The 72,089-nt window shown below is 41.6% G+C and overlaps 1 protein-coding gene across 2 annotated transcripts; it reads right to left on the minus strand.

The window, feature by feature from the left end:
• Positions 1-47,939: 47,939 nt before the first annotated feature.
• On the minus strand, positions 47,940-55,323 carry SGK1 (serum/glucocorticoid regulated kinase 1). 2 transcript variants are annotated; one of them, XM_049901551.1, is made up of 12 exons: positions 54,994-55,323; positions 53,866-53,941; positions 52,968-53,043; positions 52,425-52,529; positions 52,233-52,316; positions 51,984-52,115; positions 51,608-51,720; positions 51,145-51,268; positions 50,656-50,751; positions 50,017-50,172; positions 49,808-49,897; positions 47,940-49,135 (listed from the first exon to the last, which is right to left on the minus strand). In XM_049901551.1, the coding sequence occupies exons 1-12, from the start codon at positions 55,109-55,111 to the stop codon at positions 48,968-48,970; spliced, it is 1,338 nt and encodes a 445-aa protein (XP_049757508.1). In that variant the 5' UTR covers positions 55,112-55,323; the 3' UTR covers positions 47,940-48,967. The 2 variants fall into 2 exon arrangements, with proteins under 2 accessions (XP_049757508.1, XP_049757518.1); XM_049901561.1 differs by lacking the exon at positions 54,994-55,323 and adding an exon at positions 54,074-54,230.
• Positions 55,324-72,089: the final 16,766 nt, after the last annotated feature.

Raw genomic sequence — 72,089 nt, forward strand, 5'->3', positions numbered from 1 at the left:
TAAAGCACAATAAAAAAATTTTAAAAAGCATCAAAAAGAAAATATGTCACTTTGGAGACTAAGGTGTGCATGACTCAAGCCATGATATTGTCAATTGCCTCAAATGCATGCAAAAGCTGGACAATGAATAAGGAAAACCAAAGAAGAATTGAAGAATGCTGAATATACTGCCAAAAAAAAAAAAAAAAAAAAGAACAAATCTGTTTTGAAGGAAGTACAGCCAGGGTGGATCTTAGAAGCGAGGATGGAGAGATTTCGTCTCACATACTTTGGACATGTCAGGAGGGACCAGTCCCTAGAGAAGGACATCATGCTTGGTAAGGCAGAGGTCAGTGAAAAAAAGGAAGACCCTCAATGAGATGGATTGACATAGCAGCTGCAACAATGGGCTCAAACATAGCAATGATTGTGAGGATGGCACAGGACCTGGTAGTGTTTCGTTCAGTTGTACACAGGGTCACTATGAGTCAGAACCAAGTGGACAGCATCTAACAACAAAAACAATAATAGTGCTTTTAATACCAGCATAGAAAGGGTATTTTTCCACTACCACTGCCAATTCTTGGAAGAAAGCTCTGACTTCTAAGAACTATGTTCTTCTGCCTCATCCCTCAACTCTCAGCAAACACAGTCACTCTGAAACTTCTTTGTTTTCTATGAATTTTGCTGCAGAAAACCCCACCCCATTTTGTTTGGAACATTAAGGCCATCAAGGAACTCAAGTGGAGTTGCCATGGGTATGTGTATAGAGAGTGAGGGCTTGGGAATGGCAGAAAGGATAATAATTAAAAAAAAAAAAAAGAAGAAGGAAATAGCAACATGTGCTTGTCTGAATTTCAGAACTGTTATGGAACAGTAACGTGTATGTGCTTCCCAACCCTCCCCATCTTTTTGAGTAGATATATGTCTATTGCAATTATTCTGTCCCTTTCTCACGATTGTGTATTGTTTGTTCAGTTCACGGTTCTCCGTGAGCAAAGAATCTCATCTGAGGAGCTACTCACAAGAGAATACACTTCAGGAGCCCCTCAGTTTAGATGATGAGATCCTGGATTTCAAGCCAATGCCATAAAAGGGCGAGACTTTGGAGGGAGGGAATGAATGTATTTTGTACATGGAATACTTGAATGTTGTCCCAGAAGGTACAATGTGGTAGGCAGACTCCAAAGATGGCCATCTTCAATTCCTTACCTCACTATGGATGCATTCCACCCCAGCCCCATCACAAAGTGGAGCTTTTTTTCATATTCCTTGAAACTGGGCTGGCTATTTGACCAATAGGAAGTGTTGCAAGAGATGTTCTGAGACTTCCAAGCCCAAGCCTTAAGAACACTGGAAAATTCTGCTTCCTTCCCCTTGGAACATTCTCTTTGAACCCTGCTACCATATACCACGGTTTTTTACCATATACGGAGAAAGCCCAAATAGTCATGTAAAAGGCCCACATGGAGAACAAAAGAGTCCTTTACCTGAGAGCCCAAGCTCAGTTCCCTACTATCACCAACTGCCAGCCATGAGAATAAGGCCATTTTGGATGTTTCATCCCAAAGCTTTCTAACTGTAATCACGTGCAAAGCAAGACCAACAGAAGAACCACACAACTAAGCTCAGTCAACCCACAGAATTTCGAGAATTAATAATAATTTGTTGTTTTAAGGCACTAAGTTTTGGAGTGATTTGTTAAGCAGCAAATTTCAGTTATCTGTTATTGCGTAGGAAACCCTGGTGGCGTAGCAGTTAAGTGCTACGGCTGCTAACCAAAGGGTTGGCAGTTCGAATCCACCAGGTGCTCCTTGGAAACTCTACGGGGCAGTTCTACTCTGTCCTATAGGGTCACTATGAGTCGTAATCGGCTCGATGGCACTGGGTTTGTTTTGGTTTTGGTTATTATTGCATAACGCTGTATCCCAAAATTTAATGGCTTAAAACAAAAACAATTCATCATTTCTCACGTTTCTGTTAGGCTCATATGATTTTTCTGATTCATGTGATGCTAGCTGAAATGCTGAGATGTGAAGAAGATCCAAAACTATCTCCTTCACGTGACTGGTAGGTGGTACTGGTACTAGTGAAGAGGTTAGCTGGGGTCGTCATTTGGCAGCCTCCATTCTCCTCTTTGTAACTCTTCATAATGGAGACCTTTGCCTAAGAGTAAAGCCCAAAAAGATGGAAGTAGAGCTTAGTGTGGGACATAGAGAGACTCGGCCTAAAGACACTCTCTAAGCCTCTGGTTCAAACCCATGTGATAACCTTTTAGTTATATGAGCTAACAAATTTTCTTTTTATTTCTTCCCCTAGCCCCATTTTAAGCTAGTTTGAGTTAGATTCCTAAACATATTAAAAAGAATGATAACCAATGAATACTTGTCAACTGAGGAGTCCACGCTCAACCTAAACCGTCCCTTATCTTGACTCCCACCTTAGCAACTCCTGAAGAGATAAATTTTAGTGTCGGGAAGTCATTTCTCTGGTAAAACTAGCCTCCTCTTATTATCTCTGAACCAGCCAAAAATGAGAAGAACTTGGGCTATATCCAGATGTTTCAAAGACTCATATAGTCTATAAGATGCTAAGACTAGCAGCAATGGCTTAGCAGAGTTCAGAGCAGAATATGATCAGGCACATGCCATTAGCAGAATGCAAACAGAATTTTTCTTGGGAGCATTCACACAATTGTCCCTATAGGCTCAAAAGGAAGTAGGCTAAAGATTGAGGGAAAGGAAGGTATAAAATAGATAATAAATTAATATTTTTGCAATAAAATTTTAAATAAGAAATAAAAGTGAAAAGCCAAAAACATATATATTAACTGTTACTAAATAGACTCAATATCTCAGGAACATTTCCTATAGAACAATAGCACTGTGTATACTCTGATATAATTATGCAAAATAAAAAAAGTATCTCAGAGAAATTAGAGGAAAAAGAGAGATAAATAAAAGAGGCAGAATAGGATTTAAAATCATTTTTGTAAGGAAGAAATAAGGGGAGATAACAGCGATGGGAAAATCACATTAACAGTAGGGTTGCACAGTCAATTATTGTAATTGCTGTCAATAAGTTGTACACCTGTAAACAGATGAATTGGCAAAAGTTGTGTGATAGATATATTTACAACAATGACCAAAAAAAAAAAAAGTGGCTGCTGAGACTCCTTATGTACAACCAAAAGCCTCATGGGATTTGATTCCTTAGTTTGGAGGTTTAGGGTCATTGTTTCATGGGACATCCAGTTAATTGGGCTAATAAAGTCTTTCGTGCTTCTCATCTACTTTCGAGTTTGTTCCTGGGGTCTTCAAAGCTTGCAAACAACCATCCAAGGCACAACAATTGGTCTCTACCTGGAGAAACAGAGGAAGAAGGGCAGCCAGGAATAGGAAGAGGAAACGAAATATGTGGCCGATTGCCTCCATGAACAACTGCCTCCTTTGTCATGAGACCAGAACTGGATGATGCCCAGCTACCATTACTGAATGTTTTATTCAGGATTTTATAGAAGAATCCTGATCAAAAGGGAGAAAACATAGAACAGAATTTCAAATTCTCATGGACTCCAGATTTTCTGCAGCCAAGGAGGATAGATGAACCCCTGAAACTATTGCCCTGAGATAATCTTTAAACCTTAAACCAAAAATATCCCCTGAAGTCTTAAAACCAAACAGTAGTTTAGCTTCACAAGTAAAAAATGTCTGCCTTTAGCATTTTGCTCTTTTAAGAACTATCTATTTGGGATCAAAGTGACAATAGCAACTCAGAAGATTAGATAGGAATCTTAGAGGACAGTGAGTTTATGTTAATGAGGGAAGAACAGCTCAGAAAAGGAGGGTGAGAATGATTGCACAATTTGAAGGATGTAATCAATGTCACTGAACTGTATATGTAAAAACAGTTGAGTTGGTATATGTTTTGCTGTGTATATTCTCAGCAACAACAAAGAAAGAAGAAAGAAAAGAAAGAAGAAAGAAAAAAAAAAAAAGAAATAACATGAGCTTTTTGGGTCTGAGTTAAGTTTAAATCCTAGTTCTAAGACCCTGAACGAGCTATGTAAGCTATGTCTCTTTGAGGTTCAATTTCTTCATATGCAAAATGAGGCTAATCATACCTACGTTGTATGTAGGTTGTGACAATTAAATGAGAGATAAATGTATGCAAAATGTGCAGTTTAGTGGAAATCCAGTCAATTATAATTATCATTGTTATTGTTATAAGGAGAGAGTTCATATGCAAAGATGACACATTTGATCATTTGAAGTCCTATGAATTCTGTGTGACAAATTGTAAATAGAATCATAGTAAGAAATTGCTAGACCTAAATATATAAAAGTAGTAATGCTTACATTTTAGAATAAATGACATAAAGCAATAAAACTAAAGTGTTTAAGGAAAATAAATTAATGTGACACGAAATGGTAAGGGTTTGGGTTCCACTGTGCAAGATCACCTTTATCACTCTTAAGGCAAATACTGGAAGGTAGTGTTTACCCATCAGTCATTGGCTTTGAATGACCCCTATACCCAGTTGCCAGCATCTGACCAAAAGCAGCTATTTATTTTCTAGCCAGAAATCTCTAAAACTGCTGGCACCAGAGCTCTGCTCAGGCAGGAGTGCTCTATAATAGATGGTGACAAGCTCAGCCCTCCTTTTGAGGAGCTTGAATGGGAGACATTCAGAAATGGGTACAGTAAGTGACACAAACTTTGAGAAGCAAACAAAGAATTGCTGTAGGCAGATCCCCCGAGGCAGGAGACGCCGTGAATAAACAAGACTCAAGCTCTGGCGAAGACTGCAGGAGAAGCAGGCAGAGGAGGCATTCCTGAAGCAATTGCCACCAGCTTCTGGAGCCAGGACATCTCCTGGAGTTGCACCCTGCCCAAGAGAGGCTGCCAGACCCCGAGAGCGCTGTTGTGTGCTCAATGACAACTTTCTGCAGGAGACTTGGCTGTGCAGTTGCTCGCATGGCTTCTTAGCTCCCTTACTTCTCAGTGCCTCCTCACAACAAACCCTGTGAGCTGAGATACCCTGAATGTGCCTCTGTCTCTTGCGAACTGGAAGAGTAAAATTGACACACTCTCCTAAGAGTACCGCTGAGAACCTTTTGGCTGGAATGACTCCGGGATACTCACTCCCATCACCCAACAGACAGGCTGAACACGCCTCACCCAAACAGCAGCTCAGGAAAACAGACTCTCCCACTGACTCGGTTTTCCCCTACTTTCCCTTAATACAGTCTCTTTATTTGTATAACCTTTGGCAGTTCTCAAACACTCTCAGAGTAGTTATCTCATTTGAGTCTCATGGTTTGAGGTAGCAGGGCCATTCACAGACTCCCCTTCTACAGCTGATGTAACAGATTCAAAGAGATTTGGCCACATGCACAAGGTCACCCAGCCCACACTTGTTCCTGCTGAGTCGCTTTCAACTCATAGTGATCCTGTTGGACAGAGTAGAACTGCCCCATAGGGTTTCCAAGGAGCAGCTGGTAGGTTCAAACTGACGATCTTTTGGTTAGCAGCCGTAGCTCTTAACCACTGTGCACCAAGGCTCCAATGTACAAGGTCAAGTGGCTAGAAATGTTGGAGATTTTCTAAGTGCAGGAAGCCATGTATTGTAGCAAACCCTCAAAGGACAGAGAAAGGCAGTTAGAACACTGAGGGCAAACTGAATTGAGGAGAGAGAAACCAGTGGGAGATGGGTTCAGCAGAGCCCCAGGTAACTTGCAGCCATGACCAGGACAAGATACCTTCCAACTGTCCCCAGGTCTGATGACTCCCACAGCCCTTGCAGCCTAGCATTTGTCTCACCCACTTTCACTTCAAAGGTGTCTCAATAAATTATATAGTCAACTCTATTATGAACCTAAGGTATTGTTGTTAGCTGCAAACTTTGAATGCCTTCCTATGTGTTCCGTTAGTCTCTTCCTACCTCTTCTAGCTCTCCTATAGCTCTACCTATGCATAGTTTTCATTCTAGGCTTTGATCATATGTGAGCCTTATATTTTTGTTTAATTTTTCTTGGTTAGAGATCCTATTTTCTGAATAGAATTGAAAGGTCCATAGTGATAATGTTTATTTATTTATGGTCATTATCAGGTACGGGTGATATGTATCTGAACTGCTAGACTTTAAGGTTCTTGAGTACTGGGTTTAATCACTTTATCAACAGAATCTAGCATAGCATCTGTTACCAAATTCTTGCTCAATGAGTTGTTGAATTGAATGTGTTAGGATAGGTGCTTAGTATATGAGTGGAATAATTTGCCTTTCTCCCAGCAGATGACATTAAGTGTGTACATTGGCATTTAATGTTTAGCTAGGCTGTGAAACTGATACCTAAACATTTTCAACCAATGTCCTTTGAGGGTTTAGCTAGGCTGTGAAACTGATACCTAAACATTTTCAACCAAAAACCAAACCCGTTGCTGTCGAGTCGCTTCCGACTCATAGTGATTGTAGAGGACAGAGTAGAACTGCCCTAGAGGATTTGCAAGGAGCACCTGGTGGCTTTGAAATGCCGACCTTTTGGTTGGCAGCCATAGCTCTTAACCACTATGCCACCAGGGTGTCCAAACTGTAATACCTGTTGCCGCTGAGTAGATTCCGACACATAGTGGCTTCCTTAATATTGCAGATTTTTTTTTTTTAACAGATTTTAGGAGTAGTTCTTCAGCTGTTCACAAGCAGTACATTTCCTTGTGATCTTTTTGTGTGTGTGTGTGCATGTTTTTTGTTTGCTGTACTCTCAGACAACGGTGATAGTAACAACAATGGCGGACATTCATAGAGCATTAGCTAATTGCCAGGTGTGGGCCTAAGTGCTTTACATGTTTTATCTCATTTAATATTCATAACACCTCTATGAGGTAGGAAAAGTTTTTACTCCCATTTTACTAATGAAAAAACCGAGGGAGGTTAAGGAAATTAGTCAAAATCTTCCAGCTGCAAAGTGGCAGAACCAGAATTCAAACCCAGGCATTTGGACAATTTCAGTGTGTCATTTAGTCTTTTTCTGTGTCATGACGTAGTTTTTTTTAAAGATCACTTTATTATTTTTAACCTGAGGGCCAGTATGTTTGCGTACCACAAATAATATGTTTTGTGGTTTAACAGAGTAGTGAATTTTGTTCAACGTATTTACTTTCTTCAGTGAAAACTTGGTAGAGTGGGCTCTTGGGCTTCAAGTTTCCTGATAAGCATCCCCTATGCTTATTAGATTGGCACTTTTTTTTTTTTAATTGAAAAGATGGTAATTGAACTTTAAAGCTTTAAAACTCAAGCTTCTCTCTCAGCTCCAAACTGTAAAAAAAAATTCCTTGATGAAGTTTTCTTTCATCAGAGAGGTATCTTTAAAAGGAGCTCCTGCAAAGTGCTTAGCACAGTATGGCACAGGAAGCTCTCTGTAAGTACTAGCTATACTGTTCTTATGGGTTATTATCATTATGTAGAAGCACACCAAAAGGTCACAGAGAAATGCACCACTAGGATCAAAGGGATTGATTTAAGGCTGCAGAGCATCTGTTAACTTTTTTCCACCTAGCTATTCTTCCCTCTAAGAAGCCGAGGTGGCACAGTGGTTAAGCACTCAGCCGCTAACCAAAAGGTCAGCGATTCCAACACCAGCTGTTCCACCAGAGAAAGATGTAGCAATCTGCTTCCATAAGATTACAGCCTTGGAAACCCTATGGGGCAATTCTACTCCGTCCTATAGGGTCATTATGAGTCAGAATCGATTTGACAGCAGTAGGTCTGGTTTTTTTTTTTGGTGGGGGCAGGAGGAGGTGTTCTTCCCTCTGACTCTGGGAGCAGCACTGCCCCTTCCTTTGAGAACTTCTCCTCCTGACACCCATTCTTTGTGATTTGGGGCAGCCATAGTTATCAATCATAGCACAGCTGTCAGTCATAACACTCTGCTCTCATGGTCACCCAGGTGAGCAGGTGATAAAGCCAGGCCAGTCCCAACCCTTTCCAGAGTTTATCGATTCCATATAAACACCAGTTGCCATCAAGTCAGTTCTGACTCATGGCAACCCCATGTGTGTTAGGTAGAACTGTGCTCCACAGGATTTGCAATGGCTGATTTTTTGGAAGTAGATTGCTAGGCCTTTCTTATGAGGCACCTCTGGGTGGATTCAACCTCCAACCTTTCGGTTAGCAGCTGAATAAGTTAACCCTTTGAACTACCCAGGATCTCCCATTTGATTTCATATAGTGGAAGAGTCCTTCCTCTCTTCAGAGGGAAATGAAGAAAAATAAAACTGAAAAAATTATCCAATATCAGAAAGCCATGAGGTGGCAGAGCCAGGAATATGTGCCCAGGTTTGTCTAACTCAAAGTCTATGTATTTGATCACTGCATGATTCTGCTTCTCAAAAGCCTGGTTAACACTGAGGCTGCCTCTCTGTGAAGCCAATAAAATAGGTTTAAAAGTGAGAAATAGATAAATTATTTGACAAGATGTGGCTTCACATTTTACTGCATACAACTATTTAAACAAATACATTGGTTTAAGAAGTTGTTGAACGACTTGCCTGAGTTCTTCAGTAAAGTGCTGTACAGGTGTAAACGTTCTTGGCTTAAACTCAGTCTGAACTGTACAAAACCACTTTAAACTTTAATCATTTACTAAGACAGCAGGCACTCCAATGAAAATAAGAATGGAAAAAAAAGTTTAACCTTTTCAATATCTGTCTTACTGCCCTATTTAAGCTGATTCAACAATAAAGCAATTGAGCAAATAAGTCGCTTTTCAGAAGCATTATTTTAATTGAGTTTTGCTACTGATTGAATTATGTCCCTCCGAAATGTGTGTAGTAAATCCTAACCTTTATGCCTGTGATTATAATTCCATTTGGGAATGGGTTGTTTTTCTTATGTTAATGAGAAAAGATTAAATGTAGGGTATATCTTGAGTCAATCTCTTTTGAGATATGAAAGAGATCATGCAAGGGAGCTGAGCAGAGATGGGAGAGAATAGACATGAAGATCACCAACGAGCCAAGGAATAAGGACCTTCCCCTCCAGCTGACAGAGAAAGAAAGCCTTCCCCTAGAGTTGGCACCCTGAATTCAGGCTTTTAGCCCCCTATACTATGAGAAAATAAATTTCTATTTGTTAAAGCCACCCACTTGTGGCATTTCTGTTACAGCAGCACTAGATAGATAATACAGGTTTTCTTATAAATTCTGAATAACTTTTTCTTCTTTAACCCTGCAGCCTTTTTAAACTTTATCTAAATCTGAAAATAAATTGGTTAAATCTTTCCCTTTATTGCTATCTGCCACAAAATAATTACTGAATAAAAAATCCTTGATGATTAAATCTGTGAAGGTTGGCACTCTAAATTTAGAAAAAAATAATGGAGAGCATTGTAATTAGACCTTAAAATTAGGACATGGAGAAAGAGAAAAACATTAAAGCTAGATGGTTTGGCCTGCCACAATTTATCACTGACGACATAGAAAGTCCTGGAGCCCTGGTGGCACAGTAGTTAAGAGATTGGCTGCTAACCAAAAGGTCAGGGGTTGAAACACATCAGCCACTCCTTGGAAACCCTATGGAGCAGTTCTACTCTGTCCTATAGGGTCACTATGACCTGGAACTGACTCAATGGCAATGGGTACATAGAAAATCCATGTGTTTTAGTTCTTCTAGGTAAAAAGAAAATAAGAATGTTGGCTTTTTCTATCAATCAATGACCTTTCAAATATGTAATACAGGAGAAACGATTACAATAAATATCAGCAATTCTATATGCTGCATAGAAACCCTGGTGATGCAATGGTTAAGGGCTACGGCTACAAACCAAAAGGTTGGCAGTTCAAATCCAACAGCTCCTTGGAAATGCTATGGGGCAGTTTTACACTATCCTATAGGGTCACTATGAGTCGGAATCAACTCGACTGCAACTGGTTTGTTGGTTTGCTTTTGGATATGCTGCATGCTGGGCCAAGGAAATACAATTGTGTAGCTCTGTCCAAACAATAATAGAATGGATTGAAATGTGGAGAAATTAATAAAAAGAATTAACTAAGCTTAGCCCTTCACTTCACTAGAGAGCAGGGTATTTGTTTGGCATTATAAACCTAATTCCCTCTTATATTGGTTCATGTCCAATATTCCTCAATGATTGGACTGCTCTTTCCCTTAAAAAACAAAACAAAAACTTCTGTTGTATCAGGGAAACACTACAGAATAGAATAAGAATAATCACTACCATTTACTGACAACTATTTATGTCCTGGAAGCCTGGCAGTACACTGGGTAAGAGTTCAGCTGCTAACCGAAAGGTCCACAGTTCAAATCCACCAGCCACTCCTTGAAAATCTCATGGGGCACTTCCACTCTGTCCTAAACTGTTACTATGAGTTGGAATCAACTCGACAGCAATGGTTTAGTTTTTTTTGTTGTTGTTGTTATTTATGTCCCCGGGCAGTACCAGTGGTTAACACGCTCAGAGGCTAAAAGAAAGGTTAGTGGTTGGAATCCACCCAGAGGCACATTGGAAAAAAGACCTGGTGATCTACTTTGAAAAAATCAGTCATTGAAAACCCTATGGAGCACGGTTGTATTTTAACACACATGGGGTCGCTATGAGTCAGAATCAAACCGATGGCAAAACTGCACATCCACATATAAATATGACCACAAAAAGTCCACTGCCGTCAAGTGGATTCCAACTCATAGCAGCCCTCTAGGACAGAGTAGAACTGCAGCATAGTGTTTCCAAGGAGTGGTTGGTGGATTTGAAAGGCTGATCTTTTGGTTGCAGCCGTAGCTTTTGACCACTGTGCCACCAGGTCTCCATAATCATAGATATAGATATGGATATAGAGATAGAGATAGATAGAGATAGAGAGAGATAGAGATAGAGATAGAGATAGAGATAGAGATAGAGATAGAGATAGAGATAGAGATAGAGATAGAGATAGAGATAGAGATAGAGATAGAGATAGAGATAGAGATAGAGATAGAGATAGAGATAGAGATAGAGATAGAGATAGAGATAGATATAAATATCTATTGTTGCTGTTGTTGGTGTTGCATGCCACTGAGTATGCAGATAATATAAACATAATTGTGACAGACACTGTAAGACAAACACCAAACTAATAGAAGTTACTTCTAATAAGGGATTAGGATTATGAATAGTGATTGAGAATCACTTTAGCTTCTTCTGAACTGTTAGCATTTTTAAAATCAGAAGGGATTCATGTATTGTTTGTATCATTAAAAATAAGTAACCAAAAATTATGAAGAAAGATTGAATATGGGTTTTAATTCAGTTTTAAAAAAGTATTTCATTAATGAAACCAAGTTTTACATTTATGATTTGTGTAATATGTTGTCCAAGGTACAATAAGCAGCAGAGGAAGAAGGAAAGTCAGGAATTGGAGGAAGAAATGGAATGAGTGTCTAGTTGCCTCCATGAACAACTGCTTCCTTTGCCATGAGATAGAAGAACTGTATGGTGCCTGACTACTATTAATTATTGAACTTTTTGACCCAAGATTCTATAGAATAATCCTGATCAAAAGGGGGAAAATACAGAACAGAATCTCAAGTTCTCATGGATTTCAGATTTTCTGGAGCCATGGAGGATGGCTGAACCCCTGGAACTCTTGCCCTGAGATAATCTTTAAACCTTAAACCAAAAATATCCCTTGAAATCTCCTTTGAACCAAACAAAAGTTTAGCTTAATTAGTAAAATATGTCTGCCTTGAGCATTGTGCCCTTTTGAAGAATTATCTAAGTGAGATCAAATTCACAACAGCAACTCGAATGGTTTGACGTGAAGCTTAGGGGCCAGTGAGTTTAGTTTAACGGTGGTAGAATAATTTGGAAAAGGGCACCAAGATTGGCCACACAACTTAAAGAATGCGATCAATATCACTGAATTGTACATGTAGAAATTGTTAAAATGGTGTATCTTTTCACAAAAGTAAAACAATAAACAGTAAACCGAATACAATGGAAAATTTCCCACAGCTAGCATCTTGCCTTAAGGAATCTGAACTTAAGAGTAAATTCTGGTTGTTTACTCCCCCAGTAGGTTGCAAAGCAATACCTGGACCGATCCAAAGACACACATAAGACCTGTAGACTGTTCAAAATGTTTGGGGAGGAGAACCCCAAGAAAAGGTTAGGTTTTTAAATAACCAAGCAGACAATGGCTTAGAGAATCTAGATTTACTCTAAGTATTCATTTACAGTGATAGCCTTGGTAACAATTAGTAAACATAGAATGTCTCTGAGTCAGCTACGTATTAGAATCATGTTTGACCATATCTAGTTCAGCTATAAAGCTAGATCAGCACATTTCTGTTTTTTGTTTTTTTTTTTAAAGCATTCCTCCAAGAGAATTCAACAGCCATCTGCTATCACAAGACTGAGCAACTGACCAAGAGAAATAGCTTGGTTGGTTTGTGCCTCTTTTTCTCATTTCTCTCCTTGATTTTTCTCTTTCATATGTACTTCCTGTTGCTATTGTTTCTGCTGATTTATTGAATGAAATCAGACCTGAGGCAACGAACCCAGTCCAAAAGTATTACAAAGGCTGAGATGACAAATATTTGATACATTTCTGCATCTTCCAATAGCTTGTATCTGTGTTTAGAGCTGCCAGAAATTTTCTTTCTTTGTATTTTTGGTGTGTAGAGAGACGGAGCAACTGGTCTATCCACATCTCCTCAGTGCCCCAGCCTCAGTGCACCGGTCCAAATAAGAACAGCAACAATAGCAGCAGCAGCAGCAGCAGCAGCAAATTCCAGAATAGGAGTGTCACTTAAGGAGAAAGTAGCCGCTTTGGAGCGCCACCCTGTTTCTCCTTGGGAAGGGCACGGTTTCTCAAACTAAATATTTCTGGGTTCTAATCCTGGAGCAATGGTATGCTTACTAGTTATTTTACCTTAAGCAAGTTACCTCACTTCTCAGAGCCTAAATTTTCTCATCTATAAAATGGGAAAAATAATATCCCCCAAGATTTTTGTGAGTTAGAAATGCCTTAACATTGTGGGAATGTCGGACACATAAAAGGCAATGAATGGATATGTTTTCTTCTCCTTGTCCCATCTGAAAGAATGCCCTGACATCATTTCTTATACAGACATTAGGATGTTCTTTCAAATATCCAACTCTTCCCCAATCCACGCATAAGTACAGTCATTTCAGACTGCTGTACACTTAGCTGAGGTACAAACATTTTGAGCTCTGGCATAGGGTCATCACCTGCCACCCAACAGATAGGTTTGGACTCCTTACAGTGTGTGTGAAGCAGGGTAGATGAAATTGTTTAAATATTTTATTATATCAAACCTTATTATCTTATAAATTAAATAGAAATTGAAAAATGAAAGTCAGGAGGTCTGTTTATTGTCCAAAATGTTTAGGTCTTATAAAGAGTACCTTTGGAAAAAACTGTAAATCATTGTTGTTGTTGTTAGATGCCGTCGAGTTGGTTCCGACTCATAGCTACCCTATGTACAACAGAACGCAACACTGCCCGGTCCTGCGCCATCCTTACAATCGTTGTTATGCTTGAGCTCATTGTTGCAACCACTGTAAATCATTAGTCATGCCAAAAAGCTGTGAATTTTTAGTTTTGACTAGATATTCACAGACCTATGGCAATTCAGCTATGAATGAAAAGAAATTTAAAGAACAAATGGTATGCTGAAGCGATATCATTGTGCCTTAAAAGCAGGATACACTAAGAGCTCTGTATGATTTTTAGGGCTTTGAGAACAGCCTTATACTTGAAATCAGGGGACGGGCTATAATGACCTCACTCACCATATATTTAATTGTGGAGTCAAGGGTTTTTCAGTTTTACCTTAGGTCCAATTTAAAGATTGAATTGCTCAATAAATAGACTAAAAATCTTTACTGAGCTCTTATTATGTACAAGGTACCCAGCAACGTTTTACAAAAGAAGGCAAATACCACTTTAGGAACCATTTTGCCAGCAGAAGTTTCAACACGGTCTCTTGGTGCTCTCTTGCTACAGAGGTTGCATCTTTTACTGGCTGGTAGATCAGCAGTGATGGCCTGAAAAGGAAATCCGAGGGGATTTATAGGGATTATGTGGGCTCCTCAAAATGCAAGCAGAAAAATCTTCTTAAAAGAGTTATGTCACCTCGTGGGAAATTTGGTGCCTCCTTAATTACTGTAGTGATAACTAAAATCTTGTCAAAGGGAATGAACCAAATCCTCAGAAGCTGAAAGTAGAGGGAGGATTGTGAAAACTCACTGGCCTATTATAGACAGAAGCCCTGGGAACATTAAACGGTCCCTTAAAGTATCCCATGGGGAGCAGACACTCAGGAAGTGCTGGAAGAATTGAATTTAATTGAACTCCCTTTGGGGTGAAGTGGCCAGTTTAAAGGAAGAGTAGTAATTTTAGCTCACAGTCCCTGTGACTATTCTCACATGGTGACATAAAATTATCCTCAGCATTTCCCGAGGGCCAAACACATTCGGCACCTCAGTGCCAGCATATCCTATCATCCGCAGTTGCCTAATGAGGTCTCTTTTCTTTCCTTTATCCCTTCTTCAACCCCCTCAACACAGAACTGGATACTGTTTTCAATCCCAACATAGAAGGAATTATTGTAATCTAAATAAATATTTCTAGTGTATATTCCGTAAATGGTCTTTCTTGCCCAGTGCTATTCAGTTCTCCTGAACAGCAAGCACATACACAGTTACCCTGGCCCAGGCTGATCTACTGGGCACCTAAAGCTAATTCATCAAAGAACAACACAATTCTCTAGTGTTTAGATGTAGTTGTGTTCACAGGTTTTGTATATTCCAGTTATTCTCAATTGACTCATTTTTCCTCCAAGTCCTCTGACTTTGGAAAAAACTTGTCAGCAAAACATTTTAAAATATTTGTACTTCTGCCCCATTTCATGTTCCCCTGGAGAGAAAAATATCTCCATTACAAAAGAAAAAACAAGTTAATTCTATTTTTGCATCAGAAACTGGCTATCAGTTATTAACCTACAAGTTGACAAGTGAGCTTCAGCATGACTCAAATTAATGCTAAATCTTTCCATGCTGAACATTCAGTTACTGGAGACTGGTAGTAACAATTCTAATTTTATTTCTCAGTTTTGTCACAGACTCAAATTATTTGATACTCTTGCCTGGAATTTCATTTTTTTGCCCTTAGAAGACCACAAGGATGTTACGTGCAGAATGCAGGGCTGCTGGGCCCCAGCTGTTCTCAATGACGCATGCGCTGCTCTGAAGGGGCCAGCTGTCCTTGGCACCAGGGTGCTATGGGCATACACTGTTTGAGCTAATAAAGTGGCTCTCTGTAAGGAGCAAAAGGACAGCCGATGTGCGATACACTGTATCTCTAGCTCATAAACAGCAAATTACTGACCTTTTTAGTGAATCATGGAACTGATTGACCTAGATTTCTCAGACACTCCATAAACCATTGCAAGTGTACATTCTGAAATATTTACACAATGGAACACAAAGGCAGACTTCTGGAAGGCAAGCTAGGGGTGGTACTCATAAATACTCGAGCAGAAATGTAGCCTAAGGAATGCTGGGAACAGAGTAGTCAGACAGGGACCAAAGTTACCTCCATGGGAAAACTTTTAATTTATGATAAAGGTATCAAGAAGCAAGATTCTGAAAAATCCACAGTGAAACAAATATACTGAATTCTGGATTGACTGAACTCCCGGTTTTTGTTATTAATATTATTATCGGGTCTGTGACTACAAAAAAAGATGCAAGAGTTAAATGATATGATTAAATTCATTCAAAATGTCGCAGATCTTTTGCAGCTGTAGCTAATTTAACATAGTTTTCTCAAACAGCCAAAAATAAAGAAAAAAATCCCCCCAAATCAGAATAGACAAACCAAAAGTTATTCATAAAATGACAACACTCACTCTTCCTCTTCTCTACATGGTCGAAAACATTAGGTGAGGTCAAGCAAGGTAGACATCCACTCAGGTCGAGGAGATAGGCAACAGGATGCCAGAGCCTGACTGGTGTGTGGAGAGTGTTTATGTGAGGGAGTGGCAGCTTGGTAGAACTTCTGGAGTCTGTGTGAGGTTAGAAGGGTGTCTCTGAGGAGGGCAGCCCTGTTCTGGGCCTTGGAGCCTGAGAAAGATGAAGAGGTATTCATGCAGGGAAGAGCACGGCAGCAGGGACAGGAGACAGGTTTTGCACAGAGGGATTGATCAAACAAATAAATACTTTAAGGATAAAGGAAACAGTTTTCTCACTGTTGGAGCAAACAAGAATAAATTGAATTGGAATTAGAGATATCAGTGTGAATCATGATTTTTAAGGTAGATAGATAGACAGATATGAAGTCCCTGGCTCTGTCCACTGAGAGGTCCTGGGAGCACTGATAGCCGAGGGCCTAACAGAGCAATGAGTACATGTGGCACCCAAGTCTCAGAATCTAAATGGCTGATTCCAGGGCTAGATCATGGAAAATCCAAGATGAACCTGCAGCATCTTTTTTTGCCAGAAAATAAAAAAAAGTTCAAAGAATATGCTGACATGTCAAAAATACACAGAAATCAAACCAAAGGGGCTCTCAAATGCCAGATTTGGAATAATGCGAACATCAGAATATGTAGTAATAGTAACAGATTATAACCTACTAAGTAAAATAAGAAACCACGAGTATAGACTGAAATGAATGAATTGCAAGTTGGATGAAGAATGGGATATTTTGTTGTTGTTGCTGTTGTTAGGTGCCATCAGGCCTGTTCTGACTAATAGTGACAATACACAACAAGATACAACTAATATACAACAGAACATTGCCTGGTCCTGCGCCATCCTCACAATCCTTGCTATGTTTGAACCTAGAGTTGCAGCCACTGTGCCAATCCATTTCGTCGAGGGTCTTCCTCTTTTTCACTGACCCCCTACCGAGCATGATGTCCTTTTCCAGGGACTGATCCCTTCTGATAACATGTCCAAAGTACATGAGATGAAGTCTCGCCATCCTTGTTTCTAAGGAGCATTCTGACACTACTTCTTCCAAGATAATTTGTTTTTCTGGCAGTCCATGGTACATTCAGTATTCTTCAGCAACGTCATAACATAATTCAAAGGCTAATTCTTCTTTGGTCTTCCTTATTCACTGTCCAGCTTTCAAATGCATATGGAGTAATTGAAAATATCACAGCTTGGGTCAGGTGCACCTTGGTCCTCAAAGGGACATCTTTGTTTTGTTTTTTTTTAACACTTTAAACAGGCCTTTGCTGAAGATTTGCCCAATGCAGTATGTCATGTGATTGACTGCTGCTTCCATGGGTATTGATCGTGGATCCAAGTAAGATGAAATCCTTGACAACTTCAATCTTTTCTCTCTTTATCATGATGTTGTTTATTGGTCCAGTTGTGAGGATTTTTGTTTTCTCTATGTTGAGGCGCAATCCATACTGAAGGCTGTAGTCTTTGAATTTCATCAGTAAGTGCTTCAAGTCCTCTTTGCTTTTAGCAAGCAAGGTTGCATCATCTGCATAGCACAGGTTCTTGATGAGGTTTCACCTAATTGTGATGCCGTGTTCTTCTTCATATAGTCCAGCTTCTTGGATTATTTGCTCAGCATACAGATTGAATAAGTATGGTGAGAGGATACAACACTGACACATACGTTTTCTGATTTTAAATCACACAGTATTCCCTTGTTCTGTTCGTACAGATTCCTCATAACACAATTAAGTGTTCTGGAATTCCCATTCTTCCTGGCGTTGTCCATAATTTGTTATGATCCACACAGTCTAATGCCTTTACATAGTCAATAAAAAACAGGTAAATATCTTTCTGGTATTCTCTTTTTTCAGCCAAGATTCATCTGACATCAGCAATGCTATCCCTCATTCCATGTCCTCTTCTGAATCTGGCTTGAATTTCTGGCAGCTCCCTGTTGATGTATTGCTGCACTGTTTTTGAATTATCTTAAGCAAAATTTCATTTGTGTGTGATATTAACGATATTGTTCAATAATTTCTACATTCTGTTGGATAACCATTCTTTGGAATGAGCACAAATATAGATCTTTTCCAGTCAGTGAGCCAGGTGGCTATCTTCCAGATTTCTTGGCATAGATGAGTGACTGCTTCCAGCACTGCATCCATATCCTGTATTAGGCTGGGTTCTCTAGAGAAGTAAAATCAGTAAAGCCTATAAATGTACATATAGAGAGAGATTTACATCAAGGAAACGGCTCATGTGATTGTAGAGACTGGAATGTCCCAAGCCCATGGATCAGAATAAAGGATTCTCCTGATTCACTTAGCCACAGGGGCTGACATACCCAAGATCAGCAGGTCAGAGAGCAGGGCTCTTGCTCACAGGCTGTGAAGATTGACGAATTCCAAGATTGGCAGGTATGCTGCTAGCCCATGTCCCAAGAACTGGAGGTCAGTCTAACAGAGGCAGCTGCAGGATCCAGAGCAGACAAAACACAGAAAGTCCACTTATTTTCTGATGCAGGCCACGTGCTGAAGAAAACTCTCTTTCAACTGATTGGCCACTCACAGAAGATCCCGTAATGGGAGTGATCACATATAAACACTGAGAAACACGGCCCAGCAAAGTTAACACACACTCTTAACCATCACATATCTCAACTGGTATTCCAGCAATTCCTAGAGCCTTATTTGTTGCCAATGCCTTTAGTGCAGCTTGGACTTCTCCCTTCAATACTATTGGTTCTCAATCTTATGCTACCTCCTGAAATGGCTAAATGTCAACCAAGTCTTTTTGGTACTGTGGCTCTGTGTATTCCTTCCATCTTCTTTTGATGTTTCCTGCATCATTCAATATTTTGCCCATAGAATCCTTCACTATTGCAACTCAAAGCTTGAATTTTTTCTTCAGTTCTTTCAGATCGAGAAATGCTGTGCATGTTCTCCTTCCCTTTTGGTTTTCTATCTCCAAGTCTTTGCTTATGTCATTATAATACTTCACTCTGTCTTCTTGAGCTTCCCTTTGTAATCTTCTGTACAGCTCTTTTACTTCATCGTTTCTTCCTTTCACTTTAACTACTCTGAGTTCAAGAGCAAGTTTCAGAGTCTCTTCTGACATCCATTTTGGTCTTTTCTTTCTTTCCTGTCTTTTTAATGACCTTTTGCTTTTTTCATGTATGATGTCCTTGATGTCATTCCACAACCTGTCTGGTCTTCGGTCATTAGTGTTCAATGTGTCAAATCTGCTCTAGAGATGGTCTCTAAATTCAGGTGGAATCTACTCAAGGTCATACTTTGGCTGTCTTGAACTTGTAGTAATTTTCTTCAGCTTCAACTTGAACTTGCATATGAGCAATTGATGATATTTTCCCACCTGCCACATTGGAAACAATGTAGCATCAGAATCTGTGGATCACAGCAGTATAATCTGAAACTGATCATGGGAATTGTGCAGGACCATGAAGCATTTTGTTCTGTGTGCATGGGGTTGCCATGAGTTGTGGGTTGATTCCATGGGTAACGATAACCCACCAGCTGACCTGTACGTTCTGCACCAATAGTGAGAGTTCATTTGGAGTGAGGGGAGAGGAGAATGACTTTGTTCATAAGAGAGATAGGAAGTAAATAGCAATGACCTCAAATCCTGGCTCAGGAGATTACTTGCTCTTTAGCTCTAGGATATTTAACGTCTTACTTTTCCCAGTTGTAAAATAGGAACGATAACAACACTAACAAATGTAACCCAATGCCACATTTATACAGCACTTACGACTCTTGGGTAAAAAAACAATTTAGGAAATGCCTATGCATTACTCATTAGGATAATGGACAGAGAATATGCTTCCCTTGAAAAAGTTAAACTAATAACATTTTTACTAGTTACTTGATCTCAAAACGTGTGCCAAATGCAATGCAGATAACATAATTTCATATACCACTTACATTTTTATTTCCAAGCCATAGAAAGTTCAAAACCAAACCTCTGCCTATTTTTGGATATGGAGGATAGCAAAAATCAAAACGTTTTTCCATAGATCCACAACAAAGTTAAAAGCTTTGGCTTCAAAGAAAATATAATACTTACATCCATTTAATCAACTCCCTTAACATGAGGCTGATTTAAAGAGCATGAAGTTAAGAAGTTGGCAAAAATTAGAGACAACTGGGGATGCCAGATTTCCAAATGGACTCCAAGAAGAAAACAGGAGAGAAGATGCCAGAGCCTTCATTGTAAAGCAGAAATAATCCACCACAGTAGATCTCAGAAACTCTGATCTTGATGGACAATGGCCAGACTCTTCAGTAAGTCTGGAGCCATTCCCTACATCTGGATCTACTGGTTCTGCCTGTCCCTGACCCCAGATTCCTGGGCGTTTGCTCCTGAAAAATCATCTCCAGCTTTGGAATTGGAAGTTGGCTGTCAATAGCTAAAGGTTACCAACATTATTTTTTCTTCTACCTAGAACTTGGGTATACCTCAATACAATTGGTTTGTAATCCTAGACAAGCAACAGAGTTGGCATGAACTGCCTCCAGAAAGAATGTTATGTAGTTGCCATATGACTAGTTGCCCTGGAGTTGATTCTGACTCATGGTGACCCCATGTGTGTCAAGTAGAACTGTGCTCCATAGGCTTTAAATGGACTTGAACCTCTAATCTTTCAGTTAGCAGCTGAGCATGTCAATCATTTTTACCACCTAAGGACTCCACTTGCCATATATGTGCTAGGAAATATAGAGAACTTTGCTTCCACCTAAGGCTAGTAACTGCATCACAGCATCAATACAGATTTGTATCTACAGTGACTTATTTTATCATGTAGGTTTTGGTAACTTTTACCTGAGCAACCCTGACTTATGTGCTAGTAGTAGGTGTACCCCGGGTGCTCAATTACTGCCTTAAATCACCTCTGACAAATGAGAATCAATCCTACTTATTTTACTTATTACATCTAAAGAAGGATTTTATATTCAGCCACATGCCAGAACACACTCCAGAGTTTAGTAACCCACACCCGTGTGTAATGAGACACATGCCTTCTCTCATGTGAATTTGGGTGGGATTGGGGGAAGCATATGAGGAAGGCCCAGGGAACATTTATTTCCAGGATGTGAGACTGGCAGTTGCTGTGATACTGTTTTAAAATAAATGTTATGGGGCTTTTCCCAGAAAATTTCTGAATCTTAATTTTCCTGAGCATTCTGCTGTGAAACATCAATGGCAGAACTAGTGCACTTTTTAGGCCTTCAGGAGAATGGGGCTCGACTTCCTGGTTTCCCCTGGAGGTAGCCTCTCCAAGCAAATGAACTGCAGAAATGCACCTCTGTATTATATACTTACTTAAAAACTGAAGGATTTTTCAGTTTATTTTTGCTATAATCTGATTTTAAAAGGCTTTTTTAGTTGTTTCAAAGAATGACAAGAAAACTCATGCTTAAGTAATAATATGTGAAAAGCAAAACAAACAAACATTAAGCTGATTCTGACTTATGCCAATCCCATGTGTTGCAGAGTAGAACTGCTTCATGTGGTTTTCTTGGGGGTAATCTTTCTGGAAGCAGATTGCCAGGCCTTTCTTATGCAGTGCCACTGGGTGAGGTCAAACTCCCAACCTTTTGATTAGTAGTTGAGCACAAACTATTTGCACCACTCAGGGACTGTCTTAGTCATCTAGTGCTGCCATAACAGAAATACCACAAGTAGATGTTTTTAACAAAGAGAAGTTTACTCTCTCACAGTTCAGTAGGCTAGAAGTCCAAATTCAGGGTGCTGGCTCCAGGGGAAGCCTCTCTCTCTCTGTCAGCTCTGGAGGAAGATTCCTTGTCATCAATCTTCCCCTGGTCTAGGAGCTTCTCAGGCTCAGGAACCCCATGTCCAAAGGACGTGCTCTGCTCCTGGTGCTACTTTCTTGGTGGTATGAGGTCCCCAACATTCTGCTTGCTTCCCTTTCCTTTTATCTCTCGAGAGATAAAAGGTGGCGCAGGCCACACCCCAGGGAAACTCCCTTTACCTTGGATCAGGGAGATGACATAAGTAAGGGTGGTGTTACAATCCCACCCTAATCCTTTTAACATAAAATTACAGTCTCAAAATGGAGGACAACCACAGAATACTGGGAATCATGGCCTAAACAAGTTGACACATATATTTTGGTGGACACAATTCAATCCAAGACAGGGACTTATGTAATAAAGTCTAGAAAGACATTTTTAATGGTAGACAAAAATAATAGGCTGTATCTGTAGAGTGCTTTCATACTCTTCCAAATGGTTTTATGCTATTCATAACATCTCTGCAGGAAAATTGGAAACATAAAATACTTAGAGTGGGAAGAAGATTTAGGAGTTACCTGTCCAGGTCCCCACCTGATGCAGAAATTTTCAGTACAACCTGCCCTCAAAGTAGTTACAGAGCCACAGTGTGATCAGTTTGGTTATAAAGACCTCAATACCTCTATTACTGAACGTCATGGAGTGCTACACATTTCCTCTTAAAATTGCTTCAGAATCTGCATGCCTTTGATTTCCACCCAGTTCTAGCTCTGTCCTGCCTTTGATTTCCACCCAGTTCTAGCTCTGTCCTGCCTTTGATTTCCACCCAGTTCTAGCTCTGTCCTGCCTTTGATTTCCACCCAGTTCTAGCTCTGTCCTGCCTTTGATTTCCACCCAGTTCTAGCTCTGTCCTGCCTTTGATTTCCACCCAGTTCTAGCTCTGTCCTGCCTTTGATTTCCACCCAGTTCTAGCTCTGTCCTGCCTTTGATTTCCACCCAGTTCTAGCTCTGTCCTGCCTTTGATTTCCACCCAGTTCTAGCTCTGTCCTGCCTTTGATTTCCACCCAGTTCTAGCTCTGTCCTGCCTTTGATTTCCACCCAGTTCTAGCTCTGTCCTGCCTTTGATTTCCACCCAGTTCTAGCTCTGTCCTGCCTTTGATTTCCACCCAGTTCTAGCTCTGTCCTGCCTTTGATTTCCACCCAGTTCTAGCTCTGTCCTGCCTTTGATTTCCACCCAGTTCTAGCTCTGTCCTGCCTTTGATTTCCACCCAGTTCTAGCTCTGTCCTGCCTTTGATTTCCACCCAGTTCTAGCTCTGTCCTGCCTTTGATTTCCACCCAGTTCTAGCTCTGTCCTGCCATATAAAACCAGTTGCCGTAGAGTCCATTCCAATTCACGGCAACCCCACGTGTGTCAGAGTAGAATTGTGCTCCACAGGGTTTTCAATGGCTGATTTTTTCCAAAAGAGATCATCAGGCCTTTCTCCTGAGGTGACTCTGGGTGGACCTGAATCGCCAACTTTTCAGTTAGCAATGGAGCACATTGACATTTGTACCACACAGTGACTCCATCCTGCCACACAGCATAGCAGAATAAGGCTAATCCACCTTCCACACAAAATACTTGTGTTCACAGAAAGAAACAATCTTTGATGGTTACCAGAGAAGGGAGGTGTGGGTAGGGAGGAAAAAAATGAACTACATAGTAGATAAACAGTAACTTGGGTGAAGAGTAAGATGGTACACAATACTGGGGAAGTCGGCACAACTTGACCAGGGCAAAGTCACAGAAGCTTCACAGGCACATTCAAACACCCTGAGAGACCAAGCTACTTGGCTGAGGGCTGGGGACCACGGTCTTGACTGCTCTGGCAGGGATCACAATAGAGGGTCCCAGGGAGAGAGGGAGAAAAATGTAGAACAAAATTCAAATTCACACACGAAAAAAGACCAGGCTTGCTGGTCTGATGGAGACTGGAGAAACCCTAAGCATATGGCCTCTGGATACCCTTTTAACTCAGTATTGAAGCCACTTCTGAGGTTCACCCTTCAGCCAAAGATTACACAGGTCTACAGGGCCACCAGTAACAGACGCAAGGGACGTGTTTCATAGATCAATCCTGTATAAGAGACTAATGGACACACCAGCTGAAAAGCAAAGATAAGAGGTCAGGAAGAGAAAGGAAAACTGGACAAATGGAAACAGGGAAACTGGAGTGGAGAAGGGGAGGGTGTTGACATATTGCAGGGTTAGCAACTAATATCACAAAATAATTTGTGTATTAATTGTTTTATGAGTCGGAATCGACTCGACAGCACTGGGTTTTTGGGTGGGTTTATTAATTGTTTAATGAGAAACTAATTTGCTACGTAAACTTTCAACTAATCATAATTAAAAAAAAGAAAACAAAAATGTGTGTTCAGCTATCAATGTCTCCATCCTCATACCATTTCCACTCCCCTCTCAAGCTAAATAACACCACCCCCCACCAAAAAAAACAAAAAACCTGTTGCTATCAAGTTAATTCTGACTTATTGTCCCTATGGGACCAAGTAGAACTGCCCCATAGGGTTTCCAATGACTGGCTGGTGAATTCGAACTGCTGACCTTTTTGGTTAGCAGCTGAGTTCTTAACCACTGTGCTACCAGAGCTCCCTCAAGCTAAATACTGTACCAAAAACTCCTTTTTTTTTCCAGGATAAACATTCACAGTTTTTGTTTATAGAACCTGGTTTCCCATTCTGCTCACTTTAATCTTAATGGCTTCTTAAAATATCCTACCAGAAACTAAATTTTATTCTCCTGGCACTGCCTGATCAGGAAAAAATGAGACTGCTTTTCTTTTGGACCTAGTATTTCTACTCATCAGCCTAAGAGCACATTTGATTTTTGGAAACCTCATTGTACTTGACTCATATTGCGACTGCCATCAATTAACGTGTCTAAGTTGCACGTGTGCTCTTATGCAGAACTTTTTCAATTTTATAGTTGTGAACTTGAGTCTTTGGACCTTTATCTGAAACTTTGTTACTAATTTTCATCTTACTAGATTCATTCAGTAATGTTTTTGAGTTCTGACTCTGTCATATATATGTTATAGCCCCCTTTTTTCATCTCAAATTTCATTTCAGACTGTGTCTTTTGTTTGTTAGTTTGTTTTGCCTAATTGACCAGTCGACATTGATCCAAGAATTATTATCCCTACTTTTCTAACATAACCCACATAGTGTTATTTAAAAGAAAGTCTGGAAAGTATTATGGACATGAATCACTCATTCAGTCATTCAACAAACACTCACTGAGCACTTACTACATCACCAAACCAAAAACCCAGTGCCATCGAGTTGATTCCGACTCATAGCGACCCTATAGGACAGAGTAGAACTGCTCCATAGAGTTTCCAAGGAGCACCTGGTGGATTCGAACTGCTGACCCTTTGGTTAGCAGCCATAGCACTTAACCACTATGCCACCAGGGTTTCCACTTAATATATATATGCCAGACATATAGGTGCTGGGGGTATAACCGAGAGTAGGTAGATAAGGTGTCTGCCCTAATGGAGCTTATTTTCTAACAAATGACAATAAATAAATCATTGCAGAGGGTGGTAAGCGTGATAAAGGAAATAAACATGTTGAAGAGAGAGAATAATTTAGCTGGGCAGATACTTTAGAAAGGGTGAAGGGGGGCATATCTTTGCCAAAAAGGTGAAGAGTAGGTCGAGCAGCCTCCCAGGAAGAGGGAAGAGCAAGTGGATAGCCCTGAGAGAGGTAAAAGCTTAATTGACATGTCCCAAACCAAGCCAGTTGCCATGGAGTTGACTCCAACTCATGACAGCCCCATGTGTTTTGGAGTAGAACATTGCTCCATAAAGTTTTCAATGGCTGATTTTTCAGAAGCAGATCACCAGGCCTTTCTTTCAAGATGCCTCTGGGTAGACTTGAACCTCCAAACTTTTGCTTAGCAGTGGAGTGTGTTAATGCTTTGCACCACTTAGGGACTCATCAGTATGTCCAGGTCCTGAGAATTCATACCTAGTTTGGTTTCTATCTGGTTCTGACTTTGACCTTGGCCCACCCACCAAAAGACTCCTTGGGTCTGCTCTCAGCTGCATGTATCCCAATATGGTGAGAAATCCTCACCCCAGAGCACAGCCCCGAGTGCAGAGCCCTGGCTGCCCAGCCCAGCCCTCAGTGAGCCTCACCTGGCAAATGAAGGGAGTGGTCTCTCAGAGGCCATTTCACAGGAATTTTCTCCTGAAAGGGCACATGGAATCAGGAATTACAGGCTTAGCAGGTACAGAAACAATGCCAAGTAGACCCTTTTGAAGAGTCCTAGTTGCTATCAGATCTCAGTATGTGTGTGCATGAGTGTGAGTGTTTGTGCATTCTTCCTACTTTACAATATACGTGTGCATGAGTGTGACTGGGCACCTTCCTACTTTACAGTATGCGCGTGTCCTTGCAGGCAAGTCCGTCCACTAACCTTATTACCTACTTTCAATCTTCTAATATCACAGAGTAGTGCCAACTCAGCTGCAAAGTCACCTGGAAAATTAGTATCCGGTTCTAGTGACACTAGCATCTTGCCCGGATTAGCTTTGGCTTCCAACTTTCATTCTTTCCATATCATATTAAATAATGTGAACATGAGCCAAGTGGAAACCACCCACCGGACGCTTCTCAGGAATCCATGATGCAGAGAGAAAAATTACAAAAACCTGTGGAGAAAAAACTTCGGAATTAAGCAACGTTATCAAAAGCTTAATAAACATGTATTTCCCCACAGCAGACAGTGGAAAATAATGTGTGCTGATTTAACAGGCCGGGTATGATTTTAGTAACAACTTGAGAAGAACCTTAACCTTCCTGAGTCCCTCTATAAAAATAAAGAGATTGACGTTATCAGTCTTCAGTTTTCTGATCCGACATAAAGTTTTAATACTTCCAGTTGGCTGGATGACATTAAAAAAAAAAAAAAAAACCCTCGCTGTCAAGTTGATTCCAACTCATAGCGATCCTATAGGATGGAGTAGAACTGCCCCGTAGAGTTTCCAAGGAGCGCCTGGTAGGCTTGAACTGCTGACCTTTCGGTTATCAGCCATAGCTCTTAACCACTATACCATCAGGGTTTCTGGATGACATAAGGAATGAAATATATTCAGGTCAAAGAGAAGCGTGTTCTGTTCCATCAATGAGTTTTCCGACTGGAGAGTGATGGAAAGATGAGGGCTTCTGTGGTTGACCTGGCTGGAATTCCTCCTCTGCTTCTGTAACTCAGGGCACTGAGGCTAGCAAAGATAAATAACTTTGTTATCTATGTGTAGGAACCCTGGTGGCATAGTGGTGAAGTGCTACAGCTGCTGACAAAAGGGTTGGCAGTTCGAATCCTCCAGGCTCTCCTTGGAAACTCTATGGGGCAGTTCTACTCTGTCCTATAGGGTCACTATGAGTCGGAATTGACACGATGGCACTGGGTATTTTTTTTTTTTTAATCTATGTGTTCTTGTTGTTGTCATTAGGCGCTGTGGAGTTGATTCTGACTCATAACGACCCCATATACAACAGAATGAAATGCTACCCAATCCTGCGCCATCCTGACAATTGTTATGCTTGAGCCCCATCGTTGCAGCCACTGTGTCAATACATCTCTTTGAGGGTCTTCCTATCTTCCACTGACCATCTACTTTACCAAGCAAGATATCCTTCTCCTGGGACTGACCCTTCCTGATAACATGTCCGAAGTACCTGAGACATAGTCTCGCCATCTTTGCTTCTAAGGAGCATTCTGGCTGTACTTTTTCCAAGACAGATTTGTTCATTCTTCTGGCAGTCCATGCATTCAATATTCTTTGCTGTGATGGTTAAGATTGTATGTCAACTTGGCTGGGCCATGATCCTCAGTGTTTTGGCAGTTGTATAATGTTGTGATCACGTCCCTATTGAGATTCAATATGTGATCACCCCCATGATGGGCTCTGTTGAAAAGGGGTTTCCTTGGGCATGTGGCCTGCATCAAATATAGGCAGATATCCTGGCAAGGCTCTGGGGCTTTTTGCTGTTGATGGATCCTGCAGCTGGCTCCTGTTCGTCTGACCTCTGGTTCTTGAGACCTGAGCTAGCAGCTTACCTGTGGCCTTGCCTGCCAATCTTGGGATTTATTGACCTTCACCTTTGAGCAAGAGCCCTGCTTTCTGACCTGCTGGGTTCACCAGGCCCTTCTGCTACATGAATCAGCAGAAACCTCTATTCTGACCAAGGGACTTGGAACATTCCAGCCTCTACAATAGCGTAAGCCATTTCCTTGATATAAATCTCTCTGTATATATTTATGCTCTTTACTGGTTTTGTTTCTCTAATAAACCCAGCCTAAGACATTTGCTAATACCATAATTCAAAGGCATCAATTCTTCTTCTGTCTTCCTTATCCATTACCCATCTTTCACATGCATACAAGGCAACTGAAAATATCATGGCTCAGGTCAGGCATACTTTAGTCCTCAAAGTGACATTTTTGGTTTTCAGCGCTTGAAAGAGGTCTTCTGCAGCAGATTTGCTGATGCAATGTGTAGTTTAATTTCTTGACCGTTGCTTCCATGGGCATTGATTGTTGATCCAAGTAAAATGAAATTCTTGACATCTTCACTATTCTCTTCGTTCATCACGATGTTGGAGCCCTCATGGCACAGTGGTTAAGAGCTTGGCTGCTAACCGAAAGGTTAGCAGTTCAAATCCATCAGCCACTCCTTGGAAACCCTATGGGGTAGTTCTACTGTGTCCTATAGGGTTGCTATGAATCACAACTGACTCGACTACAACGGGTGAGTATCATGATGTTGCTCATTGGTCTAGTTATGAGGATTTTTATTTTCTTTATGTTGAGGTGTAATCCACATTGAAGGCTGTAGTCTTTGATTTTCATCATATCTACAGTACGTAACATGTAAGTGGTTGTTGTTAGCTGCCGTTGAGTCCTCCCTGACTCATGACAACCTCATGCACAATAGGATCGGACCGATGTGATCCATAAGGTTTTCACCGGTTGATTTTCAGTTGATTGCCAGACCTTTCCTCCCAGCCTTAGTCTGAAAATGCCGCTGAAACCTGTTCAACATCATAGCAACATGCCAGCCTCCACCGACAGATGGGTGGCGATTGTGCTTGAGGTGCGCTAGCTGGAAATCGAACCCTAGTCTCCCACATGTATGTCAAGAATTCGACTACTGAACCGCCACTGCCCCTAACACATATGTAGGGTTTAACAAATGTTAGTTCTTTAATTCTTTTCTTCAGAGATATTTTCAGTTGTGTATACAAATGTATATGGGTTTAATAGGACAGAAAACTCTTATAACTGGAACAACACGTGGTACATTGTTCTGCTCATATGTGTAATAGGAAGATTATCTTAAAGGCTGTCTGTATGGCAAGACTTCCAGCATTATTGATAAGATTTCTATTAATACTGTTTAGATTCTGGACATATCAATTCTTCTTCCGTCTTCCTTATGCATTGTCTAGCTTTTGCATGCTTGTGAGGCGAATGAAAACACCACGGCTTGGGTCAGCACACCTTCATGATCATGATAGTGAAGGCTTTCTTGTTATGTGCAGTGCTCTCAAAACTACTAATTTTCTTATTTTTGGTCTACTTTTAAATTTTTTTCTCGTTCTTTTAAACTGTAAGTACCATTTTAAGAGGTAGTAGAGTATGAGATATGCATTAAAATCATGCGACCTTTGATTGTTTTGACAAACATATATTAATCATCTATTATATACCAGGGGCTCTAATACCAAAACCCGTTGCCATGAGTTGATTCCGACTCATAGGGGCTGTAATAGTATATAATAATAATAGGTATTATTATTTCTGTTTTATAGAAATAAAAAGTGAGTGTCAGGGAGATAAGATCTTTTGCTGAAGGTTACAAGACTAGTCAGGGACCCCAGGATTCAAACCTGGTATGTCTTGATTTCGCTGCTCCACACTGTTATGTCTTAACATAGATAAAAATTCTCTGTACTTCATGATGATTGTCAGGCTTAAACAAAAGAGTCTGGAGCTTTTCCATGGTATACCCACTGCACTCAAACACCCAGATATATACGAGGACAAGTTAGATTCTTTTGTTTTGCAAAAAAACAAAAACCACAATGGAACTGTGAAGCAATGGTAGTTGTGTGGTTACTTAATTATTCCTTATCTCTCTGACTAGATTGCAAACTCCATGAAGGTAGGGATCACACATCTTTTTCTCATCGTTGTATCCCTAGCACTAAGTGCAGTGCATAACATCAAAAGCACTCAATGAATATTTATTGAAGCAATGATGTGTTTATGAAGGAATGAACTATAGCAAGAGAAGCTTCAGGAAATGAACTCAACTGTTTTAAGTACTGTTACTGTTGTTGGGTGTCATCCAGTCAATTTTGACTCCTAGCACCCCCATGTGACACAGTAGAACTGTCCCTTAGGGTTTCTAGACTGTAATATTTACAGGAGCACATTGCCAGGTCTTTCTCCCTTGGAGTCACTGGGTGGGTTCAAACTGCCAATCTCTTGGTTAGCAGTGAAGCACTTAACCATTGCACCATCACAGGCAAATCAAGAAGGAAGCAGACATCTCCAACAATCACAAATGGTACAGCTACTGTGGAAAACAGTTGGGTAGTAACCCAAAAAGTTAAATGTAGAATTACCATACAATCCAGCAATTCCACTTCTAGATAATGAATTGAAAGCAGGAACACAAACAAATACTTGTCATAGACTGAATTATGTCCCCCCAAAAATGTGTGTATCAATTTGGCTGGACCATGATTCTCAGCATTGTGTGGTTGTCTTCCATTTCGTGATTGTAATTTTATGTTAAAGAGGATTAGGGTGGGATTATAACACCCTTGCCAAGGTCATATCCCTGATCCAATTTCAAGGGAGTTTCCCTGGGGTGTGGTCTGAACCACCTTTTATCTGGAGCTGACACCCTGAATTTGGACTTTTAGCCTACTTTACTATGAAGAAATAAATTTCTTTTTATTAAAGCTGTCCACTGGTGGTATTTCTATTATAGCAGCACTAGATGACCAAAATACTTGTACACCAATGTTCATTGCAGCACTCTTCACAATAGCCAAAAGGTGGAAGCAATTTAAATGTCCATCAACACATGAACGAATTTTAAAAAATGTGATAGATACATGCAAGGGAATATTATTCAGCCATAAAGAGAAAAGTCCTGATACATGTTGCAACATGGAAGAACCTTGAAAACAGCACGTTAAGTGAAATATGTAAGTCACAAAAGGACAAATATCGTATGATTCCATTTATATGAAATAGCTAGAATGGATAACTGTATACAGACCTAAGTTTATTAGCGGTAACCAGGGGCCGATGGGAGTGGGGCGGGGAAAAGGGACTCATTGCTTAGGGTACACTGAGCTTCTGTTAAGGTTCATGGAAAAAAATACTCCGATAATGGTGATGGTTGTGCAACATGATGGAAACAATGTCACTGAACTGTACATGTCAAGAATGTTGAAATGGCAAATGTTTGTTACATATATATTTACCACACACACACACAAAAAAAATATATATATACACATATAAAAAAGCTGGTTCATAAGACAAATGTCCAGGTTGCAATTCTACACAGGTTGAAGCATTTCAGGTAAAACATGGGTTCTTGTCCTAGTGGCACAGTGGTTAAGTACTCGGCTGCTAACTGAAAGGTCAGCAGTTCGAACCCACTAGCAGCTCCAAAGGAGAAAGACGTAACAATCTGCTTCCATAAAGATTTACGGCCTTGGAAACCCTATGGGGCTCTGTCACCCTATGGGTCTCCATGGGTCAGAATCAACTCATCGGTAGTGGGTAGCGGACCCTGAAATTTGTCTTTTATTTTTCACAACTTATGAAAATACAGTCATGGTTAAAACCTCACAAAAAAAATCGTATAAATAAAAATTCAGAAAAAAATATACCGAGTGTGGATAAAAGGCCTGAGTAACAGATGTGTAATACGAGTCACACCACCTGAGAAAAAGAGATCATAATAGCAAACATTATTGCTTCCACTGGGTGGCGCTGTCGACCAATGTTGGTGTTATTTCGTAAACTGAAAGTGGTCTCAGAAAATCTAAAAAAGGTTGTAAGAGTGATTAAGAGTTTGGCTACTAACCAAAAGGTTGGCAGTTTGAATCCACCAGGCGCTCCTTGGAAGCCCTACGGGGCAGTTCTACTGTGTCCTAGAGCGTTGCTCTGAGTCGAAATCGACTCGACAGCAACCAGCTTTTTTTTTTTAATGTAAAAGCTGCTTCTTTCACTCATGTCTCATGACAGCTCTGTGACGCAGGATATTTATTACTATCCCTTAAACACAGATCTAGACACCATTAAACTCTCAGGAGATTTATAACAAACTTTATTGAAGCTATTCACGTAAAAATAGCCCATTCGCATTTGAACCAAAAGTTCCAAAGTTAGTAAGTGGTGACCTTTATTAGCTTCCTTCTCCAGTTTCACTTGTCTGTCTCATAAAAAGACCTCTGAGATGCAACTCTTGGTCTCTACTTGTTTGTAGCAAAAGAGAATGAAGGAAATCAAAAGCTCAAAGAAACTAGTCCACGGGACTAATAGCCCGCACAAACCACAGACTTCTAACCTGAGGCCAGAAGAGCTAGATGGTGCTGGGCTACCACTACTGACTGTTCTGACCAGGGACACAATAAAAAGTCCCAGACAGAATGGGAGAAAAATGTAGAGCAAAACTCAAATTCCTAAAAAAAGCCAGACCTAGTAGACCAATAGAGACTAGAAGAACCCCAGAGACTTGCACCCTAAGACCCTTTGAACTTGGAACTGAAGCTGTTTCTGTAGGTCACCTTTCAGCCAAATAATAGGTTGGCTTATAAAATAAACAATATCACCGGTAAGTAATGTGCTTCCTTAAACAATTAATTATATGAGACCAAAAGGTCAAAATTTACCCAAAAGCAAAGATGAGAAGGCAAAGAAAGGAAGGGAAGCTAGATCAATGGAAACAGGACAAACAGAACAGAAATAATGAGAATGCTGACATATTGTAAAAACTGTAACCAGTGGCATGGAACAATTTGTAGAAAAATTGTTAAAGGGAAACCTAATTTGCTGTGTAAACTTTCACCTAAAACACAATAAAATATTATCATTTTTAAAAAGGCAATCTCTATTTTTTTTTATGGAAGGGATGCTAAAATGGTTGGCCTACATATTGCTGGTGGTGGCTCCTTTGCTCATGGCTCAGTAAATACACAAAGCTGAAAAGAGCCTATGAAAAGAGAAAAGTCTCTGGTGTTAGAAGCTTTTGAACCCGTTACGGTAGAGTTAGTTCCAACTCATGGTGACCCTATGGGACACAATAGAACTGTCCCATAGGGTTTCCAAGGCGGTAATCTTTATGGAAGCAGGCTGCTACATCTTTCTCCCTACGGAGTGGCTGGTGGGCTAGAACCAGCCACCTTTTGGTTAACAGCTGAGCACTTACCCACTGCGCCACCAGGGCTCCTTTGTGTCAAAAGCAGTGAGTTCTAATTCTAACCCTTCCAGTGACTCCATGGATGTCAAGTAATTTAATCTTTTCAGAGCCTCAACTTTATCATCTTTAGAACAGGACTAGAAGTATCTTCCCTGTTTAGCTCACTAGTCGGGTAAGAGTATAAAATGAGTTAACATGTGACGGTGTAAAGTGTTTTCTGAATGGAAGCTGTTACTGCTTTCTCTGGAAGCTTACTCCATGCTTATTAAAATTCTTCCTATTCTTCTAACCCTGCTCGAAAACCATAATTTCCACATATAAGACCCTCTTGGCCTCTCACACCACAAGGTGACGCCTGTTTCTCTCAATTTGATGTACTTACTGTCTACCTGCTCATCGGTCAACTAATCGCATGCATGTAAAAATGATTGAAATGGCACATGTTTTATATATATATATATTTTTTTCTCCACAATAAAAATTTAATTAAGAAGGGGAGAAAAAATAAAAAGGGCATACTCAGAAGTTGTAAAGACTATATTAAATTAATGTATATAAAATGTCTAGGCCTTATAAGGAAAACCTGGTGGCACAGTGGTTAAGAGTTTGGCTGCTAACCAAAAGGATGGCAGTTCAAATCCACCAGGGGCTCCCTGGAAACCCTATGGGGCTGTTCTACTCTGTCCTATAAGGTTGCTATGAGTCGGAATTGATTCGACGGTGACAGATTTGGTTTTGGCTTAGGCCTTATAAAAATTAAAAAGAGACTGTGAAAATTGGTACACTTTGAGACATGGGAAGCATCTGAAACTAACTGGCCACTCTTGTTCTATGAGGTCCATTCTCATACAGTGTCTCTGTCCTTGGAACCTTGCACTGGCTGTGTAAGGAAAGTAGAACAGTCATTAGTATCCCCATTTTATGAAAAAGACTACAGATGGTCAGACAGGACAAAGACTTACTAAGGTGACAGACGTAGAATCTGAAACCAAGTCTTCAGATTTTAGATCCAGGTATGTCCCCAGGAGCCCTAGCTTTCTTCCACAGATTTGACCATACCGATAGGAGCACTGATGAAAAAGTAAAGAACGAAGCTTTTGTGAATACCAAGTGTTGTGAGCCAACATGCTTTAGCATGGCTGAGGGCATCCTGTTACCTTCTCCCCTTACAGAAAAGCCGATGTGCTGTAATGTCAGGCAATGATAGTCCTATGCTGCTCTGTTTTTATTGTCGAGATTGTAGTATAATTCACTCTCATGATATGGGTGTGTTTAAGAAACATAAAGAATTGATTTGAAGAGTTTAGTGATTCTTTGGAATAATAATAAGAACCATGGACTTCATAGAACCAGGACGTGAAACTATTGACTTAAATATAGTGTTTTACCCTTCATGAAGAAGACTTATTAACAACCTGAATTATGCAGACGATACAATCTTGCTTGCTGAAAGTGAAGAGGACTTAAAGCACTTACTAATGAAGATTAAAGACTATAGCCTTCAGTATAGCTTACAACTCAACATAAAGACAACAAAAATCCTCTCAGCTGGACCAATAGCAACATCATGATAAGCAGAGAAAAGATTGAAGTTGTTAAGGGTTTCATTTTACTTGTATCTACAATCGATGCCCATGGAAGCAGCAGTCAAGAAATTGAGTGATGCATTCCACTGGGCAAATCTGCTGCAAAAAACCCAAAATAAAATCCTTTCTTGTTGAGCCAATTCAGACTCATAGCAACCCTACATAAAGCGTTAAAAAGCAAAAATGTGACTTTAAGGACTAAGGTATGCCTGACCCAGGTCATGGTATTTTCAATCACTTCATATACGTGTGAAAGCTGGACAATAGATAAGGAAGATGAAAGAAGAATTGATGCATTTGATTATGGTGTTGGTGAAGAATATTGAATATGCAACGGACTGTCAGAATGGAATAAATCTGTCTTAGAAGAGGTATAGCCAGAATGTTCCTTAGAAGTGAGGATGGTGAGACTTCATCTCACATACTTTGGGCATGTTATCAGGAGAGACCAGCCCCTGGAGAAGGACATTTATGCTTGGTAAAGCAGAGGGTCAGCGAGGAATAGGAAAAGACCCTCAACAAGATGCATTGACACAGTGGCTGCCACAATGGGCTCAAACATAGCAACAATTGTGAGCATGGTGCAGAACTGGTCAATATTTCGTTCTTTTGTGCATAGGATCACTATGAGTCGGAGCTGACTCTATAGCACCTAAGAGCAACACTTTATGATCTGCCTATTGCAGCTGGAAAGGTGGAATTGCGTGTAGATCCAAGAGTACCTGACGCTTTTCTATGTTTTTAAAGACAAACAATTGGAGAAGAGAGTTAGTCGGAAGCAAAGTTCTAAGTTATGAAGCACACAGGTAGTGTTGAGGGGTTCTAGCCCTTAGCTCCCCAGCCAAGCGCCAATAATACACCCCTCCAAAAATCTGTTGCCACTTTGTTGGTTCTGATTCATGGTGACCCCATGTGTAAAGGAGTGGAATTTTCCATAGAATTTTCTTGGCTATAATCTTTATGGAAGGAGATTACCAGGCCTTTCTTTCAAGGTATAGTCGAGTGGGTTCAAAACACCAACCTTTAGGTTAGTAGCTGAGTGTAAACTGTTTGCACCACCCCAGGTCCTTCAAGTACCAATGTTATCGTTGTTGTTGTTGCTAGGTGCCGTTGAGTCAGTTCCAACTCATAGTGATCCTACGTACAACAGAATGAAACACTGCCTGGTCCTGCGCCATCCTCACAATCATTGCTATGTTTGAGCCCATTGTTGCAGCCACTGTGTCAATCGTCTTGTTGAGGGTTTTCTTTTTCGCTGACCCTCCACTTTACCAAGCATGCCGTACCAATAGCACCAGGATTTACTTACTTCTTAGGTGCAAAGCAGTCTTCTGCATCCCCAACACCTATTACCTTGAGTCCTCTACGGTACCAAAGAAGTGCTTTTATTCCCACTTTGAGAAGGAAGTAATCGAGGCTCAGAGACACTAAGAGGTGGAGTTGGGCCTCAAAGTACGAAATTTTCCTACTTTACCATATTGCCTCCCCAGCACATCTTATCTTGGCTTCCTGTTCATTGTAACTGAGAACAGCTCAGCCAAGCTGATTCCTTATCCTTTTACGGAAAGACAGAAAATTCTTCAGATTACTATAAACAACGTGTAATCCATTTTCCCTCGCAAGTGGGTGAGTGGTCTGCTAAAAAAGGGGGTCTATTAAATGCCCCTTGTTGATATGCTGAGAGCCTGCCTGCTTCCTTTCCAAAATGGGTTATGGAATTCTGATGAAAGCTGGGGCCATTAGGTGTGTGGATGTGATTAGAAGGCGGAGACAGTCTCTATTAACCATCAACTTGGAAGGATGGACTTTGTGTCATCCAATGCCAAGTTACTGTCTCCCTTACAAGCCCATTCCTTCCTCAGTAGTACATAGTTGGGAGAAGAATTCTTGGTTCCCGGTGTTTGGGGTTTCATTTTTTGTGTGTTGCTCACAGATCAGGAATTGAATTTTACATAACTGCATATGAGATTGGACTAGAGCGCTTGCAGATGTTTCTGGTCACAGATTTATTTTACTTGACCAGCACAGTGGTTTTTGTTTCTGATTTTAATTATTATTTTAATTTCAGTACCTTTAAGAGAAAAATGCCTTGTCCACTGCTCCGGTTGTTTTATTCTGATATGGTTTACAAATGTGTCTCCTGAAGGCATTGAGTCCATGACCCCTGGACCTACAGATCTTTTCCACCCTGATGTTTTTATGATTCTATGAAATTGGAAAGAACAGGATAGTTCCTAGGGAGTGTAACTTAAAGGAATGTAGGAATGGTTAGAAGGGAAAGCACCCCCCAATCAGATAACTTTAGTGAAAACACACAGGTGTGCCCTAGGCATGGAACAACTATTTAGAGACAAGAAAATCAAGCTGGTTTCCATAATGTTTTGCTGTTTTAGAAAGAGTGTAGCTATAGTGAAGTTGTATTTTGGAGGGTGAGCTGTTATGTTTTAAAGACTGTGGGCGAGGCAAAAATCATGCATAGTTCCAAAGCTCCAAATTAGTGGTCAATGCTTGCATGTCTAGAGAGTCTACCATTTTTCCTTGCTTGTTTGTTTGTTCTGCAGGATTGAAGCAGGGTGCTGTGTCTTCATTTGGCACCAGATGAAAAAGTTGACCTGCATTGTAAGAGTTATATTTGAACTATATTTTTAGTGAACAATTAAGATAATTAAAAAAAAAAAATCCAGCAATCAAGACACCTCCCCTTCTCCCTCCCTCCTATAAAATTCTTATTTAGAAGCATCATTTTTATGGGAAGTCTTTATGCTTGTATAACCAGAAAACCAAAACCCATTGCCATCGAGTCATTTCAGAAAGAAAACATCAGAAAAGGTTAATATTAGTTACCTTCAGTGAGGGAGAATTGGGACCGGAGTGGCAGAGAGACACAATTGTGAAATTGTCACCCACTTTCAGCCCTTCATGTTTTTACTGAATTATTTATTTTACCATGAGCATGTTATCCATTTATAAATAAAAGACCAACTTAAGGAAGCTTCATTTCATTCACATTCTTTCCTCTTCCATGATTATTTCCTCTTTTGCAGCCTATATTTTAAAATAATTGCTTATGAGATTATATGTGCATATATGTATACTTATACATACATATATTTATATATGTTTGATTTGAAAAAAAGTATATTTCTTCAAATTTACTCCGAAGTGTCCATTATTATGTTGTTCTTAGGTGCCGTCGAGCCGGTTCTGACTCACAGAGACCCTATGCACAACAGAACAAAACACTGCCTGGTCCTGCGCCATCCTTACAATGGTTGTTATGCTTGCACTCATTGTTGCAGCCACTGTGTCAATCTACCTCGTTGAGGGTCTTCCTCTCTTCCGCTGACCCTGTACTCTGCCAAGCATGATGTCCTTCTCCAGGGACTGATCCCTCCTGACAACACGTCCAAAGTATGTAAGACGCAGTCTCGCCATCCTTGCCTGTAAGGAGCATTCTGGCCGCACTTCTTCCAAGATAGATTTGTTCGTTCTTTTGGCAGTCCATGGTTTATTCAATATTCTTCACCAACACCACACTTCGAAGGCGTCAACTCTTCTTTGGTCTTCCTTATTCATTGTCCAGCTTTCACATGCATATGATGTGATTGAAAATACCGTGTCTTGGGTCAGGCACACCTTAGTCTTCAGGGTGACATCTTTGCTCTTCAACACTTTGAAGAGGTCCTTTGCAGCAGATTTACCCAATGCAATGCATCTTTTGATTTCTTGACCTCTGCTTCCATGGCTGTTGATTGTGGATCCAAGTAAAACGAAATCCTTGGCAACTTCAATCTTTTCTCCATTTATCATGATGTTGCTCATTGGTCCAGTTGTGAGGATTTTTGTTTTCTTTATGTTGAGGTGTAATCCAAACTGAAGGCTGTGGTCTTTGATCTTATTATAAAAAGAAATTATTCTTATAGATGTTTTTAATTCAGGCATCAGATCACTTCTATGTGTCTCTTTTTATGATCTTTCAGGGGAAAATATAACCATCGTTTTCAGTTTGGACTCCAAATCATTTCCAATTTAACTTTAACTAAAATTAATAGATTCGTGATAAACTTTGCTTGCAAGGTTGCTACACACTTGGAATCCAATGGTTTAGTTCAGCTTAGGGAGGGCAAAGACTTTGGCTCCTGGAGTGCTGTGTGAAGAATCTATGACTCTCAAAAGTGTCAGTAAAATAAGATTGAACAGAATTATGTTGAAATCATATGGTGCCATGGACAAATTAGCAGCCACTTTTGGGTGTGGTATATATATGTATGTAAAATGACATGAGACAGTCTTCCCTTTATGCTTATGACCCTTGGTCTTCTGTCCACAAGAGTGATTGTCTGCATATATATTTTCTTGTGAACAGTCTGTACCTTGAAGATGGTCATTACAGCATCATGATCATGACAGTCATGGTATATTAGGTGGAGCACAGGACAGAGGACATTCAAAAGAGGACATCAAGAGCCCCACCCATCAGAGTCCATGGTTGCCAAGATACCCAAATACACAAAGAGATCTGTCTGAACACAGTATTACAGCTAAACACTAAATAAACATCCAGGGTTACTCCTAGTTTTACGGCTAAAGTCATTTGCAGAAAAGGTATAGAAAGCAGAGAAAATATCTATAAATTAAATGGGTTCTCATATAGTAAGAACCCAGTGGCCAGATTAGGAAAGATCACATGTGAGCCAGAGTAAATTCTAAGCAACAATAAAGTAATTTTTGGTTTCAGTAATTGGTTAACAATTTTCATGCCCCATGAGAAAACCATTTAGATGATTTCTGTAATTGGGCCTAAATAATTTGGATAAGTGTGTTTTTCTTAATAGAAGAGTTTTTCTGATTAACACCAGGTAAAGTTTTAACATCTTTATCCCCCTACCAAAAGGCTCACAGCATGTGGAACAGGATTTAAGGGTATTTTTGATGGATGAGGAGAGAAATTACTTAACAAGATGGAGTGGAGATTGACTAGAGTGTGTAACATCTTGTCTGGCCAATTAAATTGATCAACTATTGATTGGCTGTTTCATTGATATCTTGAGAATGTTGCAGAAATTGGTGGGTGGCTTTATCCTAGATGCTATTATTGCAGCTGTGACAACCACTTCAATAAGTTAATTCAATTACATTAAAAACACATACACACATTAAATCTGCCTTCCTTTGAACTCATCCTTCCTCCTCCATTCCCAATAACTCACTAAGCCCCATTGATTTGGGGACCTTCAAAATACCTCTTTTCTATCCTTTTCTTGCCACCACAACTGGACTTCTGAGATGCTGGCAGGAATATCTTAAATAGCTTTTTTTTTTTTTTTTTAATTCCAAAGATCTCTCTACTCTCACACCTTTTGGAGAGTGCCACGGACACTCCTTTTGGTTACTTCATGTTCCTCATGTAAAACCTTCCAATGCCTCTCTTTGCCACCTCATGATATCTAAACTTCTCCATGGGGATTTCTAGAACATCAATGATATGATCCTTTCTCCCCATTCAAACTCATTTCCCACTGCTTTTTCTAGTCAAGAGGAGGGAAAATTGGAGAAGGCAATGAGTTGTTGTTGTTGTTGTTAGGTGCCATGGAGTTGGTTCCAACTCATAGTGACCCTATGCACAACAGAACAAAACACTGCCTGGTCCTGCGCCATCCTTACAATGGTTGTTATGCTTGAGCTTATTGTTGCAGCCACTGTGTCAATCCACTTCGTTGAGGGTCTTCCTGTTTTCCGCTGACCCTGTACTCTGCCAAGCATGATGTACTTCTCCAGGGACTGATCCCCCCTGACAACACGTCCAAAGTATGTAAGATGCAGTCTCGCCATCCTTGCCTCTAAGGAGCATTCTGGCCGCACTTCTTCCAAGACAGATTTGTTTGATCTTTTGGCGGTCCATGGTATATTCAACATTCTTTGCCAACACCACAATTCGAAGGCATCAATTCTTCTTCGGTCTTCTTTATTCATTGTCCAGCTTTCACATGCATATGATGTGATTGAAAATACCATGTCTTGGGTCAGGCGCACCTTAGTCTTCAGGGTGACATCTTTGCCCTTCAACACTTTGAAGAGGTCCTTTGCAGCAGATTTGCCCAGTGCAATGCATCTTTTGAATTCGGTACTGCTGCTTCCATGGCTGTTGATTGTGAATCCAAATAAAATGAAATCCTTGACAACTTCAATCTTTTCTCTGTTTATCATGATATTGCTCACTGGTCCAGTTGTGAGGATTTTTGTTTTCTTTATGTTGAGGTGTAATCCATACTGAATGTTGTGGTCTTTGATCTTCATTAGTAAGTGTTTCAAATCCTCTTCACTTTCAACAAGCAAGGTTGTGTCATCTGCATAACGCAGGTTGTTAATGAGTCTTCCTCCAATCCTGATGCCCCATTCTCCTTCATATAGTCCACCTTCTAGGGTTATTTGTTCAGCATACAGATTAAATAGGTATGGTGAAAGAATACAACCCTGATGCACACCTGTCCTGATTTTAAGCCAATCAGTATCCCCTCGTTCTGTCCGAACTACTGCCTCTTGATCTATGTAAAGGTTCCTCATGAGCACAATTAAGGTTCTGGAATTCCCATTCTTTGCAATGTTATCCATAATTTGTTATGATCCACACAGTCAAATGCCTTTGCATAGTCAATAAAACACAGGTAAACATCCTTCTGGTATTCTCCGCTTTCAGCCAGGATCCATCTGACATCAGCAATGATATCCTTGGTTCCACGTCCTCTTCTGAAACCGATCTGAATTTCTGGCAGTTCCCTGTCGATATACTGCTGCAGCCGTTTTCGAATGATCTTCAGCAAAATTTTGCTTTTGTGTGATATTAATGATATTGTTCTATAATTTCCGCTTTCGGTTGGATCACCTTTCTTGGGAATAGGCATATATAGGGATCTCTTCCAGCCAGTTGGCCAGGAAGCTGTCTTCCATATTTCTTGGCATAGACGAGTGAGCACCTCCAGCACTGCATCTGTTTGTTGAAACATCTCAATTGACATTCCATCAATTCCTGGAACCTTGTTTTTCGCCAATGCCTTCAGAGCAGCTTGGAATTCTTCCTTCAGTACCATCGGTTCCTGATCATATGCCACCTCTTGAAATGGCTGAACATCGACTAATTCTTTTTGGTATCATGACTGTGTGTATTCCTTCCATCTTCTTTTGATGCTTCCTGCGTCGTTTAATATTTTCCCCATGGAATCCTTCACCATTTCAACTCGAGGCTTGAATTTTTCTTCAGTTCTTTCAGCTTGAGAAACGCCGAGCATGTTCTTCCCTTTTGGTTTTCCATCTCCAGCTCTTTGCATATGTCATTATAATACTTTACTTTTTCTTCTTGAGAGACCCTTTGAAACTTTCTGTTCAGTTCTTTTGCTTCATCAATTCTTCCTTTTGCTTTAGCTGCTTGACATTTGAGAGCAAGTTTCAGAGTCTCCTCTGACATCCATCTTGGTCTTTTCTTACTTTCCTATCTTTTCAGTGACCTCTTGCTTTCTTCATGGATGATGTCCTTGATGTCATTTCACAACTCGTCTGGTCTTCGGTCACTAGTGTTCAATGCGTCAAATCTATTCTTGAGATGGTCTCTAAATTCAGGTGGGATATACTCAAGGTCATATTTTGGCTCTCGTGGACTTTCTCTGATTTTCTTCAGTTTCAGCTTGAACTTGCATATGAGCAATTGATGGTCTGTCCCACAGTCGGTCCCTGGCCTTGTTCTGACTGATGATATTGAACTTTTCCATTGTCTCTTTCCACAGATGTAGTCAGTTTGATTTCTGTGTGTTCCATCTGGCGAGGTCCATGTGCACAGTCGCCGTTTATATTGGTGAAAGAAGGTATCTGCATTGGAGAAATTGTTGGTCTTGCAAAATTCTGTCATTCATTCTCCGGCATTGTTTCTATCACCAAGGCCATATTTTCCAACTACTGATTCTTCTTCTTTGTTTCCAACTTTCACATTCCAATTGCCAGTAATTATCAATGCATCTTGATTGCATGTTCAATCAATTTCAGACTGCAGCAGCTGATAAAAATCTTCTATTTCTTCATCTTTGGCCCTAGTGGTTGGTACGTAAGTCTGAATAATAGTCGTATTAACTGGTCTTCCTTGTAGGCGTATGGATATTGTCCTATCACTGACAGTGTTGTACTTCAGGATAGACCTTGAAACGTTCTTTTTGACGATGAATGCAACACCATTCCTCTTTGAGTTGTCATTCCCAGCATAGTAGACTGTATGATTGTCCAATTCGAAATGGCCTATACCAGTCCTTTTCAGCTCACTAATGCTTAGGATATCTATGTGTATGCATTCCATTTCATTTTTGACAAGTTCCAATTTTCCTAGATTCATACTTCGTGCATTCCAGGTTCCAATTATTAATGGATGTTTGCAACTCTTTCTTCTCATTTTGAGTCCTGCAATAGTCAAATAGTCAAAGGCAAAGAGTAAGAAAATGTAAATTAGCATTTGGTGAATACTGATCCATTCTGGCAGTTTTTCTTGGATTACTGTGAAAGGAAAGGCATTGGCTGCATTTTTTCCATGAGGAAACTGAAGTTAGGGGAGCTTTGCCTAAGTTTCTTCTTGTCTAAAGCTAGAAAGCTGGTCAGTGGAGCTGGGATGCCAACCTAGGTCTGTCTGAGACTCTTCCTTTTTTTCAATATCCTATGGATTATTAGTTATGCTTATGCGTGTTGCCCCCACCACCACTACCGCCTCTCTCCTGGAATGTCCTTCTTCACGCCTCACTTTCCAGATCCTGTTCCTTCAAGACAGCCCACGTAGAAATTCCAGATGTCCCTAAGCAACTCTCTTCTATACCACCCCAGAACTCACAGGCACTTGGAAGGCCTTGCTCATGTGCCATTCTAATCTGCTATCCTCCCCAAAGGTAATCATATCCTGACTTATGTATGAATTAGTTTCTTTTACCTGTTTTTAACTTTCATATAAATTAAGTCATATAGTGTGATTTTGATGCTTGCAGGATTTATTCCCTGCGGTTGTATAGCAAAGCATAGTGTAGCAACTATGCATTGATTTTCATTGCAATGTAGTATTCCATGATATGAAATTACAATAATTTATTTGTTCACTCTACTGTTGGTGGATATTTTGAATTGTTCCTAGTTTGGGGCTCTTATGAATATTACTATTATAAACAGGCTTGTAAAATTTTAATTAAATAAATTTATACTCTTTGAGGTATGTATCATGGAATGGAACTATTGGGTCATATGTAATATACATGTTCAACTTAGTAGAAAACTACCAGTTTTTCCAAAAAGATTGTACCAACTTACATTCCTGCTACCATATGTGGTATTTCCAGCTGCTCCTCATTTTTTTCAACAACTGATAGTGTCTATATTATTATTACAAATTTCTTCTCTCTTTGCCTAGCCTGATGCCTAGAAGGTATCTTAGTAAGTCTGGTGAATCAGTGAATCGAGTAACAAGCACACTGTTGTTCACTTTTATGTTCTTTTGTCAACTGTTACACAGGATAAAAGAAGACCTGGTGGTGCAGTAGTTAAATACTCGACTGCTAACCAAGAAGTTACAGCTGCTAACCAAAGGGTCGGCAGTTCGAATCCACCAGGCGCTCCTTGGAAACTCTATGGGGCAGTTCTACTCTGTCCTATAGGGTCGCTATGAGTCGGAATTGACTCGACGGCACTGGGTTTGTTTTTTTTGTGTGTTTTTAACCAAGAAGTTAGCAGTTCGAATCCACCAGTTGCTCGCTGGAAACCCTATGGGGCAGTTCTACTCTGTCCTATAGGGTCCCTATAAGTCGGAATTGACTCAAAGGCAACGGGTTTGGTTTTTGGGGTGGTGCAATGGTTAAGCGATGGGCTGCTAACTGAAAGGTTGACGGTTTGAACCCACCCAGCGGCCCTATGGGCGAAAATCCTGACCATCTGCTCCCTTAAATATCACAGCCTTGAAAACCCTCTGGGGGAGTTCTACTCTGTCAAACGGGGTCTCTGTGAGTGAAACCAACCAACGACAACAGTCAGCATAAAATAATGACTAAAGAAAACATAGGCTTTGGGGACAGAATGGCACGTCCACTGACTTCACCACTTACTAACCAGCAAATTACTTTTCTGTGCCTTTTTCTTCACTTTCCACATTGCAGCGTTGTTATGAAGATTAAATAAATTAATGAGGATAACGTCCTTAGGGCAATACCTGGCACTTAGTAAGAGCTCAGTAAGTTTCAGCCTTATTGTTAGTAGTATCTAATCCTCAGTGCCTTCATGTAGTTTGACTCCCTAGAAATAGAATTTATCAGCAAGAATCCTAGGGCATCAGAGCCTCCGTGAAGTCTGTTCTAGGCACCCGACCTCGCAGAGGGCCTCTGGACTTCTGAAGTTCTTCTCTTTACCTTTCATTCACCCCCTCTCATGCTAGGCATAGGTGCCATGACTCCCCAGCCAGATGATAAATTCCCTAACTGACTTATTCTCCACAATAGTGGTGGCTTTAGAGTCACAGTTTAACTTGAGGGCATCTTTGTGGAATAATTTTGTGGAATAAGCTGTCTCTGACATCACAGTGTTTAGTAAATATTTGCCATTTGTTTATTGATCCCTTGTTCTTTCTTGACTTCCCTGTTCGTGCCTTGTTCCCTTCCCACCCACTTGTGATTGATCTAATCTCCTCCCAGTTGTGTGACAATGCTGGGGACTCCTCTGGCACCTTTCAACTCCTGAAAAACACAGGCCACTTCTTCTGTAGTGATGGATTATAACCTAATAGACCACATTTCTGCCCTTAAAAAATAAACAGCTGTAATTCAGCTCTGGATTATCTGTAATTAGATTGCAGATTCCTAGCTGACAAGAACTGTATTCAGACTAAAAAAAATTAAGCATTTTTGTTCAAGAAGAAATTCCTGTTATTGCTAATGAGAATGAGGAGGAAATATGCAGTCTACCTGTCTGAGCTAGCATCACTCTTTACAAGGAAAATGCATGCATTGGATTCTGTTTGTCACTGTAGTTTATTCTGGCATTTGGGTTTGGTAGGGAATTTAATATGCCCTGGTGGCTCAATGGTTAAGTGCTTGGTTGCCAACCAAAATGTTGGCAGTTTGAACCCACCCAACGACTCCGTGGGAGAAAGGCCTGACGACCTGCTCATGTAAAGATCATGGCCTAGAAAACCCTGTGGTGTCGTTCTACTCTGTCACTTGGGGATCACTGTAAATCAGATTTGACTCAACGGCATCTAACAACATATCCGAAGATTAACAGCAACTCAGTTGCGGAGCTTGGCTTGTGGCCCACCTAGAGCAAGAAAGAAGGCCTGGTGGCACAGTGGTTAAACATTTGGCTACTAACCGAAAGGTCTGTGGTTCGAGCCCACCGGCAGCTCCATAGGAGAAAGATGTGGCAGTCTGCTCCCGTAAAGATCACAGCTTTGGAAACTCTGTGGGGCAGTTCTGCTCTGTCCTATAGGGTCACTATGAGTCGGAATTGACCTGATAGCAATGGGTTTTGGGTTTGAGTATGAAGTTATTTACTCACTTGAGCCCATTTCTTCAGTGCAACTGTGAAAGAGAAGGACCAGGTGATCTCCAAACACCAACTTGGCCCTTCTCAGCCTTGGGGGCTGAGCAGAGGTGAGAGATAAGAGCTATGATGAGGAAGAAAGGTCACAGCTTTCCCTGAGGAAATCCCTGTGAACACTGAGAGATCAAAGAGAAAAGAATACAGCAGCTTACAGAGTGCCCTAGCGAAGTTAAGGCAGCAGTGGGATCAACTGGTGACTCCGAAGAGATCTGATTATTGGCTACAGCTGTGGGTGAAAGGCCTGTTGTTGTGTCGAGTTGGCTACAGCTCCCAATGACCCTGTGTACCACAAGACGTTGCCCGGTCCTGTGCCATCGCCATGATAGCTGGTATGCATTGTTGTGGTCACTGTGTATCCTGAGTGCCTTCCAACCTAGGGGCCTTATCTTCTAGCACTGTATTGGGCAGTACTGTGTTGTGATCTATACTGTTTTCACTGGCTAATTTTTGGAAAAAAATCACCAGACCTTTCTTCCTAGTCTGTCAGTCTGGAAGCTCTGCTGAAAACTTTTCACCATGGGTGACCCTGCTGGTATTTGAAATACTGGTGGCATAGCTTCCAGCATCACAGCAACATGCAAGCCACCATGACAAACTGACAGATACAGGTGGTAGAAGAAAGACCTAGAAAAGTGAGAAAGTCCAAACAACTTTGGCTAAAAATGATCTATTGAAACTTTCTTCTCTCCCAGTAAATATCCCAGTGCATGAGCTCTGAGCAGGCCCTGTGTGCCAGACCCAGAGACTGCTGGCCCATGCAGTGCTGCGCACACTCTGGCGCAAGAGGCTTCCGGTCCAATCTCAGGATGTGCTCCTTCGGGATCCTTTCTGGAGCCAGCACTAGTCTCAGTTCAGCAGCACGCGTGCTATGTGAAACCCTAAGTCCTGCCAGCTCAGCTTTTTGGGAGCATATCATTTATTATAAACATCCTTGTCCTTTTTAGTGGCATTCTCCTAAACTTGCAGAGTATTATCTTGATTTCCTTTTCAACAAGCTGCTTTTTATTTTAAAAAATGCTCTTTCCATCCTTCTGGAAGGCATAGTAAGGGCAAAGACTTGTCTGGTCTGCTCACTGCTATAGTCTCAGCACTTTGAATAGGGCCTGGCCAGAGTAGGCAGTCAAATATTTGTTGAAAGAATTACCTGTTACTCAGGACAAGCCACACGTCAGGACAAACAGTCCAACTTCACAGGGCAGGCAATAAATATAAGGCACATGACTTCATGGCTGTCCTCGTAAGATGAGTAAATTGAAAAGGATTTGTTTGAGTAGAGTTATGAATGACCAACACCATAAAACTCTGCTAAGGAGACCTGGAATATGGGCTGGTTTTCTAGGTCCACCCTCTTTTCCTCCAGAATCAGACTCCACCGCTATTGGAAGCAAAGGGAGCTGTCAATTACAGTAGCATTTTGACAGTTTTAAATTTCAAACAGACCCATCGCTGCCCCCTTAGCCGAAATACGCAAAATAACATGACACCACTTTTGTAAATATTTTTCAAGGTTTTATTGCAAACCAAAATTGGTTCATCACACACAATAAAAGTTGTGTGGTGGGGGGAGAGGGTAAAGGTTGTACATATTATAACCATGTTAATTACAGTACATTAAAATGGTGGTTTACATTACAAACAAGCCTGTAAGTTTAAATAGACTAGTGTTATAACCCAATGTACAGACCTTCTTTATACAATACATACAACTATCAGGAATGCAAAACAAAACAAAAAAAAAAACATAAATAATGCCCATTTTACAGGTGACGTTTCAAACAATGAAAACACCAACGGCTTTGACCGACAACTGGGGCATTGGTCCATAAAAACCCTTTCTAAAAATAGAAATATTTGTAGCAGCAATGCTTTCTTTAAGCATCTGGGTACAAGTCATTGCAAGACCATTTCAATAAATTTTAGTTATTAAGTCTATCTTACAAAAAAAAAAAAAGTCTACACATAAGTTTATCTTCCAAATATGGAAGAAACAAACAACGTCCCACGTTGTAGTGTCCTGCAAGTGTCACACTGATGCCTAGGACTCAACCCATCTGTGATCACGCATACCACACTCATACCACTGCTCACGCAGCAAACCAACGAGGAAAAATAAAGGACTGGAACACTGCGCAAGAGGAAAAGCTTTGGAGCTCACATGCTCTCATCAGAAAAGGCACATTTCGTCATCGTCAGCAGCACAGCCCTGACAGACCTTCAGAAGGTCCTTCTTCAGAACAGTGTCTTCCCTCAAACACACCACTGCATCTGTCTAGGGCCTGGCTCTAACACTCATTTCAGGTATAGCACCACGTTGGGAGGAAGAATAAAAGTGAAAACCTTATGAGCTCACTGAAGGGAGGATGTGCTCTTCAAAACGCTTCCAGCAAACAGTGCGCGATGAAGACTGCCAAGCTTCCAGAGATGTGCAAATTCTCTTTAAGGTGTCCTGTCAGCTGGCAGCTCTGCCAAAAGGCTAACTAACACATTTAAGGACACACACAAAATCCTTCAAAAAGCAACCTAGGACTCTTCAGAGAAAAGAGTCCATGGGAGGTGCATACGAGAAGCCCAAGAAAGCTTCAGCAGCCTCCTTGACGCTGGCCGTGATGAGGATGCTGTCTGGGGACCTGCCGATGGAGTTGGGGACAGGCTCTTCGGTAAATTCGGGATCAAAGTGCCGCAGATCACTGGGCCCACTCTGTTACAGGAGGGCAAAAGAAAGCACTGTCAAATTTCACACTGGATACAGGACAGGGAAATTCTCATTAGGGCTTTAAATTAAGAACAGTTGCTGTCGAGTCAATTCCGACTCATGGTGGCTTTAAATAAAGGAGCTCAAGTTTTTAGGACATCATATGAAAAAACTCCCATAATCAACTATTTCAAGTACAAAACTCCCAAAACCCAAACCCAGTGCCATCAAATTGATTCTCACTCATGGCAACCCCATGTGTTACAGAGCAAAGCTGCTCCATAGGGTCTTCTTGGCTATACTCTTTATGGAAGCAGACTGCCAGGCCTTTCTTCCACAGTGCCACTGGGTGGGTTTGAACTGCTGACCTTTAGGTTAGTAATGGAGTGCAAACCATCTGCACTACCCAGGGACTTCTACGAAACCTCAAAGGTCATAAAATTTTAGTGAGAATAATGCTGATTTTTGTGTGTGGGGGGGTGTGCTTTACTTAATAAATGTGTCAAAAAGTATTTGCTTTTTATTGGGACAAACCATTTTTTTCCTCTAGGGAAAAAATGCATGTAAGAATAAAATATGTGCCAATTTATTCTACCGGGGTTCCCTCCCTCACCAACTCTGACTTCAAAAAGACATGTCCTTTGGGCCTCACTATACTTAGAAGAGATAGATACTTACCACATTTGGGTTAAAAGGGGGAGTAATCTTCTTATTAATGAGATCATCCCAGTTAATTAGGGAGAAGAAGACATGGTTCTTAATCTCCATCTGTTGGGCAGAAACACGAGATTAATTTAGACAGACGAAATTCAGTCAGGGCAGTGAAGTCTACTGTACTTCCCCAGACAACCCAGGAGAAAAGGAAAAAGAAAAAAAAACCAACTCACAAAGTCGTCCTTGGCTCCAAGCCTCTTTGTCCTGTCCTTCTGTAGAAGGCCTTCCAGGAGGTGTCTTGCAGAATTTGTAATATTTGGCTTCAACTGGAGGGGCTTGTTCAGAATATTGTCGTACATCTCAGCAGTGTTTCGGCTGTAAAAAGGAGGCTGAAAAGAAAAAAAAATATTCCTTAATATTTGATGGAAACTTTTGTACAGCAGACATAATCAACAGAGTAAGACATTTAGGCTGTAATTATTAAGCTGGATTTGAGTAAAACAGCTTCCCCCTTGCTATTTTTTCTTAGCCCTGATTTTTTAAGTGTATATTTTGCAGCCTTTATCAGGGGTAGAAGCTAATAGGCCATGTTTTTCGCCATCACCCCAGTTAAGTGTGGTCATACCCAGTAAAAAGTGAATTGACTAAAGACAACTCCACCAGATAAGAGTTTACTCTAAAATACTTACAAAATAACCAATACGCCTCTCTTACCAGCTTTCAAAAAGCTTACTCACAAGGACAAGACATAAAGAACTGGCTGCAGTGCAGTCTCTATGCCTCTATGTACATTCTCTATGTAGGACGACAATGTTGTAGGGAAGGTCAACAAATCAGGGGCAAGGGTCCACGATGGTCAATGCGCTACTCACCAGGCCATACAGCATCTCATATAAAACGGCCCCCAGGCACCACCAGTCCACTGTCCTGTCATAAGGCTGCTTATGAAGCACTTCTGGTGCTAGATACTGAAAGAGACCAGGAAAACAGAGTTTAGAGCCCTGAATCCAGATAATCCCAAGACCAGCATGTACTTTGAAGGGGCTGAGATGCCCTTGGTGTGGGGTCACCTTGGAGGATATATTTTAGATGACTTTCTGATGATAACACTGCTGCACTTTTTGAGGCTGACTGGCTGCCTATGTGTACAGATATTTAGGAAGCTATGGGGCATCTGACAAATCTTATTTGGGGATTTAAAAAACAGATAGTTTTAATTAGAGCCACATAAGGCCTTGGAATTGCTCATGCTGCATCAAACAGCAAATGTAGTGTACATGCACTAAATTATAGTAAGAAATCTAAGAACAGTCTACAGTATTGTAGGGGATATACCTGAACCAAATGAAGACAGCTCCTACCTCAGGTGTGCCACAGAAGGTGGATGTCGTGCCGTTGTGTTCAATGTTCTCCTTGCAGAGCCCAAAGTCAGTTAGGACGATGTGTCCCTGTGAATCTAGCAAAATATTCTCTGGTTTCAAGTCTCTGTAAAAAAGAAAAATAGACAAGTTTTTGTCTGCATTAATTTCACTTCATAAGAAATCTTTTGTAAACATAATTGCTTGGGGTATTAGAAGTACTTTAAATGCCCTGCAGTGATACAGTGAATAAAAAAGGGAGTCCTTGTTTAGCTAATCTAGTCTGGATTAGGCACAACCCTATCTGGCTGGTTCCCTAGTGGCTGAAAGTCAAGTCTGTTTTAGGGGACCAAGATGCATATAAACAAATTACTTGAAAAAAAAAAAAACTTGAAGGTGCCATCAAAGGCTAGGGCTGTGTCCCCCTTATACCCAGAAAGGTACCCTTAAGAGCTTTCCTGCTCACCTGTATACGATGTTCAGAGAGTGCAGGTAACCCAAGGCACTGGCTATTTCAGCAGCATAGAAACGAGCCCGTGGTTCCAGGAAGCATCGCTCCCTCTGGAGATGGTAAAACAACTACAAGGAGACAAAACAAAGTTAGTCTAGGTTGCCAAAGCCTGTAACAATGCATTTAATTAGTCTTGGACATATATAGCTCAAGAGAACAATTGTCGGAAGTGGCCCACAATAGTCCATTAACTATTGGATGCCCGGCAGGTTAGAGGAAATGCTAATTCTGGTAACTTTTCCCCCCAGTATCTCTGAAAAACTTGCTTCTCGATAAAACCCAGTAGATGTGCACAGACACCCAACGGTTGGTTTATCTTCCCTTTGCTCACCTCTCCACCGTTAATGTAGTCTAGGACAAAGTACAATTTGTCAGCAGTCTGGAAAGAGAAGTGAAGGCCCACCAGGAAAGGGTGTTTCACGTTCTTCAGTAGGACATTTCGCTCTGACATAATATGCTTCTCCTAGAAAAAAGACAATTAAGATTTAGTGGCAAATTTCAAAGTGGCACCGAAAATTCAAGGGAAAGGCCATTTAATGAGTTTCTGCCTCCAACCCAACCCATCAAACACATCTCATACCTCCTTCTTTTTCAGGATGGCTTTCTTCTGTAAAACTTTGACTGCATAGAATACTTCTTCTGCCTTGTGTCTTGCCAGAAGGACCTGAAAGGTCAGAATCAAAAAATTATTTTGCTATCCACATCCAGGAAGAAAGTAAAATGTAACATGCATGGAAGACTATAATAGCAAAGCCTTTGTGTTTAAAATTACCTTTCCGAAACTGCCTTTCCCAATTACTTTCAAGAAGTGAAAGTCAGATGGCTTCGCATGAGGATTGGATGATGGGCCAAGGTTGATTTGCTGAGAGGGACTTGGCTGGAAAAGAAAGCATTTTCTTTTAATATCCTTGCTTCCAATAAAGATGTATCTATGATGGCAATGGGTTGGGTATAATAGAGTATACATAACATAAAAGCTATTTAATCTGCAAATAACTGAGGCAAGTCACTATGTATCTATACGTGTATCCACTTACGTATAATATATTCAACGCTGTTTCCCATTTATAAAAACCAGTATTTCATATGAGTATGGGAATTGTACACAAATTGGTGTAACCAAATAAAATTTCTATTTATGAAATATGCCTCTTAAAATACTTCTCTGACTCAATACTTAGGTCACTTGTTATGCCATGATCTAGTAAGGCATTCCTGCCTTTACACTAATTTCTAGAAATACTATTTTAATTCATGATGTAGGAATATGGACTCAGTTACAATTTTCCTCCACAGAAGCATCACGAATACTTACTGGAGGAGAAGGGTTGGCATTCATAAACTCAGCCTCTTGAGGTTGGGAGATTTTCAAAATAGACTGGACTTCAGGGCTGCAGAGAATAAAGAACAATTAAGTTCTCATAATTCGCCACCAGGGGGCACAGTAACATCACTTCAATAACGAGTTCCTGGCTCAAATTTTCTTGGAGAATACAGGGTGTTTAAACGAAAAATATTCAACTAAATTAGCCAGTTTTTCTTTTTAAAACTTAAGTAAAGTAATCCAAACAAAAAAACCAAACCCACTGCCGTCGAGTGGATTCCGACTCATAGCGACCCTAGAGGACAGAGTAGAACTGCCCCCCAGAGTTTCCAAGGAGCACCTGGTGGATTTGAACTGCCGACCTTTGGTTAGCAGCCGTAGCACTTAACCACTATGCCACCAGGGTTTCCAAGTAAAATAGTAAACAAACAAAAAAAACCCCACTGTAAAATACAGAAACGAGGATTATTTTTCATGGACCGAGAACGTGAATTAGGTAACCATTAGAAATTTCTCTTAAACCAAACCCGTTGCCATCGCATCGATTCCGACTCCTAGCGACCCTACAGGAAAAAGCAGAACTGCCCCATAGGGTTTACCACGGAGCGGCTGGTGGATTCGAACTGCGGACTTTTTGGTTAGCAGCCGAGCTCTTAACCACTGCGCCAGCAAGGCTCCTTTAAAGGTCCAGAACAAGCCAAATCAGTAAATGGATTTCCTTTAACGTTTACAATAAATTAGAACTTAAGGAGAGGAAAAGAGTCTCCCTACTCCGGTTTGCTGGTCAACATGCTAACGTGAATGAGCCTTTACTGTTAGCAAATTCAAACTACACTATTTCTGATTTTCTCGACATTATTTTTTATTTTCTCAAATCCCCCAAACTTACTGTTTGCATGCATAGGAGTTGTTGGCAATCTTCTGAATAAAGTCGTTCAGACCCATCCTCCTCTGTTTCATGAAAGCTGTGAATTAAAAAGAAGAAATAAATGTTCAGACGGTTTCATATCCGACGCCACACACACTAATCTGATCCGGGACCTTCAAAGAATTCCACTTCGTATATCCTAGAAGCCAAGTCTTAGTCCTACACTCACCGATGAGAATTGCTACCATTCCCCTCATTCTGGAGTAAGTGAGGGTGCCCCTAGCAGCCTCGGTTTTCACGGTCATAGCCGCTGAGACGGGTATGGCGAGGGACTCGATGGAGGAGGGAGACCTGCTCAGCCAACACTGCGCTGCGGCCGCGCGGCGGGCTTATGAACGCTGTGCCGCCGGGGGGCGGGGCCAGCGCGACAATGAGGAAGCGGCGCCGGCAGGCCCCGCCCCCGGCCCCGCCCCGCTGCGGCCCCGCCCCCCGCGGCAGTGCTGCCCTGCGCCGGGGCGACCCCAGGCCGGGACTCGGGGGCGCGGAGACGCCAGGAAGGGCCCGGCGCTGGGCTGTTGTCCGTCTCCGCCAGCTCCCAGGTGGGAGCGAGGGAAATTATCGGCGGATTGGCGGGGAGGGATGGCGAGTCGGGGGTAATTTTCCACCTTTCTCTTTCAGTCGGCGCTGCAAGGAAATGAGTAGCGGCGCCGAGGCGCTTTCCGCCCGATGCGCGCGCTGGGGATGGCTTTGTCCCGGTTCAGTTCTTCTAGCCCTCAGTTCACATTCGCTCTCAGTTTACTTCTGCAGCAGGAGCGCCCCAATCCGGCGCGGACCCGCTCCCCGGAGTCACAACGAAATCTCCCCTTCAGCCGCGCGCCTCTGCCCGGGGTTATCGCGGGGGCGCAGGCGGCAGCGCCCGGGGAGGGCGGCCCGCGCGCCTTATCGGGGTCACGAAGGGGCCAGGGCGCCCGGCGGTCCTCCCTGCGCACGCCCCCCGTCTCCCGTCCTCACACCTCTCCACCCCGCCCCAAACAAAAACGACAGAAAGAAAAGTTAGCCCCTCTGGCCCGACCCGCGCGCCCCAGCCGAGTTGAGCACCTCGTGGGGAGGGAGCGCGGGCGTCCCAGGCGAGCCGGCCGCGGCGCTTACCCAGTCCGCTCAGCAAGAACGATTCACTCCTTTTCTGGGCCTCGGCTCTCTTTTTGTGGCGGGGCCGGAGCAGGGACTCAAGCCGGGCCCGGGCCATCGCGCCCTGCATCTCCCCCATGGGCACCGGCTTCTGGACGCGCGGCGGGCGACAGGGAGAGCGGCGAGCACTGACGTTTCCTTGAAGGAGCCGCCGTGACTCAGGCGCAGGGAGATTTCCTGCCCCAAGTCCCAAAACAAACAAACGGCCCTTGTGCACGGCCGAGTCGCTTCCGAAAACGCCTTTTTGAGCTTTTGGCCAAAAGCAAGGCTGAAAAATCCCAGAACTTGGAAGAGGAGGAAGGAAGGAAAGAAAGAGGGAAGGGGGAGGGAGAGGTCAGGAATGTGGAGGGGAGGGTGCGGAAAGAAAAGTCGCGTCTGCACTAAAGAGAAAAAAAGTACAATCTGCATTTCACTTTTTTTTTCCTTAAGTAATCTGTGAGAACATTCTGTCCGTTCCGCATGTAATTTTTTTCCTTGCATTTTTAATCCCCGCCATGCCAAGAACACGTGAGGAAGTGGCAAGTTAGGGAGTGATGGCTTCACTCGGGGGACCTGGCGTGACCCCGGGAAGGTGAGGACCTTTTAGGGCTCCGCACCCGGACCATAGCGGCAGCCCGGCTAAATTTCCCTCTCTGGGCCTCCACCTCTTAGGCTCGCCCACCCGAACTCCGCAAGGTCACATTATATTGTCCTAAAATTCCTTAGTCTCTCCTTATCTCCTCAGTCCCTCCTTCGGATTATTTCAGGGCTGGCCCAGGAGTCTTCTTACAATTTTACCATTCACTCATTCACCTGCTCTTTTTCTCAAATCCTATATAAACTGGGACTAGTTGACTTATAAAAGATTAGACGGTAACTCCACTCCCGAAAACAAAGGAGGGAGAGAAGCTGGCGGCAGTCACGGGGCTCCACAGAGCAGCGACGGAGGTGCCTTCCAGTAACCCCGCTGCTGGGAGCTGCTGTTTGACCGCCGGCCCGGGAACTCGCGCCAACGCGGGCGGGGTAGCTGCAAAGCCCCGCGCCCGGGCCAGGAGCGAGGGAGACAGTTACAAGTTACTAATATTTGTTCGGCCCCGGCACCTGGCGCTTGCTGGTGCTGTCTGCGGTGGCTGCCCTGCCGTGACCCCTGGCTGCCGAGGGCCCTGCCGTTTTAGAATTGCCTAGAGGGTCTGACACACTGCGAAATACCAACGGGCAAACCAGGAATAGCATGTGAAGCAGTTTTTCTTTGGTCTTGGGCAGAGGTTTGTTTTGCAGGACCCACCGTCTCGTTTGCCCTAATATGATCTCCAGCCTCAGCTGCTGCTTGGTTTGCTCAGTTATAATAGTAGCCAACTGGGAAAGGGGAACACAGGTCTGATCCCCTGGAGACTGGCTGGGAAATTTTGTTCAGGACTCACTCTTAAAAAAGCACTTATTGCTTGAAACTGATGTGCCAACCCAAAGCAAGGTTTAGGAAACTCCAATTTACTGTCACCAGCCCATTTCTGCTTCCTCTTGCGTGGATTTTTCATGTAACGAGACTGTTACTTCCAATGCCCCCCGTATCCCAAGTTCCACCATTCAACTAGCCCAGCCCGGCGCCCCCACTCTGTTCCTTCCCTCTTAAGAGAGCAAATTTTGCTCAGATTACCCCAGAACACAAACCTGCACACAATGTTTTGTTTGTTTAAAAATAGCTAACTAAGGAAACTTCCAACAGAGACCCTCCCCTACACCCCAGCTCCTGTGCAGTCTTCCTTCCCCAAGTCAAGTGACAAGTGCTCTGAAGCATCTCTGCTTTACCACCCCACCCAGATTACAGTAACAAAAGCAGACAGACCTCTCCAAGGGGACTTTATAGCCTCCTCTTTCATTCTTCAGGTCACCCAGGATATGAGAGCTGGGGGCTACTTTTCTGGAGGTTTGAGGTAGAGTTCGGTTATGGCAGAGGTAGCGTCTCTGCTCTGTCTTTGATGAGGCTGGGAGTTCTAGAACAAGGGAGGCCGAGCTGGAGGCGGCTAGCCCTGCTGTTATGAACCCCACTTTATATAAATGCGATTACATGCAAGAAAGGATCAAGCTGCAAAGTTCAACACTGGGCCATTTATTCCCTCCATTGCAACATCACCCAGAAAATTACAGTCATCAGCGTCCTGGGTTTATTACACCCCCAGCAAGACACACAAGAAATTGTAACACAAATCAGTCTAGAAAAAATTCAAAACACATGCACAGGCTTCATTTTCTCAAAGGAGCTCCGCCGCATGCATTCCGGGAAGAATGGAGAATTGAAGTGAGAGGGCTCTAAGGGGAATAGAGAGGAGGCACAACCGTATGATTTGTGGTCAGAACCGAAAAGGAACGTCTGATGTGTTCCTCCTCCCCCTACCCTAATGCTCAGAATTTGGAAACGGATGGTCTGCTAAACTTATCATTTAACAGAGAGAATCAAGTTGTTGAGACTGGGTTTTCGTCCAACCGGATACCTGATGGGTGGAGCAGGCGCCCCCTATTCTGTCCCAGCAACCTACTAAGACTTCCGAACAGGAAGGTGACACACGGCGGCGGGCTGTAGCTGGGGGGGCTAGCGGTGGGAGAGCGGTGAGTGACGCGCGCCTGTTAACACTGCCCAGACTTCAGTTGCCCTGCGGCTGCTATTCAAACGCTCGATCCGTGCTTCCTTCCCGTCGCCAGCCTCTTTCTTTGGTCTAGATAGTCCTCCTACAGGGAGGAATCTGGCCCCTTCCCTTTTACTCCCCAGTGGCGGAGTGGCCAGAGTTGCATCACCAAACTCTGCTTGTAAATGCATGCTAGGGGGCGATCGCGTTCTCTGGAAGAACGATTCCTGAATGCATGCTTCCCCCCTTCTCTCTTGAGATTTAATCAGTTCCAGATAATTTCTCTACTACACTTTGTGTCACACACACACACAGACAAAAACAGTCATAGAAAATATCGATGGCTTGATACGAGAGAGGCTAATTTCCTCCCCATCTCCCCAAGCCAATCTTCTCATGTTTAGTCTTGGTACTGGTAAGACTGCTACCCAAACTCTCAAATGGAAATGGTTCACCAGGATATAAAGTTTGCGTGAAACAAAGTATTTCCCAGTGTACCTGTATTTTAATACTACTTAAGAAAATCATTATGGCACGTCTTTTCTAGCTTATGTCTCCTTAATAAAACCAAAGACACCAAACCTATTGCCGTCCAGTGGATTCCGACTCACAGAGACCCTGTAGAACTGCTCCACAGGGTTTCCAAGGAGCACCTGGTGGATTTCAACTGCTGACCTGTAGGTTAGCAGCCAGCTCGTAACCACTGCAACTACAAATACTGAGTTGTAAGTTTTAATAAGCAGTGACTTCCAATTTAACTCAAAGTCTCACAAAACAAATTACTGCTATTTCTCAACATACTAGAGGAGGTATTTTGAAAATATTCCTATAAGCACTTAACTATACCCACTCTAAGGTCCCTGGGTGGTGCAGACGGTTTTCACTCAACTACTAACCTAAAAGTTGGTAGTTCGCACCCACCCAGTGGAGCCTTGGAAGAAAGACTTGGCGATCTGCTTTTGTAAAGATTATCGAAACAAAACAAAACAAAAAAACGCATTGCCATTGAGTTGATTCCAACTCATACATCCTTGAAAACTCTATGGAGCAGTTCTGCTTTGTAACATATGGGGCTGCCATAAATTGGAATCAACTTGACAGCAATGGGTTTGGTTTTTTGGGGGGATTATATCTAAGATAAGCACTGGTGGCACTGTGGTTAAGTGCTCGTCTGCTAGCCAAAAGGTTGGTGGTTCAAACCCACCAGCCTCACCGCAGGAGAAAGCTATGGCAGTCTCCTTCTGTAAACATTTGCAGCCTTAGAAACCCTAGGGGGAGTTCTACTCTGTCCTATAGGGTCACTATGAGAACAGGAATTTTTTTTTTTAATCTACTCTAGGATGTCCCAGAAGTGTTAGTCTTGATTTCCCTATATGTCTTCCTCTTTTAATAGGGATGCTTGAATAATAGCCAACATAAGGCTAATTTCCAGAATACGAAGATAACTCATATCCCCACTTTCCCACTTGGTCATTCTGACACTAGCCACCCATGTGGCACTTTCTCTCTTTGATCTAAGCAGCCAGAGTTGGGTCTCCACAAGTTAGGACTCTGTCCTTCCAGCTCTTGCCCAATCAACAAATGCCAACCTCTCTGCTGTCTCTCACTGCCCCTGTGGGTTTGATAATTCACTAGAATGACTCACGGAACTCACAGACACTATTACCTATACTTACAGTTACCCATTTATTATAACCAGAATGGATACAAGTATAGAGACACAACAGGCAAAGTCTGGGAGAGGTCCTGGCATGAGGCTTCCGTTGTCCCCAGGGGTGTGCTGCACCATCTCCCCTCCACAGATGTTCTCACCAATCCTGGAAGCCCCAAAGAGAAAGCTCCAAGATCCAGGGTCCCTTAGTCATTGGAGCCTCAATAAATATGCATGACTGGGGCCTTAATGCATAGTTATGATTGATCCAATCAATGAACATGGATGACTGCATCATGCCCCCTCCATTTCCAAGGTCTGTTGCTAGGGTGGGTCCCGTGTTCCTCTGCCATTGCCATCATCATAGCAACCCTACAGGGCAGAATAGAACTGTCCCATGAGGTTTCCAAGGCCGTAATCTTTACAGAAGCAAACTGCCACATATTTCTCCCAGGGAGCAGCTGATAGGTTCCAACTGCCGACCTTTCAGTTAGCCCCTGAGAGCTTAGCTAAATCACTACTTCTTCCTTCATTCCTTCCTTTGTTCTTTCCTTCCTTACTCCCTTCTTTCCTTCCCTTCCTCCCTCCCTCCTTCCTTCTTTCCTTTTTTCCTTCCCAGGATTATTAAACAAATACAAATGCTAAGGTCAAGGGTCACAAATACGAGTAATCCAGTTATCTGACTTCACAGAAACTTTCATTCTAACTTGCAAGGTATTCACATAAATTTTGATACATATGATAAGTGTTAAAACAGAGATATGAGCAATCTTCCGTAAAAGGGCAGAGAGGAATTCTCTACGGGGGGAGGAGAAGCAGGTGTGGAGTTGTTCAGGAAAGTCTCCACCATGAAATGCTATCCTGGAAAGACTAGCTAGATGGACAAGAGCTAAGTCATTCTAGGCAGAAGAAACAGCGTGAGGACCAACCTCTAAGATGTTCTGTAGCATCTTTGGAAAACTGTTGGGATAATGGTTCTTACTTAGACCTTACACAAAGGCAAAATGTATATAGTCCTACTCCTGCCGATGTAGGAAAACAACATTTTCAAGTGAAATAAGGAAAAGTTCTAGCTGGTATACATCTGCCTTTCCATTCCTCATACTGTGACCCCAAAAATGGTGACCTGATAATATCTTTGGAATATATTTGTTTGAAAGAGTGCCAATTATTAGCCTGCAGAGGCACTCGCATGTTTGGTGTCGCTCTAGGCATGGTTGGAGGTCATTCATCTATTCATGAACAGATTCTTATAGAACTATACATCAGACTCTGTGCTCTATGCGGGAGATACATTGGTAAACATGAGCTCACCCAGGAAGGGGCAAGTGAGAATTTAGCCTACAGGTAGATGGAGTTCAACTGAACTCAACTGTGAAGAGATTTAAAAAACCACAAAGGAAAATCTACCAAGGCTTTTAAGAAGTGACACATTTTAAGGTATTTTGGAAAGTTAGTTCATACTAAAATGTGATTGATAACTATTACTTCTTCGAGGGGCCAAGGAGTATTTTCTTTTTTATTATTATTATCTCTAGCTCATTGAAATGAACAAACTTACATATAGAAACATATAAGGAGGTGTTGTTATTGGTAGCTGCCATCCAGTGGGGCCCCAACTTCATGGTGCCACATGCACAACAGAATGAAACACTGCCCAGGCCTTCACCATGCCCATGATCTGTTGCCGATCAAACCAAGTTCTGTTGTGAGCCATAGGGTTTTCATTGGCTGATTTTCAGAAGCACATCACCAGGCCTTACTTTCTAATCCACCTCAGTCTGGAAGCTCCGCTGAAACCTGTTCAGCATCATAGCATGAGGCAAGCCTCCACTGACAGAACGGTCATGGCTGTGTATGAGGGGCATCGGCCAGGGACTGAACTCGGGTCTGCATATGAAAAGTGAGAATTCCATCACTGAACCCCCAATGCCTCACATACAAGGAGGTGTAGGAAGTTGGAATGGGGGAGTTTATATAGTTGGAAGATGGATGAAAGTTGAGATAGTTATAGTTTAACACAGGAATTAGTACTCTTTTCAGAGATGATAACCACAATGTTCTATACCCATCCCATCTAGGAAGTCTGGCCACAGGAAGTCTGGTAGAAGCATGGTTTTGTAGTATATTTTTAATTTCACTTAGGGGATAAATGAAAAACTCCTGGGCAGGCCAGTGGTAGCTCTTGATACTGGTGGGAATGGGGAATCTAGATAGCAACAAATCAAAGGACTTATAACAGGCTGAAAACTTATCTTTTCTCCATCTTTAGAAAGTTGCCAATGTCTAATTTAGTGTAGTCTAGTGAACAATAAATAACAACAACAACAAAAATAACTATCAACTAGAAGAAAATATAAAAGGTAAGGAATGGCACATATTTGACAGTTTTATACTTGGCTCTCAGGATTGACTGGAAAAGTGAAGTACAAGAAACTTTCTATATAATTAAAAATAATAATAATATCTGGTCTGGATAGAAGAGTGAGTTCAAGAAATTTTTATGTCAAAATTCAATATTATCTGTGACTTTCTAAACTCAAAGAGACTATAGGCCTGCTGAAAGCCTTATATGTTGTTGACATAGCTTTATTTTTAGGTATTTGCATTTTAAAAGGCCATTGGTCAACTCAGAAAAACTAAATAGTGATGATGAAATGTCAGGAATCCTCGCAAGGAATGGGTCAGAGAACTTTAGTGAAGGAGCCTGCCCACTTTATCTAGTCCTGTCTCCCTCCTCTCCCTTCTCTCAGCAGAGGGAACTGACCAGAGGCGCTACTTCCCCTACAAAACCAACAGCCCAGCCTCTGAATTCTGGCAGCACTGGACTTAGAATTCCTTTGTAGCCCGAATCCTTCTTGGAACACACATTTCAGAGTTGTAACTACGAAGATGGTATAAGGGGTCCTTTTTTTACCTCTACCTTATTTACAAAGCGACAAGAGTAGATAATGAGCCTGGATTTCTGCAGGGCGTCTTTTGTCAAATTAAAGTGAAACCTGACAAGCTTGAATTTGTCTCCCCAAACCTATCCCATTTCTGACCCTACAAGCAATCTAGGGAGAAGCAACAGAAGCTCAGGCCACCCCCCAGGACTGTTTTCTGTAAATCGTGCCTACAAATTGCAGCAACAAAGTAAACACAATGTAATAGAAACCAGCAGGGGAAGAACCAAGGACAAGGATGGCTGGCAGAAGGTCAACTGGGAGCATTTTAACGTAAAACAGTTTAGTGACCTTCCTTTTACTTTCAATCCCAAATGTAAACTACGTAGATATTTATCTCACTTGCCACAGCAAGTTCAAGGGCGCTAGTAATAAGCTGATGTCAGGGCTTCATTGGCTACAACTCAGGCCCAAGAGCTGTGATACCTTAGACAATGTATCCTCTAAACTTCAATGGGGATACTAATACTTGCTGTTCTTGTTGCCAATGAGTGGCTCCAATTCATGGTGACCTTATGTTGCCTCATCCTGCATCATTTTCATGATCATTGGTATTTTTGAGTCCCTTGTTGCAGCTGTTGTGTAGTGCCTTCCAATCTAAGGGTCTAATCTTTCAGCACTATATTGGGCAAAATTCTGTTGTGATCCATAGGGTTTTCATTGGCTAATTTTTTAAATCACCAGGCCTTTCTTCCTAGTCTTAGTCTGGAAGCTCTGCTAAAAACTCTCTACCATGGGTGACCCTGCTGGTATTTGCAGTATGCGTGGCATAGCTTCCAGCATCATAGCAACATGCAAGTCACCACAGTATGACAAACTATCAGACGGATGGTGAATACGAAAACAGTAAAACTTGTGAAAGCCAGAATCTGTGTAATGCGGAAACCTGTAAGACAATGAAAACTCAAATGTTTTCCCCTAAAACAAGTGATAGAAAAGTGGCAATACTACACCACATCAAAGGAGGAAACTTGCGAGACCTGGAAAAACGAGGCAGTCCCATCAAGTTCTGGCTCTCATAGGTTTCAATGTACTTAACCTCATACAAATTATGAAGACAATTGAAATAAAGCATTTAGTAAGAGCCTCGCTCAAGTTGGAATTTTACAAAAAAAGATATGATGTAACTACGTTCATCACCCCACCCCGCACACACCACAACTTAAAGCAGAATGCAACACACAATACAAAGTGCCGCAACAAATCAAAATGATGAACAAAGTGGCTGCATGCTGGGCTTAAAGGGCATAGACAGCACAGGTGACTTAATCTACTGGGGCAAAGGGGGGTCTGTGTGGGGGGCATTCCATTAAAGGCCTGAAAAAAACTATCCACTTTGTTCTTCAAACATCCTCCCACGGACAATGCTCCAGAATGTACTGTATCAAAGAAACAAACGCAGTGATAACAAAGTACAAACTTGTTTACCCAGTGTTTAAAGTAAAAGAGGAAGCTTACGTGAAAAAGTGGATAGGAAGCCAAAAGCTAACTCAAAGGAGTGTTGCTCAAGGTTGCTGAGAAACAATAGAATGTAAAAATGAATCTATTGAGAGAGGGTAGAGTCATTGAAAAAGGGCAGAAGGCTAGCCAGGGTATACAATGTGTTTTCTAGGTCATTCAGCTTATCCTCCAGGCATACAAAGAGAAACTAGCTCCAACTGATCATGGTACCTGTTATGTTTAAACATTCAGATTTCTATGGAGCACTTCTTTAGTGCCAGACGCCAGCTAAGCCCTGGGTCTAACAAGGATGCTTTCTTAGGTTGGGTTCTCCAGAGAAACAAAACCAGTGAAGCATGTAAATACATATACAGAGAGATTTATATAAAGGAAATAGCTTATACGGTTGTAGAGGCTGGAAAGTCCCAAGTCCGTGGGTCAGGATAGAGGTTTCTCCTGATTCATGTAGCCACAGGGTCTGGTGAACCCAAAATCAGGTCAGAGAACAGGGCTCCTGCTCACAGGCTGCAAAGATGGACGAGTCCCGAGATCAGCAGGCAAGACTGCAGGTAAGCTGCTAGCTCAAGTCCCAAGAACCGGAGGTCAGATGAACAGGAGCCAGCGGTAGGTTCCAGTGTGAGCAAAAGCCAGTGAACCTTGCCAGAAAGTCTGATTATATTCAATGCAGGGCACATCCCCAATGGAACTCCCTTTCAACTGGTTGGCTGCTCATAGCAGATCCCATCATGGAGGCGATCACATTATATCAAATCTTGTCATGGAAATGATCACATCATCATACGACTACCAAGCTACATTAGAACGGCCAAACCACTGAGAACCATGGCCCAGCCAAGTTGACACATAACTTTAAGGATCACAGATGCCAAGATGAGCAGTGTTACTGCACTCAGGGAGGCCATGGGCTATATTTATTAGCCTAAGTTGAACAGCAAAAGCCAAGATATCCTTAGACATATTTGCACTTTTCATAAGGCCCAGGTATGCCTTGTTGTTGTTAGCTGTTGTCAAGTCAGCTCCAACCCATGGTGACACCATGAACAGCAGAACAAAATGTTGCCAGGTCCTGTGCCTTCATGAATGTTAGTATGCTTGAATCCATTGTTATGGCTACTGTGTCAGTCCATCCCTCGGAGGGCCTCTCATGCCTTCGCTGGCCCTCTACTTCACCAAACATGATGTCCTTTTCAGTTATTGATTCTTCCTGATGCAGTAAGGAAGTTGGATGATGTTCTGTTGTGATCCATAGGAATTTCATTAGCTATTTTTCAGAAGTAGATCGCCAGGCCTTCACAATCTGTCTTAGCCTAGAAGCGTCGTTGAAATCTGTCCACCATGAGTGAGAACTGGTGTTTGCAACATGCAAACCACCACAGTGTAACAAACCGACAGACAGGTGGTGGGGCTATGCCTTAGTACAAACTTGGGGATGGCTGACCATTCAGAATAGCTACTTTTTCAAGTAAGAAATGAGCTCAAAGGTCTCCTGCTCTTAACATGGTGCAGTTTTAGGATATCTAGAAGAAAATAAATACAAAAGAATTTTTCTGAGGCCCAGAACTGCCTCATGTGGCTTTGAATAATACTCCACACCCACCTCTAGAACCGTCTGTCTTCCCCTCTCCCTGGGCTGCAGACTTCAGTCAAGGATTTCCTGCTCTTAGGTACTTAGATCTCAGATAACTGTCTGGACCTCGAGTTCCTTGAAGACCAGGCAATGCAGTTCACATTTCTCACCTGCCTAAAATTCTCTCATCAGGCCTCTCTCTGTCTGCTTCTCCAGTCGTCTCTCCTTCCATTCTCCCCTTTCCTGCCAGGCTTCTGCCATGTTGGCTCACACTGTTCCTTTTGCAGGCCAACCTTATGTCTGCTTTTGGGGACTTTGTCTTTGCTGTGCCCTCCATCTGGAATGCTGTCCTCCTGATGCTTATGCGGCTGCCTTCTGGCCATTCAGAACCCAGAGTAAAGGCCACATACGCAGTAAACCTAAAATTACCAGGTGGCTAGCCTTTGTCACTCACCGTATTTTAATTATCTGCACATTAGTTATATTATCTGATTTTGAGTTTATTGTTTGGGTTTCTCCACTAGAAAGTTGTCCCTGTGAGACAAGAATATTATCTGTCTCATTCTCCACACTATCTCTTCTGCCCAGTGCAGTGTCTGGGATATAAATAAATAAATTATTAAATAAATAACAAATTCATTGCCGTCGAGTTGATTCCAACTCAGTGACCCTGTAGGACAGACTAAAACTGCCCCATAGAGTTTCTAAGGCTATAAATCTTTAGGGAAGCAGAATGCCTCATCTTTCTCCCACAGAGTGGCTGGTGGGTTCTTACTACCGACCTTTATGTTAGCAGCTGAGAGCTTAACCACTGTACCACCAGGGCTCCTGGTATATAAAACCAAAACACCAAACCCATAGCCATCTAGTAGATGATGACTCATAGCAATCTTATAGGACAGAGTAGAACTGCCCCATAAGGTTTCCGAGGAGCAATTGGTGGATTCGAACTGCCAAACTTTTGGTTAGCAGCCAAGTCCCTAACCACTACGCTACGAGGGCTCCCTGGTACATAAACCAAAACCAAACCCACTGCCGTTGAGTTGATTCTGATACATAGGGACCTTTTAGGACAAAGTAGAACTGTGCCATAGAGTTTCTAAGGAGCGCCTGGTGAATTCGAACTGCTGACCTTTTGGCTAGCAGCCATAGCTCTTAACCACTATACCACCAGGTTTTCCCCCGGTACATAAAAAAAAAAAAGAAAAACCATTGCTGTCGAGTTGATTCCAACTCATAGGGACTCTATAGGACAGAGCAGAACTGCCCCATAGGGTTTCCAAGGAGCACCTGGTAGATTCAAACTGCCGGTCTCTTGGTTAGCAGCTGAACTCTTAACCACTACGTCCACCAGGGTTTCCCCCTGCTACATAAAATAGAAGGTGCTTAATAAATATTGCTCGATAAATGGAATGGCTTAATATGTATGCCCTCTGTATATTGCTGGGGATATGATTGGTACTCAAGCAAATTAGTTTTCTCCCCTCCATCTATAATCATAGGTATTTCCCAAATAGTAACCTTATACTTGACTTACAAACAATAACGATAACAACAAAACCCTCAATTTAACTAGCTCGACTGCTAACCAAAAGGTAGGCAGTTTGAATCCACCAGTTACTACTTGGAAATCCTATGGGGCAGTTCTATTCTGTGCTGTACGATTGGAATCAACACGAGAGCACCCAACAACAACAATAATAAAAACAGGCTATCCCATCAATGAAATGGCCTGCAAAGAGGGGTGAATGGGAATTTAGGGGTAGGAGGATAAGCCAGAAATACTCAAAGGTGAAAATGAAATTAGGACCTTCCCAGCAAACTCGTTTATACAACAAGTTTTGTTTGAAGTAAATCAATCCTAAGATTCTTTCAAACTCTGAAATTCCTTTATTCTATATAGGTGTCAATTGACAGTAAAAAGAAAAAGAAAAAGGATTTAGGAAAAGATTAGTTCATAGCGGGTTGAAATAAACTTCAATCAGCAACCTAGAGTTCAGCTCTCAGAACTCCGAACAACCCTCCCCTCCTTGGGAATGCATGGAAATTAGCTCTTTGCACTGATTAAAATGTGGGCTCTTAGCGGAAAATTTTATATTCGTAGTTTGGTTAAGCAGTCCTTGTAGGTATTATATAACACACTTGAGTTTTATAAATTGTTTTCCCAAACATAATCTCATCATAAGAGGTAGGATATAGAACTGGAGTCCAAACTCCTGGAAACTCCTCCAGCTTTCTTTTGTTGTTGTCATCAGTGGCCATTGAGTTGATTTTGATTCATGGTTACCCCGTATGTGCAGAGTAGAACTGCTCCATAGGGGTCAGTTCAAGGCTATGACCTTTCAGAAGCAGATCACCAGGCCTGTCTTCAGAGGTACCTCTGGGTGGTTCGAACCTTCAACCTTTTGGCTAGTAGTCTAAAAAACTCTAGCACTTAACTCTTTGTGCCACACAGACACTCTTAGTTCTCTTCTTACTGCCTCAAAAAGGTAAGAGTGGAGCTACCGAAAATGAAAATAGTTTGAACGTGAACACAGGGGTTTGGGGAAAGTTCAGTAAATACAGGTAATTACAATGAGATTCCATTCCAATGACTTCCTGGTAGGTCGGTTCTGGTATAAGTTGAATACCTCACCTTTTTTTTTTTTTTAGGTTTCGTTATTATCACCTTTCGTTATCAATGTCTTTATAAATCATAACATTGAACATCTACAAGTCAACACCTGAGACTGAAAACATCAGTCAAGTACGTACTGCAACATTGTGTGTAGTAGGTATTCCTAACAATAAAAAACCCGCCTAAACATTAGCATAAGAAACTTCACACTCTGTTGGGTTGTAGTATAACTGAAACAGCATGTCCTTCGTTCAGATTAGGCTTTCAACCTTTATGGGTTCTGTGATCTCAGATAATTTTTCAGATACTCAGTTTCTTCATCTGTAAAGTAGGAATAATAATATCTAAAAAGACAGTTTGTGAGAATTTGATGAAATAACGGATGCTAGTCAACAAATATTTTTTTTTTTTTAGTCAACAAATATTAGTTTTTTTCTTCCCTTTTTCATATATATATATATAAACCAAAAAACCAAACCCACTGCCGTTGAGTCAATTCTCACTCATAGTGAGTGACCCTATAGGACAGGGTAGAACTGCCCCATACGGTTTTGAAGAAGCAACTGGTGGATTCCAGCTGCCGACCTTTTGGTTAGCAGCTGTAGCTCTCAACCACTGCACCACCAGGGCCCCATTACTAACAATAAGATTAAGGCAAATATAGGGTGTGTTTTACAGGAGTGAGATATATCCCTTTCAACCTAGCACTCTGCTAAGTTCTATAGAGAAGAAGGCAAGAGTTTTCACCCTGATAGCTCAGAGAAAATGGACAGACACCACCGGAATATGGATAAAATAGTGTAAATACAAGTTAAAATGATGCTGGCTCCCTACAAGTATGTGAAAGGCTGTCATTTGGAACAGACATCCGCTTCTATGGAGTGGATTCTGACTCATGGTGACCCCACGTATTACAGAGCAGAATTGCATCATAGGGTTTTCTTGAGGAAGATTGCAGGTCTTTCTCCTGCAGAGTAGCTGGGTGGGTTCCAATTGCCAACATTTTGGTTAGCAGATGAGCGCTTAACCACTGTGCCACCAGGACTCCTTGTTTTCATTATTAGTTATTGGCTTATTCTCGTTCCTACATACAATTTTAAAATTATAAAATAAGTCCCTTTCGAATTTTAAATCCTATGTTTATATTTGATCAAATATAATACTTCTGTTACTAAGGGTCAAAATCCAAAAACCTTTTTTCCAGTTATTTTTCATGTGGTAGACATATATATTGTCTTACATATGCCGTTTCATGTATCAAAGGTCCCTGGGTAGCACAAACAGTTTGCATTCAGCTGCTAACCTAAAGGTTGGTGATTCTAACCCACCAGGGGTACCTGGTGATTTGCTTCCTTAAAGATTACAGCCAAGAAAACGACATTGTGTTGTTCTACTGTGTAATACACGGGGCTGCCATGAGTTGGGAGCGACTTGATAGCAATGGTTCTATTTTTAATGTATCTTATATTGTGGAACACCCTTCTTGGGCAAAAATAAATAAATAAAAGTTGTCAAAGGTTGAATATTTCAACATGTTTAAAATAATAAAGTACATCAGGACATTTTAAGTTTAGTTGAAGCTAAAATCCAGTTCAGTTGAAATTAAAATCCAGCATCGTGGCACAGTGCTTAAGCGTTTGGCTGCTAACCAAAAGGTCGGCAGTTTGAATCCACCAGCTGCTCCTTCGAAACCCTATGGGGCAGTTCTACTCTGTCCTATCGGGTCATTAGGAGTTGGAATTGACTCAATGGCAATGGGTTTTTTTTTTTTAATCTTCCACCATATTAGTCTGATGTAAAATACTAAAATTAGAAAAGGTTCACTAAAATATGAGAAAAATAACTTTGCTAAAATTACGAAGTTGCATTTAATCTACTTTCTTTGCATTTTTTAGTCAAAAAATTTCCTTGGTACCATTGTCATCACAATAAAATATTCATTAAGTCTACTGAAATCAAAGAGCTTAAATATGAAATAAGTGATTCAGATGAAACAGGCACAAGGAAATACTGTATGAAAATAGTTAGAAAGAGTTCCGGGATATCAGGAAAAAATGAGGTATTACGAAATAGTATTAATAGTCTATTTTGTTGTAGTGAGGTGCTGTGGAGCCATTTTTGACTCAAGGCAACCCCATGTGACAGAAGAACTGCCCCATAAAGTTTCCTTGGCTGTCATCTTTACGGAAGCAGATCGCCAGGTCTTCCTTGTGAAGAGCCACTAGGTGGGTTTGAAGCTCCAATATTTTGGTTAGCACCAAAGTGCTTAACTGTTTGTGCCACCAGACCTCCTTACTGCTGGTTCAGCCTTCACTAAAACACCAGAAATAATGAATAATTTTGATTAGAACAAACAGAATGCAAAAACTGTGAGTTCAAGAAAGACAGACATTTTCCTTCAATTCTGGAGTTTCAGGAAGCTAAATCCTTAATTTACACAATCCTAGGGAATAAAGGGGGTGTCATGAATTGAATTGTGTCCCCCCAAAATATGTGTATCGATTTGGCTAGGCCATGATCCCCAGTATTGCGTGATTGTCCACCATTTTGTTATCTGATGTGATTTTCTTCTGTGTTGTAAATCCTACCTCTATGACGTTAATGAGGTGGGATAGACGGCAGTTATGTTAATGAGGCAGGACTCAATCTACAAGATTGGATTGGATCTTTTGAGATACAAAAGAGAAAATTGAGCAGAGAGACAGGGAGACCTCATACCACCAAGAAAGCAGTGTTGGGAGTAGAGCATGTCCTTTGGACCCAGGGTTCCCGGCAGAGGAGGTCCTAGTCCAGGGGAAGATTGATGACAAGGACCTTCTTCCAGAGCTGACAGAGAAAGCCTCCCCCTGGAGCTGACACTCTGAATTTGGACTTCTAGCCTCCTAGTCTGTGAGAGCATAAACTTCTGTTTATTAAAGCCATCCACTTGTGGTATTTCTGTTACAGCAACACTAAATGACTAAGACAAGGGCCTTCTCTGTGTTGAGCTAAATTGAGTTCATATGAACACTTAACAGCAGAACAACATTGAGGACCGGATTTGACCACCTTTTCTCTGCCAACCGTAACTCATATGCTACATGAGCATGAGTCTAAGTATCTTTGAACAGAAGAATTTAGAAATGACATTTTGCTACTCACTAGAATAAATACCTGTCCTTGAACTTGGAACCCTCTAAATCACCGTAGATGGTAAAAGCCATACAAAGCTAAGTGTTTTTTGCTTTACATATCCTTTCTTAAGAATGTGATATTTTATCTAAATGACTGGATGATGTCTAAGTTTCTGTCCAGTTGAGGATTTTATGTTCAGTCGTATGTCTGTTTCCAGGAAGCTTATCAGCCTTGTGTCTGGGGCCCCAGATAATGGAACAGAATGAATGACGAGCTTCACGGTTCAAGCACAAAGAACAAGCTATAGGTCCAGTGATGCATAAAATAGTAACAGTAGTTATAAAGTAAAATGTTCTTTTTTCACCCATAGTTTGTAAACTCTATGTAGGGCAGGGGGAGCTGCACCCAGTTATGCACCAATGTTATAACTCTTGCTCCAAGTTAGAAGAGATAACATGAACTGACCACCAACCACATGCTAGATGCAGTTCTAAGTACCTTTACCTACATATCTCATTTAGCCTTCACAAAATTTTATGATCTAAAGTAAAATGTGGTACCTATTCATTGTGGAATACTACACAATAGTTAGAAGCAACGAACTTAATGTTTTTATAGTAACATGGATAGGTTTTTTTTTTTTTTTTTGTAAACTTAATAGTGTGGAAAAAAAAAAAAACAAAGAAGTCTAAGGCCAGTTCACTTCCCTAAAAGAGGATTATGTGACCTCGCCCAATTCCATGCAACTCGAAGTGCCTAATAATAGACGGGTTATATTTCCTCATCTCAGGAGCCCTGGTGGTACAGTGGTTAAGCACTCAGCTGCTAATCAAAAGGTCAGCAGTTTGAGTTCAGTGCAAGAAAGATACGGCAGCCTGCTTCCATAAAGATGACAGCCTTGGAAACCTATGGGGCAGTTCTACTCTGTCCTCTAGAGTTGACTCGAAGGCCTTTTTTTTTTTAACTTCTTTGTCCCATTGTTGAGCTTATACATATGACTTGTTTTGACTTATGGAATGGAAGCAGGTATGACAAATGCCAAGTCCAAGCAGAAGTTTTAAAAGGCATCACAAGTTCTGTTAACTGTTTTGCCATTCCCTTT

Source organism: Elephas maximus, chromosome 1 (assembly GCF_024166365.1).
Source record: "Elephas maximus indicus isolate mEleMax1 chromosome 1, mEleMax1 primary haplotype, whole genome shotgun sequence".
In the NCBI taxonomy this organism is placed as follows: Eukaryota; Metazoa; Chordata; class Mammalia; order Proboscidea; family Elephantidae; genus Elephas; species Elephas maximus.

Coding starts and splice junctions, on each gene's coding strand:
- SGK1 (XM_049901551.1), bottom strand. CDS start 55,111: ATGGGGGAGATGCAGGGCGCGATGGCCCGGGCCCGGCTTGAGTCCCTG. Junction 52,530..52,967: donor ATGCCAACCCTTCTCCTCCA/GTAAGTATTCGT, acceptor TTTCTTTTCCAG/CCAAGTCCCTCTCAGCAAAT. Junction 51,721..51,983: donor ACTACATTAACGGTGGAGAG/GTGAGCAAAGGG, acceptor GTCTCCTTGTAG/TTGTTTTACCATCTCCAGAG.